The following is a 71655-nucleotide window of genomic DNA, read 5'->3' as shown; positions in this document are numbered from 1 at the left end:
GTTCTGAAACCGATTCAATCACGTGAAGTTCCTACTCACCCCGAATCTCACACAAGCGAATCCGGGGCTTGCACACCCGTTCCGTGATAATGGCCCCTAGCGCGGGTCTTTTGAAATCGGCACAAATACCGTTTCTTTTTAAAAACCCCGGGTCCTGGGAATGAGAACTTTGGCCTTGATCACGATCGAGGCAAATTGAGGGAGGGATTTAGGTCAGAGGGTGGGCAAAGGGCAAGGCATTTCCTCCCCTCATCGGAGGGGAGGGGGAGGAGGAAAGAGCCCTGGGCAGAAGGGAGCAAGGGAAGGCATTCTTTAGGAGCCTCTTTTCCCTGCATCCCCTGCCCAAAGTCCTCTGTCGCTGGGCATTCCTTCCCTTGCAGGAGGATGAACGGAGCTCATGTCAGGCAAACCCCCCCCCTTTTCAAATGCGAATGGTTTCTATTCCAGAATGTATGTTTCATTTTTAACCCTTTTTTTGAGCGCACATGCGCATGGTTTCTATTCCAGAGGCAGATGGAGCCAGGCTTGCACTTGCTTTCTGCAGAGAGAGAAGCTACAAATGTTGCAAACAATCAATGTTACATTTTTACCAATTTTTTTGAGCGAACATGCGAATGATTTGTCTTCTTGAGCAGATACAGCAAGGGAAGCAAAGGGAAAGCTAATGTTGCTTTTAAAAGCATTAAAAAAAAAAGCATGGCAATCCCATCCTTTGCCTGGAACAGGGGCAGATCTGACCCAAAAGCCCACAGGTTTATTAAAAAAGAGAGAGAGAGAGAGAGAGAGAGAGAGAGGCATCTCTCTCCCTGCTTCAGCCGCTGAAACCCCTGTGCCTGGCTCTTTAAAAAGGGAGGACACTTCCCCCGATGCCCTGCAAACGTCACCATGACGATAGCTTGATTGGCAGCGGCCAATCTACAGAATGCATTCGATTTCTGTCAAAATGCATTCAATTTCAATTTGTAGTGGGCACTTGCTAACGGAGCGATTCGGGGGAGGGGCATCCGGATCATCCCAGTTCCCTCCATGTCTTTTACCCCAGTATGAATGGGGCCTTAATTTCACACTTGCAGCCCCTTGCAATGTAGGCTTGCTCAAAAGTCCAGGACACTGGCTTCAGCTGACCTTTCCATATCTCTGTCTGATATGCAAACTGCCACTTCACTGCAAGCTCTCACTTTGCAATACTGTATTGTGATTTCTCCTCCTGGACTTTTAAAAATTTCACAACAGTTCCCCAAACCAAGCGACTGCTCCTTTAGGACAGGCGTGGGCAACCGTGGTGGACCTAGGGCCCAGTTTTCTGCCAGGAATGCATACCCTCCAAGATTTCACAAACCAAAACCAGGACAACATCAGAGTGTGCTCAAAATGGCAAAAATTAACAGACAAGCTATGAGAGTCTGCAGCAGTTTGCTTTGGCCTGAGTCTACTGGGAAGGGAAGGATTCTTCTACTTCCCAGCTGCTAAGTGAATTGAGTACAAACTACCTTTGCACTTTGGACTGAATTTGCAGCAACTGAAGAAAGCTGGGGGAAGGGGGGGAGAGGAGAGAAAAACTGGGACACCTTTAAAGCATTAAAATTTGCACTCAGTTACTTAACTCAGCAGGGGAGAAGAGAGGGCAAACTATTTCCCTTCCCTGTACACTCAGGCAAAAGCAAACTTCCACTGGAGTGTCTGTAGAAGCCCGATTCCCTGCAAAATATTGTGTCTCAGTGCATCGGCTTTTTCATCATCCTAACTCATCTGCAATTAATGAACGACGAGAGCTACCATCTTCTGGATGTTTTTCTCAGTAAGTTCCTTTGAAAATATTAAGCTGCCCACTGTCTCACTGGCACAGAGCTGTCTATTATGCTGACTGGCAGAGACTGCCCAAAATCTCTGGCTGTTTAAAGGGTGAAAAACTGGAAAATGCAACCAGTTGAGCTTTGATCCTTCTGTGGGCAAAGCAAGGCCTCTTGCAGTCAGTCCCATCGGGAGAGAAGGAATGTGTTTCTTGTGAAACTCCCAGTCACTTCAGTGGGACTTAGCACAGCAGAATTTATTGGTGGATCTGGTCCAATGGAAAGAGCGTGTTGCAGGCAAAAGTCCAGATCTGGGAAGGAAAAACATAGAACCAACGCTCCCTTGAGCCTTTTATCTTTTAACTTGAAATGTGAATTGATGAATCATCCCTTCATGGCCCTTAAAATAGATTGTCAGACTATTTTTTTAAGGGCACATTTTAAAATAATCTCTGCCCCCTCCCTCCCTCCTTCCCTGGGTTCTGTCTCCATTCAAAATTTTGATGGAGTCAGGAGAATACACAGGAGGCAAAACAGCTGAAGGCATCATGGAGAAGATGCTAAAAACATATGATGCATCCCCTTTGTTTTAGCAATGGGAAAACTTGCCCAGGATGTGGGGAAAGTTTGCCTCATGACAGTGTCCAATGCAGACATTTGACAATGTAGATTGCAAGTGGAGTCAAAGGATTCTGCCCTTAATTGAATCGAGAATAGAGGTGTCCAGAGCTTCCGTGGACTCAGTTGTACTGGATCATTTTGAGTCTGTAAGTACCGAGGATGTGGACAAGATCCTCAGTAGCGTTAGGAAGACGACATGCTCTCTCGATCCCTGTCCTTCATGGCTGGCAGTTCAAGGGGGAACAGCGATAACTGAGATGTTGCGCCGAATTGTCAATTCATCTCTCAGGGAGGGCCGATTGCCATCTAGTTTAAAAACGGCCATTGTGAAACCCTTATTAAAAAAGCCCTCCCTTGACCCCCTAATTCGAAATAATTATCGGCCTGTTTCACTGCTGCCATTTCTAGGGAAGGTGATCGAGAGAGCGGTTGCCTCCCAGCTACAGGGTTTTTTGAAGGATACGGATTATCTGGACCCATTTCAAACCGGCGTCCGGGCGGGCTATGGGGTTGAGACTGCCATGGTCGCCTTAGTTGATGATCTCCGTCTGGGCATGGACGGGGATAGCGTGTCCCTGTTAGTGCTCTTGGACATCTCTGTGGCCTTCAGTACCATCGACCATGGTATCCTTCTGGATCGCCTGGGGGAGTTGGGTATCGGGGGCACTGCTCTGCAGTGGTTCCGTTCCTACCTCTCAGGTAGATTCCAGATGGTGAAGCTGGGGGTCTGTCGCTCCGATAAGAGGGCCCTCACATCTGGGGTCCCTCAGGGAGCGATTTAGACCCCTATGCTATTCAACATTTACATGAAGCCGCTGGGAGAGATTATCCGGAGACACGGGGTGCGGTGTTATCAGTAAGCTGATGACACCCAAATAGTCTTCTCTGTGTCTCCGACTGATGCAGTGTCTAGGGATGGCATCTCTCCGCTCAATGCCTGTCTGGAGTTGGTAATGGGCTGGATGAGGGAAAATAGACTCAGCCTGAATCCAGAGAAAACGGAAGTACTTGTGATAGGCTCCCCCGGTCCCGGGAAGGAAATTTGTCCACCTGTCCTGAACGGGGTCACGCTCCCCGTGAAGGACACAGTTCGCAGTCTGGGGGTGCTTCTGGACTCGTCGCTTCACCTGACTCCTCAGGTGGATGCGACAGTTAGAAGTGCCTGTTATCAGCTTCGGCTGATACGCCAGCTGTGACCCTTCCTGGGTCGGGGGGACCTTGAAACAGTGGTACATGCACTGGTAATCTCTCGACTGGATTTCTGTAATGCGCTCTACATGGGGCAACCCTTGTACCAAACTCAGAAGCTACAGTTGGTTCAGAATATGGCAGCAAGGCTGGTCACTGGCAGCTCCAGGGCCAGCCACATAACACCTATATTGAAAGATCTGCATTGGCTGCCAATTTGCTTCCGGGCGCAATACAAGGTGTTGGTTGTTACCTATAAAGCCCTAAATGGCTTGGGCCCAGAGTACATGGAGGACCGCCTCTCCCCATATAATCCGCCCCGCACTCTCAGGTCAGGTGGGAGACAACTTTTGAGAGTTCCTAAGGTGAGATATACAGTGTCTGCGCATAGGGCTTTTTCTGCTTCGGCCCCACAGACTTGGAACTCTCTTCCTGACAAGCTCCGCTCGGCCCCCTCCCTCGAGTCTTTTAAGAAAAATCTCAAGACTTACCTCTTCCGCCAAGCTTTCCCCCACATGTCCTAATTGTTATTCTTCTCCTGTGTATTGTGTGCATTGTATTGATTGGAATTGTTTTATTGTTTTTTAACTTGTTTTAATTATTATGATTGAATGATGGATTTTATTGATGTATTGTACTGTTTTAATATGGGGGACTTTTGCTGATGTAACTTGTATTTTTATTATTCTGTAAACCGCCGTGATTGAAGGAAAGGCGGTATATAAATAAAGACTCATTCATTCATTCATTCATTCAAAGACAACTTTAAAAAATATGATGACGATGATTATCATCATCGTCATAATAGTTATTTATTTATTTATTTAACACTTTACATGTACATGGGACTTTACAACTGTTATTTTGACAGCTGTCTGCCCTCTTCCAATCTAAAAAGACAGAACGCACAAGAAAAAGGGGTTGGCAGTGAGGGAAGACATAGAAGTCCAGTTGATGCTGGTTGCTCTTTTCTCCCTTCAAGGCCAGGACAGTGGCATCAACATCTTTATCAACGACTTGGATGACAGAATACAGGACATGCTTTTGAAGTGTGCGGATTTGCATGTTGCGATGCATTGTCCTCCTTTGCAGTTATGGCATCTGACCACTCTGTTTCCACTGATAAAGTTCCCCATGAAACTTTTGCAAGCAAGCGAGTAAAATATGGGGTAGACCAGGGGTAGGCAACCTGCGGCCCGCAGGCCGGATGCGGCCCGGCGAGGCCTTGGGACCGGCCCCAGCCCGGTCCTGCCACCGATTGCCGCCGGGGCCTTTGGGGGGCAATTGTCTATAGAAGCCTCAGAAACACGCATTTATATTAACATTTTTTAAAAAATCAGCAAATTTTTTTGCATGTCCTCCATTTTTTTAAAAAAGTGTCTTCCATTTGAAAATTTTGTCCTACATTTGTCCAGGTTTATTTATATATTTAATTATAAAAAAAATTTTTTTAATTATTTATTTTTTGGCTTCGGCCCCCCCAGTTGTCTGAGGGACAGCAACCCGGCCCCCGGCTCAAAAAGATTGCCTACCCCTGGGGTAGACAATGCAACTGTCAGGTGGATTTGTAATTGGGTGACTGGCCGAACCCAAAGGGTGATCAGCAATGGCTCCTCTTCTTCATCCTGGAGAGAAGTGACCAGTGGGGTCCCACAAGGCTCTGTCCTGGGCCCAGTTTGCTATTCAACATCTTTATCAGTGACTTGGATGAAGGAATAGAGGGCATGCTTATCAAATTTGCAGATGACACTAAATTAGGAGGAGTAGCTAATACCCCAGCGAAGAGGATCAAAATTCAGAATGACTTTAATAGGTTAGAAAAGTGGGCCACAACTAACAAAATGAACTTCAACAGGGAGAAATGTAAGATACTGCACTTAGGGAGAAAAAATTGAATGCACAGATAAAGGATGGGGGACACCTGGTTTGACAACAGTACATGTGAAATGGATCCAAGAGTCCTAGTACAGCATAAACTGAACATGAGTCAATCTGTGATTGAGCAGCTAAAAAAGCCAATGTGATTCCATAGAAGTATAGTAACTCTAGTACAGTCATTTTCAGACTTAGCTATAAGCCTCCCTCCCATAGTAATGGCAGCCAAGGCAGCTTTCTAATGATACAACAAGGTTAGGATTTGGCCTACTCAGTTACACAGTCACCTAGCTCAGACATCACTCCCAAGTATATAAACATAATAAAACCTAAGTAAAGTGGGGAGGAACACCCTTCCATCCAGGAGCCAGAGAGATGCTGCTTTGGAAACAAGCCAGAAAAGGGAGGAGGTATTCCAAAGGGAAACAAACATTCCAGCCAGTTTTCCAGAGATCTTTGGCCTCTTTCCAACTACGTGGAACATCTGATTTCATTTACAAGGCAGTTTCACTGGGGGCACCCAGCTGGATTTGGAAAGAAGAAGAAGGTCCCAGAGAGAGAGGCAAACCACAGAGAAAGTCTGGGTTTGTGTATTCATCAGAAGCAACTGCTTGGAAACGGAAGGACGCAGGAGCATGGGATTTTGTGGGAATCTGGTAGCCTGAAGCGGCTTGGATCTGGCTGATGTCAGCCATACAGAGAAACGTTCAAAACAAGTTCACCTCTTTCACAAAACCTAAATAGCAAACAACAACAACCTTAAGGCATCACCCAAAACTAGGATTTGTTTATGGGTGGTACAAAAATATAACCCACCAAAACCATGCAATGTTGTGTTGAGAGAAGAGTGCACTTTAATTCATACTTTTAAAAGAAAATGGACCAGTGCATAGCATTAAAAACATGTAAAGTCTATAAAAATGTATAGTATGAAACTGAACTAGTGTGACGTAGTCATTGGACTGTGGCTCTGGATGCTAGGGTTTGATTCCCAGCTTGGCCATGAAACCCACTGAGTGACCTTCGGCAAGTCACACTCTCTCAGCCTCAAGGAAAGGCAATGGCAAACCTCCTCTGAACAAAACTTGCCAAGAAAATTCCTTTAGGGCCGGAAATGACTTGAAAGTAAACAACACATCACACACATGAAAGTGAACATTTTTATTGATGCTACACGTATTTCTACTTTATGCATGCCCTACAACTGTCCTGACTTGGCAGGGATGATCCCCATTAATCCCCTGTCATCCTGCTATTCAGCTATTTTTAAAATGTCCCAATTTCTTTCTTCTCCTCCCTTTGTCCTCAGCTTCCTTCCAGTTGCTGAAAACTGGGTTCAAAGTTTAAAAAGAGTTTGCAGTCAACTAACTCAGTAGGAGGGAAATGAGAGGCGAGGGAGGAATCTTGCTCTTCCCAGTAGACTCAGGCAAAAGCAAATTGCTGCACCCTCTCCTTGCTTGTGTGATCCTCTTTAATACCTTTTACTATAATGACCACAGAGTGATGTTGTTTAGTCCCATACGTCTCAGTTTTCACCTGTGAAATGTTGGCAGGCATGTTACATATTCCCAGCTTGTCCATGAAACCCACTGGGTCACCTTGGGCAAGTCACATACTCTCAGCCTCAGGGGAAGGCAATGGCAAAACTCCTTTGAGCAAAGCTTGCCAAGAACACGCTATGACTGGATTGCCAGAAGTCAGAAATGAAGGCACACAACAACAACAACAACAACAACAACAACAACTCCTATGTATTGGTAGCTGATATTTTTGCACCATCTTCAGAAAGTTCCTCCAGTCAAATGTTTGCATCTCCTTGATTTTGCCGTTTCCTCTTTGCCCTTTTAGCATTGCAGGGCAGGGAGAAGGTTTTGCAATGATATCTTTGAAACTGGTCAGACTATGGGAAGTTTCACATACGCTGCTTCCCATGAGGCACCGTACCCTATGGGTTTTCATTTTCCATCTGCAATAAGCCATTCCACTCATGCAGGAATCCAAACAAAGGAAGAACATGTCAGATGGACTAATGGCTGCCAGGATGGTTGTTCTTCAGTTCATTCCCTCCAGTGACCACAACAATAATGCTATCCTCACAGCTTGTTGCCAAACACACACACTCTTTCCTTCCTTCCATTTCTGCTGCTAAGTATCTTTCTGCCACACAGCTGTCAGACCTCTAGCAGGAAAATGTAAAACTCCAAGGGTGCGTATAGAGAAAGGAGTGATAGTTTTAGCCTCGATGAAGAAGGGAGTGGAAGTTGATATATTTGATAATGGTGTGGGCTTGCTCTTTAACTGCTTTCAGAAATACATATTGGCTGAGTTTCTGCATTGGGTTTGCATAGTTAATGGAATAGCAACACTGTGCAATTGAACCAAGATGCCAAATGTGCAAGTGAGCACACAGTCAAGGGCAGCCCATGCACCACATTACACACCCAGGCACAAATTTACACATCTGTGTGTAATGCCCCCCACATGGGCAACTCTACTTCCACAACATTGAACTGACGGCAGCTGTTCTGTAACAAGGCAAAAATATAAAATCACTTATGTAGCACTTATGCCTGCATTACACACCACTGGCCATTGTGTTGTTGTTGTTGTTGTTGTTGTTGTTGTTGTGATGAGCCTCTGACTTATGGGTAAATTCATCATAGAGTTTCAAGATCTCTTCAGAGGTTTGCTCATGCTTTTCTCTGAGGCTGAGAGAGTGCCACTTGTCCAAAGTCACCAGGTGGGTTTACGTGGTTCATCAAGGATCTGAATCGTTGTCTTCAAGAGTCCTAGTTCAGTGCTCAAACCACGATGCTGTTCTGGTTCTCTGTTTTAGGATTTTCTTGGCCCGACTGCTTCAGAGGAGGTTTGCCATTGACTTCCTCTGAGGCTGAGAGAGTGTGACCTGCCCAATGTCAACCAGTGGGGTTCCACGGCTGAGGTGCGTTGAGAACCCTGTTGTTGTTGTTGTGTGCCTTCAAGTTATTTCTGACTTATGGCAACCCTAAAGCGAGCCTATCACAGGGTTTTCTGGGGCTGAGAGAGTGGGATTTTAAAAAAAATTGGAAAGAAATAATTTCAAAATACAACAAAATTAAAATCAATGGAACAGCAGAGATTAAGAGCCTTTGCAGCCAGTTTCTAAAAGTGTATACAGTTGGCCCTCCACACCTGCGGCTTTGACTTCTATGGATTTTATGATTTATACTGAGGATGTGGACAAGCTTCTCTGTAGTTTGAAAACGACGACTTGCCCTCTCGACCCTTGCCCAACCTGGCTGGCTCTCCAGAGGGGAGAAAAAATCATGGAGATGCTGAAAAATATAATTAATGCATCCCTCAGGGAAGGCTCCCTGCCTCCCTGTCTCAAGGAGGCAGTAGTTAGACCACTCTTAAAAAAGCCCTCCCTGGACCCCCTGGATGGAAATAACTACAGACCAGTCTCATCACTACCATTTTTGAGCAAGGTGATCAAGAGAGTGGTCGCCAATCAACTACAAGCAGTCTTGGATGAAGTGGATTTTCTAGATCCATTTCAAACTGGATTCAGGGCGGGATACGGAGTTGAGACTGCCATGGTCGCCTTAGTCAATGAGCTCCGTCTGGGCATTGACAGGGGAAGTGTGACCCTGCTGGTGCTCTTGGACATCTCAGCGGCCTTCGATACCATTGACCACGGTATCCTTCTGGAACGCCTGAGAGAGTTGGGTATTGGAGGCACTGCATTGCAGTGGTTCCGATCCTACCTCTCAGGCAGGTTCCAGATGGTGTCGCTTGGGGACAGCTGTTCGGCCAAGAGGGAGCTCAAATCGGGGGTCCCTCAAGGTGCGATCCTGTCCCCAATGCTATTCAACATTTACATGAAGCCGCTGGGAGAGATCATCCAGAGACATGGGGCGGGGTGTTACGCTGAGACACCAATTACTCTCTATTTCTCAGACTGAAGCAGTGACTAAGGATGGCATCTCTCCTCTGAATTGCCTGTCTAGGGCAGTAATGGACTGGATAGGGGAAACCAACCAACTGAATCCAGGTAAGATGAAGTATTGCTATAGGAACCCGAATCCAGGAATGGAGTTGTGTCAGCCAGTTCTGGATGGGGTCACACTTCCCGTGAGGATTCTGTTCGCAGCTTGGGGTGCTTCTTGGACTCGTCGCTCCAACTGACAGCTCAGGTGGATGCGACAGTCAAGAGCGCCTGCTATCACCTTCGTCTGATCCGCCAACTGCGCCCCTTCCTGGGCCGAGGGACCTGGAAACAGTAGTACATGCCTGGTAACTCTCGATTGGACTTCGTTATGCGCTCTACTTGGGCTACCTTTGCAAGTTCGGAACTCAGCTGTACAAAATATGTAGCCAGATTGATCACGGGAACTTCTAGGAATGACCATAAACCGGTCTTGAAGTCCCTGCACTGGCTGCCTATTAGTTCCGGGCAAAGTACAAGGTGTTGTGATCACCTTTAAAGCCAACATGGCTTGGGCCCAGAGGTACTTGAGGGAACGCCTTCTTCCCTATTGTCCGTCCCGCACACAAGGTCCTCTGGAAGAAATCTATTACAGCCAAAAAAACCAGGCTAACATCAGTTTCCCAGAGGACCTTCTCTACTAGCGCTCCTAAACTATGGAAGGACCGCCGAGGAGAACCGTCACATTTCCACTCTGACAGCTTTTAAGAAAGCACTCAGGATGGATCTCTTCCGGCAGGCCTTTCCAACTTAGTTACCCTCCCCAGATATAGAGATATTTGTCCCCTCATCTGTCTATTTCCCCACGCAAATGTTCTGCCCTATTTTTTTTTTGTTCATGTTTTTAATGTTTTTAATGTTTTTAATATTATTACTGTTTAATTCGGTTTTAGTACTGGGAATGGGGGGTGTGGTAGGTCTAGGGTTGATTTTTTAACTCTGTTGTAATTTGTTGTATTTATTGTTGTAACCCACCCGGATTTCTTCGTGATTGGGCGGGCTAGAAATAATCTATTAATGATTATTATGATTATTATTTATTATTATTTTGATAGTTTGTTCTCTCTAGGAATCGCTAAGTGCTCCAGTGCAACTTTGCCAAGAAGTGTGACCATAGAGTTGCGCTGGAGAGCCTAGAGGTTCCTAGAGAAAATGCTTCTTTCGGCATTGGTAGATCCCCATCATGATTCATCACAGAGGACAAAATGGGGGCCAGCAACGGCGGAGCACACTGCCATTCAAGCCAATGGGGATGGAATATCAGGCGACTTTCCATTTTCGCAGGGATGGCGGTGTCCGGAAAGGATCCCCTGCGAAAACGGAGGGGCGACTGTATATAAAACGATGGGATGGTCTGGAAATATGGCGGGGACTGGTACTATCCCATTAAAATGTACATATGGTCAGCTTAAATGAACGTCCTAAAATTAAAATGCTACAGGAACCTTGTTTTTAGGGCTTAGAGAGCAATGGACTGGAGGCTGGTATTGGGACTGGCTTCCTGACATCCCTAGGGGCCAGTCCATGTCCAAGCCATGAGTTCGTGCTGCCCTCTAGTGGCCATGGTACACAACAGAAATGGTGCCCACCACACCTGCTTTGTTAATACAGTAGTGTTGTTTGTTGTTTGTGTGCCTTCATGTCGTTTCCGACTTATGGCAACGCTAAGGCAACCTAATATAGGGTTTTCTTGGCAAGATCTGTTCAGAGGAGGTTTGCCATGGCCTTCCTCTGAGGCGGAGGAGTGGGACTTGCCCAGTCTCCCAGTGGGTTTCCATGACCAAGCAGGGAATCGAACCTGGTCCCAGGTCACAGTCCAGCATTCAAACCACTATGGAGTTTATCACACAGAGGAGATCAGAGTTATCCTGTGAATACTGGAAAAATCACGTAATACACAAAACGATTTCACATGATGTCGCACAAAACAAGCCATTAAAATGGTCACAAAGAAGCATAACACACAATTTTACTTTTGGGATTCAGCGACAATGCAATTTCCGTATTTGCACAATTGCATGTGATAATTATTTGCTGATTACTCCCATTCTCACTTTATTTGTGGGATGCTTTAAATGTGCTTAATATCTCTTTAATGCCAAGATTAGCCCAATGTGATAAACTCGCCTCTCACATTTGTTTATTATGGCCAACAAGTTGGACTTCAACTTACGGCAGCCCTATGAACGAAAGACCCAAGAAGACCTCTATTCATCCACAATCCGGCTCAGGTTTGCAAACTTAGGGCGGCTGCAGTTCCTTGATTGAATCAGTCCATGCATAATATGGTCTTCCACTTTTCCTCTCTTCGGCATAGTTTGTAACACTTGCCTGATGAAGAAGCTGGTGGGGCTTGAAAAAGCTTGCAACATGTTATTGCGCTTTTTGGTGGAATTCAAAAATATTGCTATGTGTCGTTGTAGAAAGCATCGTTGGTAGGCAACTTTGAGACTCACGAAAGAAAGCAATTGGCAGCATGAGCTTTCTAGCTCCGTCTACTTCCTCAGGTGCATTTGGGGAGTGGAAGCCAAGCTGTGATGTCCTGCCAGGACTGATTGAATTTTCCCCCTGCATTTCTTTTGTGTTGGTTCAGGCCATAGATTAGTTAGTGTGAAAAAGTTCATTGTATAGTTTTTGGGAGGAGCTGTAGGATTCCCCTGCATTATTTCAGTTGGGTTTGCCCTTTCCCAGCATGCTCCAAGAGTAGCTAGAGGGGGGGTTTGGGGGGTTTGGTCCCCCCCCTTCAGGCTGGGGGACATTCAAGCTCCTTCCCCCCCCCCTCCTCCTCTCCATAAAACCACGAGAGCTCCGAGAGGGAAGGGGGAAAGACAAAGCAAGCTCTTCCTCTTCGTTTCCATAGGAGTCTGGCAACGTGCTGTGGGATTATGGTGTTTGTTAGTTCAGTGACCTCCCCCATCTCTCTATCTTCTGGCTGAGCTTCCCAAATGCCCCTCACCAAACGCAAAGCCCAGAATTCTATAGCAGGGGGAATCTACACGTTGATATAATACCCTTGACACCACTTAAGTGTTGTAGCTCATTCTGTGGAATCCTGGGATTTGTATTTTTACAAGCATTTTTTTCCTTTCTAAAAGAGTACTGGTGCCTCACAAACACAATCCCAGGGTTTTGGGTTTGTTTTTTTAGTAGCCCGGAAGTTAAAGTGGTGTCAAACTGCATTATTTCTACAGTGTAGTAGCTCACAGTGTTGCCACTGCTAAGTTAAAACAGATATAGTTCCATTACAGTGCATTGTGATCTGGGTGTTGTTGTTGTGTGTGCCTTCAAGCCTTCCCACGTTGGCAACCCTAAAATGAACCATTCCTGGGTTTTCTTCGGCAAGATTTTGCTCGAAGAGCTGTGCTGAGAGGCTGAGCTGAGAGAGTGTGACTTACTCCCCAAGGTCACACACTGGGTTTTTCATGGCTGAGCTGGAAATCAAACCCTGGCTCCAGACTTCAGAGTCATAGTCCCAACACTCAAACCACTACAACAAATTTTACCTTGTGGGTCTACATGACAAATTCCAAAACCCATACATTTGCAGAACTTTATTAAGCCAACCTGCAGCAATAATCTACAGTGGTACCCCGGATACAAATCACCGCCTTCGAATTTCCGGGTTACGAAAAAACCATTAGAAAAAACTGTTTCGGGTTACGGGTTTTTTTTCGGGTTACGAAAAAATGTTTTGGTGCTTTTCGCGCTTTTTCACACGGAATCCGGCTCCAGCGCTAGCGCCTATGGCAATTTGCTTGCGAAAGATTTCGGGTTACGAAGGGCTCCGCGGAACGGATTACTTTCGTAACCCGGGTACCACTGTAATTTGAGACTGCTTTGAGACTGCCCGGCTGGCTCATTGCTAGGGAATTCTGGGAACTGTATGGTACAAACACACACTGCAGGATCGGATACACATCTTTCCCCCTTCTTCTCCCTGGCCTGTTGGACTGTCTTGTTATGTTTTAATGATATCCAGTGCATTATTGCGACCTGCCATGTTTGTTGCATAACCACAATCGTATGTTTTTCTGAGGCGATGTGATATTAAAATAGTTTAACAGTTTTATATTGAGTGTTCAAGATGGATGTGGTTGTGATCAGAAAGAAAAAGTTCTGACAGCAAACTAAAAGAGGTAAGCACATTAATGTATCACAACTTCATATAGGAAAAGAAGTGAAATTTCAAATTGGCAAAAGAAAATAAATATTTGTAGTGGAAGAATTATATTTTAACTTTGAAGTCTTTTATTACTATTTCACAATTACAGAAATGTAAATCTAAGAGTGTAATAAAAATACTGGTTTGTAACGGGTCAATGAGAGGCAAGTTTAGTTTTAGTTTTATATATAGTCCGTCCTTGCCTTACGTGGGGGACCATTCCGGATCCGCCGCGTAAGGCGAATTCTGCCTATGCCTCGAGTCCCATGAAACAATGGGTCCTCATGACGGCGGCGCGGGAGCGCGCAGGGCGCAACAGGCATGCACACGCCCGTCAATTGAATGGGAACGCGCGCCCGCTCCGTCTCACCATGCCCCACGGCGTTTGAGCTCATATACTCCAAGGCGCGTATGGCACGCCCCCGCGTATGGCGCGGGCACGCTGTATAATATAACTTTACATAAGCATTACATTGTTCAGGGAACATAGCTGGACCCCCCCTTCCATTAGAAAATGAATGATGTGGGGCTGCTGTCCTGCCACAACCAAGCCCCATTATAATGGTGGCACTTAGTCTGGACCCCCCCTTCCTAAAATCCGGGCTACGTCCCTGCATGCTCTGCTGTAGCTAGAAAGTTTTTAGGTGGGGAGCAGTCTTTGTTTGAGAGCAAGCAGAGAGCTGTCTGTTGGTGGCAAGCAGGCCCAGACAGCCGAAAGGGCATTTCTTACAAATCAGCCCGATTAGTTTTGCCATCAGCAAGAAAAGAGGAATCCAGGAGCTGAGAACCCTGCACCAGCTGCCATTGAGTAAGAGAGCAAAACTACATCGGACTCAGAAAGATGTCGTCTGGAAGAAAGCTGAAACGTAAAAGTATCTTTTGTCTAGAGCTGGGGAAGGAGAAGACCTTTTATTTTTTGTCCTTTAATAATTTCACCCCTTTTTAAACTTTACATTCAGCTTCAATCCTTTTTTGGGTATCACAGTTTTGATCCACACCAGGGTAACCGGTTGCACACCCAACCTGCCACCACCTTTAGTTGGGTGTGGTCTTCATACAGGGCCCTACATATATTTGCCATTGGTACAAGTTATGTGAGGAGGTCAATAATTCCAATTCAAAATCCTTTGGGTAACAGAAATGAAGTAGCAACTTCCATACCCAAAGGATGTTTGAATTTGAATTGACCTCCTCACATACAATGGCATATCTATCTCAGGCCTGGCTTCCCACCCACCAAATGCACCTGAGGAGTTAGACTGAAGCTAGGAAACCTCCTGCTGGCAACTTCCTTTCTTTCAGTGAGTTTTCAAAGGTGCGACAAGTTCTCTCATTGTGCATTTCGGTTGGCCCAAGAAGGGATCACTGTGAAGTTTGAAGGCTGCATATTTTTTTGTGGGTTTGTCGAGCTATGTGGCCACGTTCCTATAAGTTTATTCCTGAACATTTTTCCCCAGCACCAGATGGAAGGGTGGTGGACTTGCCATTTAAGTCCACCAAGCAGAGGGTCCCTTTCATATGTGACTTAAGAGTTTGCCATCCCTGAGGACCTTCCAAACCAGGAAAAATGTAGGACAAGGGTTTTAAAAAATGTAGGACCCCTTTTCCCCCCTGGCAAAAAAAAAAGGTCCTACATTTTAAACGGTCCAAGGCCTCGCTGGGGCCTGGGAGACAGCGCTCCCAAGCCCCCAGCCAGGCCGCAGAGGACTCCGCGATCGTGGGAGCCGCATCCAGAGCCTCGCTGGGGGGGGGAATCCCAGGGGCGGGGCCAAACCAGGGCGGGACTTGTGCGGACCCGCCCCAAACTGGGAAAGTCCCCGCCCCAAACTGGGAAAGTCCCCCCCCAGGCGGGATATGGAATGCCTAGGGTGACTTCCAAGCCAGGAAAAAGAATCTAGAACCCCTCCAACCACCATCTTGAGGGGGAGAGAGGCCAGGCCGGAAGACAAAGACCCACCCCAACCCCACTGGGGGAAGGGCCAGGCTGGAAGAAACAGCCACCTCCAACCAACATCTTGAGGGGAAAGGCCTGGCCTGAAGACAAAAGCCTCCTCCAACCACCTCTTGGGGGAGAAGGCTGACCCTGGAAGACAAAGAGCCCTCCTCCAACCACCACTTGAGGGGGAGAGAGGCCTGCTGGAGACAGAGCCCCCCTCCAACACCATCTTAGGGGAGAGAGGCCTGGCCTGGAAGAAAGAGCCCTCCTCCAACCACCACTTGAGGGGAGAGGCCTGGCCTGAAGACAAAGACCCTCCTCCAACCACCATCTTTAGGGGAGAGAGGCCTGGCCGAAGAAAGAGCCCCCTCCAACCACATCGAGGGGGGAGAGCGGGCCTGAAGCAAAGAGCCCTCCTCCAACACCATCTTGAGGGGGAGAGAGCTGCCTGAAGACAAAGGCCCCCTCCCCACCACCATCTTGAGGGGAGAGAGCTGGCCTGAAGACAAAGAACCTCCTCCAACCACACTGAGGGAGAGAGGCCGACTGAAGACAAAGAGCCTCCTCCAACCACCTCTGAGGGGAGAGAGGCCGGCCTGAACAAAAGGCCCTCCAACCACCATCTTGAGGGGGAGAGAGGCCTGGCTGAAGACAAAGAGCCCCCTCCAACCCCCTTGAGGGGGAGAGGCCTGACCGGAACAAAGAGCCCCCCCAACCACCATTGAGGGGAGAGAGGCCTGCCTGAAGCAAGAGCTCCTCCACCACCATCTTGAGGGGAGAGGGCCTGGCCTGGAAGAAAAGAGCCCTCCTCCAACCCCATCTGAGGGGGAGAGAGGCCGGCCTGAGACAAAGCCCCCTCCAACACCATCTTGAGGGGAAGAAGCCTGAACCTGGAAACAAAGAGCCCTCCTCCAACCACCATCTTTGGGGAGAGAGGCCTGGCCTGAAGACAAGAGCCCTCCTCAACCACCATCGAGGGAGAGAGGCCTGACCTGGAAGCAAAGAGCCCTCCACACCATCTGAGGGGGAGAAGGCCGGCCTGAAGACAAAAAAGCCTCCCCACCCCATTTGAGGGGGAGGAGGCCTGGCTGAAAACAGAAGCCTCCCCACCATCTTGAGGGGGAGAGGCCGACCTGGAGACAAAGAGCCCTCCTCCAACCACCCTGAGGGGGAGAGAGGCCTGGCCGAAGACAAAAGAGCCCTCTCCAACAAATCTTGAGGGGGAAGGCCTGGCCGAAGACAAAGAGCCCTCCCCCCACATCTTGAGGGGAGAGAGGCCTGGCCTAAACAAAGAGCCCTCCTCCAACCACATCTTGAGGGGAGAGAGGCCTACCTGGAAGACAAAGAGCCCTCCCCAACAACCATCTGAGGGGGAGAGAGCCGGCCTGAAGACAAAGAGCCCTCCCCAACCACCCACTTTAGGGGGAGTGAGGCAGGCAGCAACAAAAGGGCCCTCGCCGGAGACACATTCTTTTTAAATTAATATCAATTTATTTCTTTTAAAATTTTGATGTACTTTGTATTTGTCATTTTTTTACTTGTACACCCATGATAAGTGGAATACGGCTATAAATAAAACTATTTTATTATTATTTTTAATCCTAGAGTTGAAGAGACCACAAGGCTCGAACCAATCCAACCTCTTCTCGCCTGCAGGAACTCCAATCTAAGCATCCTGACAGTGGCCCTCCAGCCTCTGTTAAAGACCTCCAGAGGAGACCCCACTACTTCTGACTCGAGAAGACCAAACCTCCCCTTTGTGTGATTCAGAGCTGGCATTTTGTGGGTTTTTGGGCAATGTGGCCATGTTCGAGAGTTCTTCCTGACGTTTCGCAGCAATCTGTGGCTGGCACCTTCAGAGAAATGCTAGAAGAGCATGGAATACGATGCAAGCATGATGAGAGAATGGATTTGTGAATCAAACATAAGATTTAATAAAAGAGTTTAGAAACACATGAATAAATAGAAATTGTGGTTAGACTATGAAAGTATGCTATAATTAAATTACATATAAAATATGGAAAACATATATATATATATATATGAGTATAAATTATTATAAGCATAATATCTATTCTAATAGGATTGAGTAAAGGCAGCGGAGGCCTTTATGAAAGGGAATTTTTAATCAAAATATATAGTTAGTAAAAAAAGAGTTTTTAGATAACTTTTTATAACACTGTTTATTTTTAAATATTTGTTTTACCAGATAAAGGGGGGTTATGGGGTTGATAATAAGGTAGGCTTATAAATATGCTGGACTTAGTTATTTTAATAGTATTTTTTTTGTCTCTATAGATTATCAAAATGGCTAAGTGTGTCTTGTATATATATATAGATATATATAATGAATAGACTTCATTGCAAATATAACAGTTAATTAGACAAAGAAGCTTCAAAGGAAAAACTTTTGTCTGCACCTGTAAATCTAGGACATGTGACAAGGGAGAATAATCAGAGAACGGAGTTTTATTCTCACAATTGACAAAGAAACTTTTTTATAAAGGGTGACTTAAAGTTCACAAACATTTCTAACTGACCATGCGTAATGGGGGGTGATGAAATATTAGAACACACCATGAATCTATAATGGCTAATTTAAATGGTCAATGAACGTAGATGAGATGTTAATGGGTGGAGTGTTTACATACTTGGAAAGGTGGTGGCTTAAAATGGATCACATGCCTAGATCTAGCCAAATAAAAAAATGAGATAGAAAAATTGTAAAAGAAAATGTCTTATAAATACTGTGTAAAACCTCAGACGGTGTTAAAGCCTACTTGCCTGAAGGACACCCCTCTTGCAAGGTTGTAATGAATAAATTGGAAATTGTGCTTCACTGTTCTGTCCTGTTCATTGATTTTGGTCTTTGGTACGTGGTGCCCGGATACGTGATGCGTACGAAATTTCCGGGATACGAAAAAGTCATTGGAAAAAACGGTCCGGGATACGATTTGTTTTTTTCGGGTTACGAATTTTTTTTCGGCGCGAAATTCAAACCGCAAAGCGCGGCTAGCGGCTTTCCAGCGCTAAAAAAAGCCTTTTCGGGTTGCGAAATTACTCGGGTTACAAACGGAGCGGCGGAACGAATTAATTTCGTAACCCGAGGGACTACTGTACTTAGAAAAATCTGTATCTCACACATTATAATCCTGCTTGTGTGAAAATGTAATAAATAATAATAAATAAATAAAACTTTTATTTATATCCCGCTTTTCTGTTACAAGATGATCAAAGTGGGTTACGGCACATTAAAGTCCACATTTACAAATTTATGTCCCAAATTCCCCCCCTTAAAACAGGATTAAACAAATTACAATTAAAATTTCTATTAAAAACACAATAAAATGCAGCGAGGGCAGAGCGGGGGCTGATCCATGATGATCCACTTTATTCAGAAAAGGCCTGCTGGAAGAGATCCATCTTGACAGCGTCTTTAAAGCTGTCTAAGCTGGCAATTTGATGGATCTCGTCTGGCAGACCGTTCCATAGTTTGGGAGCCATTGCAGAGAAGGCCCTCTGGGAGGGAGCAGTTAGTCTGGTCTTTAAAGGCTGCAATGGATCCCTCCCAAAGGACCTGAGTGTATGAGGCGGATTATATGGAAGCAGGTGATCCCTCAAATAGGTTGGACCCAAGCCATGTAGGGCTTTAAAGGTTATAACCAACACCTTGTTCTGTGCCCGGAAACTAATAGGCAGCCAGTGAAGAGATTTTAAGATGGGTGTTATTCGGTCACTCCTAGTTTTTCCAGCGACCAGCCTGGCTTCCATATTTTGCACTAGATGAAGTTTCCAGACTAGGCTCAAGGGTAGCCCCATGTAGAGCGCATTACAGAAATCAAGTCGTGAAGTTACCAGTGAATGTACAACAGTCTCTAGGTCCTTTGCTTCCAGGAAAGGGCACAGCTGGCGTATCAGCCGAAGCTGATAACAGGCGCTCCTGATGGTCGCAGTCACCTGATTTCTCATGTGAAGTGATGGATGTAGGAGCACCCCCAGACTGCGAACACAGTCCTTTGTGGAGAGCGTGGCCCCATCTAGGACTGGAGGTTGCAACCCTATACCTGGTTTGGGGGGCCCTACTTTAAGTACCTCCGTTTGGTCTGGATTCAGCCTGAGTCTGTTTTTCCTCATCCAGCCCATTACCGCTTCAAGACACTGATTGAGGGGAGAAATGCCATCTGTTGCCATAGCTGCTGATTGGGACATGGAGAAATATATTTGGATGTCATTAGCATACTGATAACACCTGCCCCATGTCTGCGAATGATTTCCCCCAGCGGCTTCATATAAATGTTGAATAGCATTGGGGACAGTATGGTGCCTTCTGGGACGCCACATTTAAGCTCCCTTTTCGAGGAGTGACTCTCCCTGAGCATCACCCTCCGGAATCTGCCCAAGAGGAAGGACCGGAAGCACTGGAGCGCAGTGCCACCGATTCCTTTAAACACTACTGTAATTAAAGAAGAAGACGAAGAAGCTCGTGACATGTATCTTGTGCATTTTTTGGTTGGCATGAACAAGGCGGAATAAATGGATATATAATAGTTATAACACAGTTGGATAACACAGGTCTTGAAGAGGAATGGTTGGCCCAACAAAGGGATCTCTCTGTTTGGTGGGTTTGGGAGTGTTATTGGACTTTGGGCTCCCCCTGAAAAGGAAGGCTACCAGCATCCACACTGGAGAATAACCCAGTTTGGTACAGCTCTAACTTGTTGTCTGGCCCAAAGGCTATGGAATTCTGGGAGTTGGAGTTTAAACTCCATCTCCCAGAATTCCATAGCCTTTGAGCCAGAGATAGTTAAAACGGTGCCAAACCGGGTAATTTCCCCAGTGTGGATATAACCAAACCTTCCTAAGGCTTCGCGCGGCCTACTAGGCCTTAAACTCCTTAGCAACGGAGCGTGCAGGGCGGTAACTAAGGGGCGTGGCCCCGGCTGTGTCCGGCGGCGCATGCGCAGTGCGGCACTTCCGGCTCGGAAGGGAACGTGTCCCTGAGCGCTGGCGGCGTCGGGGCCGGAAGTGCGGAGAGCGAGGCGGGGAGGCGATGGAGCAGCAGCAGCAGGCCGTCGAGGCGCACAACGTCAGCGGGCCTGTCTCCGCCGCCGCCGCGGATGGCTCTTCCTCGGCCGGGGCTCGGCCCCCTGCCACCGCGGAGGGCATGGCGCTGGCCTACGGGAGCCTGGTGGTGATGGCGCTGCTGCCCATCTTCTTCGGGGCGCTGCGCTCCGTCGCCTGCGCCAAAGGGAAGGTGGGTCTCGCACAGCTCCAGGTCCGGCCTCTTTGGGACAGGGAACTGGACTTGGCTTTCAGATAGGAGCCCAAGTGGAGCACAAACGGGACCCGAGTCAACAGTGCGATGCGGCAGCTAACAAGGCCAATGCGATTCTAGGCTGCAGCAATAGAAGACGTGTCTAGATCAAGGGAAGTCATAGTGCCACTCTATTCTGCTCTGGTCAGACTCCATCTGGAATCCTGTGTCCAGTTCTGGGCACCACAATTCAGAAAGAGAAACTGGAGCCCTGTGTCCAAAGGAGGGCGACTGAAATGGTGAAGGGTTGGAAACCATGAAGCCCTATGAGGAAGGACTCAGGGAGCTGGGGATGTTCAGCCTGGGGAAGAGAAGATTAAGAGGTGATATGATAGCCCTGTTTAAATATTTGAAGGGATGTCATATTGAGGAGGGAGGAAGCTTGCTTTCTGCTGCTCCAGAGACTAAGACCCAATGGAGCAATGGATGCAAGCTGCAGGTAAAGAGATTCAGCCTCAACTTTAGGAGGAACTTCCTGAGAGTAAGGGCTGTTCGACAGAGGAACACACTTCCTCAATGGAGAGCAATGGAGTCTCCTTCCTTAGAGGTTTTTAAAGAGAGGCTGGATGGCCATCTGTCAATGGCGATGCTTTGACGGAGAGTTCCTGCATGGCAGAATGGGGGTTTGGACTGGATGGCCCATCTTGGGGTCTCTTCCAACTCTGTGAAGGCTCACTGTCTCACAGAACTACTAATCAAACCTTTTGGGATTTGTAGTTTGCCATGGAGAGCCAAGGTTGACTGACTGAGAAGGCTTGGTGTCTCCAGGATCTCTCTCATGGTGGCAGGAATCACCAGTGGCAAGCAGAGGAGGATAGAAGGGAGGAAACCTGGAAGGTGGCTCTTAATAATAATAATAATATTTATTTGTATACCGCCCTCTGGCAAACCAATCCGGGCGGTTGACAACAGTAAAATATAAAATATAACAATTAAAAACACTTTATCCCCCCCCCTTAAGACAGTATTAAACAGTATAACATATTAAAACACAATATCAAAGCATAAAAACAACAATTAAAAACTAAAAACCCTGATGTCCACTCTCTGAGGCAGCATTTCCCACTGTTGAACAACTTACCATCAGGACATTTTTACCATCAGGATTTTTTCTTGGGGTTTGGGGACCTGTAGTTCTGCAAGACACTGATCCTGCTCTGTCAGAAAGCCCTTGTTCCCCACAGGATTTGGGATTTGTCGTTCGCTGGGCTTTGAAAGAGAAGGCTCAGTACCTCAGTGAACTACAGATCCCAGGATCCCTTCCAGGGTGACAGGACACACCTGACACAAACACATGACTATGAATGCTTTTAGCTTTTATGTGTTACAAGGTCGGACATTTTTCTTGAGTGTCCTACATTTTGTGGCACCTTGTCCTCTTTTGTGATTAGGACGTCTGGCCACTCTGATCCCATAGCACTGACCTATGTCAGTTAAAGCAGGGTCAGACTGGATTATTTAATGCTTTAACTCACTGGAATAGAATCCTGAGAATGTCGTTTGTTGTAGCACCAGATGGCATGACATTTTGAGAATTATAGTTCCTTGTGTCTCAGATAGAAGGTTCGTTATATCGCAGAACTACAAATCCCAGGATTCCACAGCATTGAGCCATGGCAGTTAAAGCAGTGTCAGACTGCATTATTTGTGAAGTGCGGGTGCAGTTTTAATTTGAATGGCGCACAACAGCATTGAGGGGAGAAGGCAGGAAAGGGGTCCCTTTCACAAAATCGTCTTAATTACCCCCCCCCCCTTCATATACGGAGCAATTATTAGGTTTCCTTCCCCGATTCCATCTGATGGTGTCTCTTTGTCCTGATAAGTGTGAGTCTCTCTGTTCTGCACATGGGGATGGCATATTCTCTGTGTGCACAGGACTTCACTGCCCCTTTCAAGTCTTCATTTTCATTCCTGGGCATCTCTGGCTGACTTTTGGATGGGCTCACACTTAGAATCACAGAATCCTAGAGTTGGAAGAGATGCTGAGGGCCACCTGGTCCAACCCCATTCTGCCATGCAGGAACTCACAATCAAACCACCCCAATGAATGGCCATCCAGCCTCTGCTTAAAGACCTCCAAAGAAGGAGACTCCATCACTCTCTGAGGGAGTGGGTCCCACAGCCGAATAGCCCTTACTGTCATGAAGTTTTTTCTCATGTTGAAGTGGAATCTCTTCTCACGGAATCATAGAATCCTAGAGTTGGAAGAGACCCGAAGGGCCAGCAGGTCCAACCCCATTCTGCCATGCAGGAACTCTCAATCAAAGCACTCCTGACAAATGGCCATCCAGCCTCTGTTTAAAGACCTCCAAAGAAAGGAACTCCATCACCCTCTGAAGCAGCATAGAATAAATAGAATAGAACCATAATGTTGGAAAAGACCACAAAGGCCAACCAGTCCAACCTCCCCTGCCATGCAGGAACTCCCTATGACAGATGTCCATCCAGCCTCTGTTTAAAAGCCTCCACCGCTCTCTGAGGCAGCATTTCCCACTGTTGAATAACTTACCATCAGGACATTTTTACCATCAGGATTTTTTTCCTTACCTATTATGAATAGTTACCAAGAGCATTATTACAATTTAATTAAACTAAACGTTAAGTAGAAATGAGCAATTGATAGACGCACAGAGCTGGAAGAAACCCCAAGGGCCATCCAACCCAGCCCCAGTTTGCCCTGGAGGAGAAAAACACAATCGAAGCCCTCCCTGCGACAGATGGCTGCCCAGCCTCTGCTTAAAAACCTCCAAAGAAAGAGACTCCTTCACTTTCTGAGGCAGCAGACAACTGCTTTGCCCTCCACTGCTGCATGCAGAAATGCAGTCATCTGCCTCCTTGATTGTCTTGGCTTTTTAGTTGTGTATTTATTTATTAATTCAAAATATTGTCTGCTTCTCTGCCACCCAGCTTCCCAAAGTGATGGCTTACAAATAGCCTTAAAACATATATAATATATTGTGGCTGAAAATTACATGTGCACACATACAAATATCCAGCCCCTGTTCAGTATGGCATACAGTTTTACAAAGCCTTCTTTCTTTCTTCTTCTGTACCATTTGAAGGAACAGGCACTCTCATCGTAGTGCGACTTCAGCCTATTTTTTGCACAGGCCTTCCCCTCCCTTCCCATTTCTTGAGCATGCCCTTTGAGGAAGGTTTGCAAGGCATGAGCTGGAAGAGAAGGAGGATGCCTGACGTGTTCACAGGCAAGTGGGCCAGATTGGGAAACAAGCCCCTCCTCTACACACTTGAATGCTGTCTTGTGCTGAGGCAGGTGCCTTGCTGCTTTCATATCAGTCATATTTTGCATAGGCTATGCCTTTCTGGACTCTCTTACTTTATGAAACAGCATTTACTTCAAAGACTGAGAAGGAGGAAATGCTCTTCTCCTCTCATAGTGGATGAATGTGGATTTGTTCACTAATGTCAGCAGGAGTCAGTTTTGAGGCTAAAATGTGACTTCGCTGGTTCATAACTAACCTGCAGTGTACAATAATAACCCAAATCCACAAAACAAGTGCATTTATTAGGCCAGCCAAATGCACAAAATACATGTTGCAAGCTTTCGAAGCTCCACTGGCTTCTTCATCAGTGTGTTAGTGCACCAACCAAGCTGTTCTGTGTTGACCACTGACTTAAAAGACTACATGGGCCTATTTCTTGCAAGGTCAGAAATATAGTGGTTTCAGAGGTGCTGGTGTGATGTGACACCTTTACAAATAAATCTGTACAAGTCTCTAGCCTGCCTGGAACTCTGTTCTTTTTTGCACATGCATAGAAGAAAAGTAAGACCAATTTTTCTTCTAAAGTTCTCCTGTTTTAACTGCCTGAAGGCAGTTCTAGATATCTACTGGCCAGTTTTAAGCCTAGTGTAAGCAAGGTGCTGAGTTAAAATGAGGAATGGATTTTGCCATTGTGTCCTACAAAGAATCATAGAGGTGGAAGGGAAACCCAAGACCTGCTAGTCCAACCCCTTGTCATGCAGGAATACTCAGGTATAGCAATCCTGAAAGACCCATGTCCAACCTCTTTTTAAAGAACTCCAAAGAAGGAGAGTCCAGCCCCCTCCAAGGCAGTTGATTCTACTGTTGAACAATTCTTACAGTCAAGAAGTTGGAGCAACTGGGGGGGGGGGGCTGGCTCCATCTTCTAAACAGCATCCTTTCAGATATTCAAAGATGGCTCTCATATCACTTCCCAGTCTTCTCCAAGCTACACATACCCAACTCCACAAGCCATTCCTCAGAGGGCTTGATTTCCAGATTTAAAAAATGATGAAATGTAAGCTATGACAATAGTGTGTGTGTAACAGGGCAAACCTCTCTGTGGTCTGTTCTAGTAGGAAACCTCTTTTGCCTTTGGTGACTTGAACCTGGGCAAATACCAAAGTAGACAGCATTCTGGAGACCTATAAAAGTCAACATGGGTGAGTGGGTGAAATACCTCCCCTTCGTCATAATCATTTTGCTTCCAGTAGGAATCGAGAGGAGGACTTCTCTTCAACTTGCAATCTTCCTAAGGCTCATGGACTAAAATGTGGCCTCTTTATTCTCTAGAATGCTTCGGACATGCCAGAGACGATTACTAGCCGAGATGCTGCTCGCTTTCCTATTGTTGCTAGCTGCACCCTCCTAGGACTTTACCTCTTCTTCAAAGTAAGTAAATACATCTGGGTTCTTTCTTTACCTTCCTGCAGGCTCTGAACCAATCCACTTGTGTTATTTTGGCATGCAGAGAAGTGCTGTCATTCTTCGAGAGGAGACATGGCAGGCAGAACCTTTGCTAACAGTAGTTGACCAGTTTGTTCCTGTCAGAAGTGACTATGGTTGTGAGCTATTTTCTAAGTACTGAAACCATTGGGTTCATGGCATAAAGACGTTTGCTGGCTTTAGTTTAATGCTGGTGGTAGCTCTTTTGTTTCTTGGTGTTCAGACAAGTTCTTCAGCTTCCAGAAAGGATTTGCAGTGTTTTTAAATACTGAATTCTCCTTATACAAGAAGACTGCTTCTTTGGAGATTATTTCCATTTGTTTGGAAACATTAAGAGCAGTGTGCATGATAATGGAAAGTGCAGAGTTAGGAAAATATGATCATGAACCACAAAGCAGCAGCTCTAAAATATGGAATAAAGCAGCAATAGCAAGCTAGACAACTAGACAAAACTCATCAAAACACAAGAAGAAACATTAATAGTTATATAAAATGAAAATGTTTTTACTAGTCTAAAAATAAAGATGGAGCTTGGTGACAACCCAGTGAGGTAGGATTCTAGGGGCCACTGTAAAGTAGTCCCTGTTTCTTGCACCTACTGACTTAACCACACCCAAGGGTGGGACAGAGCCAGGTGAATGTTTGTTTTGTTTTAAAGACTTGGGAGTTGTGCAGTGCAGCAGGATGGCTTCTCTGAAGAGAATGTCTCTTTCTTTCTTGGTGCACCTGCTTGCCCAAGTTGATCAGGTGCATTGCACGGTGACCTCCTTCCCTGCTGTGCCACACAAGTGGGAAGATGAATCAATAGTTTGTTTTTTTAAAAAAATCTGAACTACAGGGTTTTTTTTAAAGTAAAAGGTTCACTTTAGAAAGGTTTGTCAGCATGGGAAACAAATTCAGCTCTGGTAAAATATCAGAGTAGATCAGAGCAAGTAGAATGAATTTTGCCATCTGCTCCAGCCATATGCAGACATGTCCATTCTCCAGGGATGATGGGTCGTACCAGGCCTTGTCTTCCTGGCCAGTTCAGGTCTGGCCTTGTCTTCACTGACTGCATGCTGAACAGGTGATGTTATGGTTACCTCCAGGTACAGGAGCAGATCCTGGTACTTCTCCAGAAACTCGGTTCCAGCAATCGCTATGGTTCTGGTCCTCATTGGCGTAGAAAGTCTCCTACTCATAATCACAAGTAGCACTACTACTAGGAACCTCTGCTTCTGAATCTGAAGGTACCAGCTGTGATCTGGATAAAGTTGGAAGTTCTAGTTTTGGACTTCAGTTCCTCAGATCCTCTAGGCTGTTCATCTAGTGTTGAGAGCGCTCTGGCTGGGGGACTTGGAGAGCTGCAGTCCCCCAAAAATACAGTAGTTTTTTCAGGCTCTGAATCTGGAGCTGTCTATGGCAGTGCATGCAATCATTTATCAATTTATGAACACTTATCAATTTATGAAGGCGGGGTGCAGACCGCCAAAAAGAGGCGCCTCCTCGGCGCCTCTCTTTGCTGCACAGGACCGCTGCCGCCTACAAATGGCACTGTGCAACTGCACAGCAAAGAAGGAACTGCAAAAAGCGGCTCCTTTTTGTGGCACCGCAAAGTGCCAGAGACAGCTCCATTATGTCACAGCTGCGCGGCGCCGTTTGTAGGTGGCGCAGCTGTGACGTAATCATTGCACACGCCATTTGTATGGCGCTGCGCAACTGCAGCATGCTGACGACGTGCTAGGGTTGTGGGGCATGTGCACGCGCCACCCCAAGGCAATCCTAGCACGTCATGGATGTGCTGCAAAGGGCCCATCTATACAGGGCCAATCTTAACATTTCATGCTGCTTAGTTGCCGGTTAATGCTAGCCTGGGGCAGCTGGCAGTTACAGTTTGTACTGGCAAGCCTGGCAAGGAAATGTAATGGTTCTACCTGGCAAGTGGTGCTATTTCCTGGGTGATGTTTTTGTCACATGTTTTGATACGTTGTACCTGAGGTTAAGATAGTTGAGGCCTCTGCATTAGGAAGGATCGACTGCTGAAGTTATTAAAGACAAATATTAAAGCAACTGGCTTACCTTCAAATATAGTGAGTTATTCTTTTGTAAATACCACAGTCAACTAATCCCTCCAATACTAAGCTTTTAGAATTGCCCTCTAGTTTTTGGACTGTGTGTCCCACCTGCTCTGGCCAACATAACCAATGATAAGGAATGCTGGGAGTTGCAGTTTTAACATCTGGAGGACCACATGATTCTCACTCCTGGCTCTGCCATTAGAATGTTCAATAGAAGATACTATTACAAAATTCTGGGCAAGAAGACTACACAAAAGGATGCACAACAGAAGAGCATCAGTTAGCTGGAATGCTGCATACATGGATATTGTGTCCCAATGTCTGTGAAACAACTGAAGAACTAATTGTTGTCCAGGAACTGAGCTGCTTTTTGCCCAAGTAAATTGTTTTTGTGACCTCAAATTAACAGATCTGTAGGTGTTTTGAAACTGCATTACATACAGCCCCTGGGTTGGAAGCAGGGGAGCAGATTTCCTAAACGCCCTGTTGTATGTTTGCAGTTTCTAGTGCATCCAGACAAAAGTTCCAAGAATAACTGGAGCTTGGAAACTTGATGGGCATCTTAGTACGCATAGGAAGGATGTGAAGTCTGCCTGGAATGAATCCACCCCTTGCCATGTTTGGTCTACACACATTTGGCATAAGGGGGAAAGCTACTTCTTGCTAAGATGCTATTTCCAGCAAAGACCTTGTTTTCATTCAGAAAACCTAGAAGGCAGGCCAACTGAACTTGGCAGAATTTTTATACAGTGGTCTCTCCACATTGGCTGGGGTTAGGGGCCCAGGATCCCATGAATGTGCAAAACCACAAATAAAAAGAACACTGTTCCTTTTACCTAAGAGAACACTTCTCTAGGAATCTCCAGATCCTGTAGTGCAACTCTGTGGTCAACATCCTTTGGCACCTGCTGAGGCCCATATGCAAGCAAGGCTGGGAAGTGAAAAGCTCCAGCTTAGCCCTCTTATGAATGTCTTTCATCAGTTAGAAGCTTCGATGTTCCTTTATTCTTCTAATTAGTCTCTTGGAATCAGAAAAAACTTTTCAAAATGGGTGAGCTCGCAGATAAGCCTTACAGTCAGAAGTGTATGATTCTCTTGATTAGGAAGCAGGATGTTTAACCAAACTGGTTTCTTTTCTCTTCTAGATTTTCTCTCAAGAATATATCAACCTGCTTCTCTCCATGTATTTCTTTGTCCTTGGGATCCTTGCCCTCTCCCACACCATAAGGTAAAAACAAAAACAAAAAATGAGAAAAGCAGATGGCCTGGCTGCAATGTGCTATCTGTCTGCCCATCTGTCTGTCTTTCTGTCTCTCGCTCTCTTTAAAGAAAGTCCTTAAGTCTTGGGGTTGCAGCAAAAACAACCCAAATTTTTCAGCATTTTTGCTGAAAAGTTTATAAAGTCAGAGAGGATCAGGGTTTGCTGGTAGTTCTCAGGTGACATGGCTCCATCCAGTACAGTTCTGTGTTCTTTCTTTTAGCTTTTTTTCTCTTCTTAGAGATATTCCCTCTCTTTCCCCTATACTGGTGGATTCCACTTTGTCAGCATCCCAGTATGGAAAACCAGCTCTTGGTGGCAATTAAAAAAAGCAACCCACCCCCTGCCGCCCTGAAAACACTGATAAGGATCATGTCAACCCATTTCTGCTCAGTTTAGGTGTCAGCATTTCTAGATACAAGTTCATCTTACATATCAGATTCAAGATGAGCCCTCAGAAATTATATGCTTCATCTTAAACTTGGCTTGATCTGATTCCTGAGAATGAAGGGGACCATGCAGGGAACTTCACATATGGGAAGCAGCTCTAAATGTGTATTTATCTTATATTCCAGTGGGAGATGACACTTCTGTGGGCTGAATATTGTTTAAATTTGCCCTAAGGCCCCTTAGTTCAGTCCTTCCTCTGAAAATTAAACAAAGAGGGAAAGGACTTGGACTGGTGCAGATGAATACATCCACATATGTTCCCAGCTGTTTTTGGTCCACCCTTGATTTTCATTAAGCCATTTTGTGCCCCAAAGGGGAGGAAAAAAGCCAACATCTGGATCCCCACATTCTTACATGTCTATGCCAAGCAGCTGTTCACCAAGCTGGCTTAGCCCATCATACACTTCCTACTAGATATGTGTTCGTTAGTCACATGCCTCTTACACGTATGCATTGGCATTTCTTCAGCTGAACCCCAAGCAAGTACCAGAGCTCGCTGGGTACTCTTTTACCTCCCCTTCCCCACGTGCACAGTGGTCCTTTTCAGGTCTGCTTTTGTTGTTACTTACACTTCCTAAAGAATGAGTATATTCCCTTCTCTCTCCTGTTCCCCTTCCTACACTCTGATTTCAGCCCCATGATGAACCAGTTCTTCCCAGCCAATTTCCCCAACAAACAGTACCAGCTCCTCTTCACTCAGGGCTCGGGGGAAACAAAGGAAGGTAAGTTTATCTACCTGCCTAGTCTTATGCATGCAGTGCTTTTTTGTACTTGCACTCACCCAGCATGCATCCTTCTTCCCCAATACTAAACTTAAATTCCTTACTTAAGTTTGGCCTGCTGTTCCCTGCTTGGGCATGTGGGATCTGCTCAGAGTTTGCCACTTATTTCACTGAGGTCAAGGTACTGGAATGCTGGCAGGGGCCATAGAGTCTGTGGCTCTTCCCAGTTTCCAACTCCTCCAGCTGCTGTTTTCTTCTATGTCAGTGCCAACAGCGTGTGGGTACAAAACTGTACCGAATGCAGGAATTATGTGGGCATTCTCAAACAGTGTACAGAATGTCTGCACAAACAGTGAGCCCCCAAATGTATGCTGAGAAGCCTCTGGCAGGCTGTAGCACCTGTCTGTTTGAGGGCGAGGTGTTACATTTGGCCTGGTAGCTCATAGGATGTTCTGGTGGGCTGCAGTATATAGAATGGACATGAGAAGGCTCATAAAGTCCAGAGAGAAAGAGTGAGCAATTAATTGACTGAAGGAAGTAAGAGATCCAAAACAGAGGAGAGAACATATGTTTTTACCCCATGTGATAGCACGACTGCGAAATTTGGCTTCTACATGATGTAGCAAAGGCAGCCGATGTGGGTGCTTTTAAAAGGCAATTGGACAGTTTCATGGAGGTTAAGGTTGTCACTGGCTACTAGTCATGATGGCTTTATATTTCCTCAGATGTAGCATGCCTCTGACAGCCAATGATACATGCGTAAAAACAGTTTTAACAGTTTAAAACAATTGCAAGTTTTAAAAGAGTAAAATTAATTTACTCTTTTAAAATTGGTAAATAATTTGCTCTTTTAAAATTCTAAGTTGTTTTAAACCATTTCAGTTGTTTTTACTCATACCCTTGCCCTAAGATCTCACAATATGCAGGGAGGGTAGAAATATTTGACATAAAAATGGGGAGAGCAGGATTTTCGATGCCATCCTTCTCCAATCAACTTGTTAGTTCTTTTGCTTTTTTGGCAAAACTGCCAGGCTGACTGTGCTTTTGCCTATCCTAATTCTTGCTTTGTGTTAAAGAAGCTGTTAACGATGACAACGGCGTGGTGGCTTTTGTTGCAGAGATTGTGAACTATGAATTTGACACCAAGGACCTGGTGTGCCTGGCCATGAGCAGCGTGGTTGGAGTCTGGTACTTGCTGAGGAAGGTATGCAGGGGTGCTGCTGGTAATGCAACCTGCCCAGGTGGTGGATGTAGGGAAGAGCAGTGGCTCAACCTGGGCAGCTTTTCTCACTGTTTGCCTGTGGTGCTTGGGACGGTTGTGGGGGCAGGGCTGTTGTGGATGCTGAGCTGTCCTGTCCTTCTCCCCTGCATCAGCATTGGATTGCCAACAACCTCTTTGGATTGGCCTTCTCTCTCAATGGTGTGGAGCTGCTCCACTTGAACAACGTCAGCACTGGCTGTATCCTCCTTGGTGGCCTCTTCATCTATGACATCTTTTGGGTAAGATCACACTGACTGGGTGATACTTGAGGGCGTTAATGTGGATACAGTGGGTTCACAGAACCAAAAGAGTAAAAAGTGAGGTTCAAAGGACCTTCCTTGCCTAAGACAACTGCTGTCAAGTTGACTTCAACTTATGATGGCCCCATGAATGAGAGACCTCCAAGGCATCCTGTTATTAACCACCCTACTCAGGTCTTGCAGACACAGAGCAAGTCTGGCTTCCTTGACTGTGTCTATCCACCTGGAATTCAGTCTTCTTCTTTTCCTACTGCCTTCTACTTTGCAAAGCATTATTGTCTTTTCTAGTGAATCATCCCTTCTCATTATATGCGCAAATTAATACATTCTATCTTAGTCATCTTGGTTTCTAGGGAGAGTTTCAGTGTTGCTTGATCTAGGACCCCTTTATTTCTCTTTTTGCAGTCAATGGTATTTGCAGAACTCTCTTCCAGCACCACACTTTTCAGATTCAGTATTGGAGGCAAGAGAGAGAGGAGGGAGGGAGGGGTATTTCAGTTACACATACTTAGGCAGAATTAACAACTTTCTCTAGTTAAATTCTGAGTCCTAGTCTGGAAAAAAAGAGAAGCAAATTAATGTAATAACAATAATATCATAATTAGACTTGTTATTTTTAAATGTTTGTATCCTCCCTTTCTTTGTGAGTTCAAGGTGGTGGGCATGGCTCTTCTCGTTGCCACTTTACCCTTACAACTAATCTGTAGGATAGGTCAGGTAGAAAGTGACTAGTCCAAAGTCATCTGATGAGTCTCATGGCTCACTGGGGACTGGAATCTTGTTATCTCAAGTCACAGTCTAACCCCTAACCATGGTATCACGCTTGCTTTTAGATACAGCCTTAGGGACAATGACTAAGCCGGTTTGGTATTCTCCAAATGCTTTGGACTTAACTTGTGCTAACAGTCAAGACTTTTGGGAGTTGTATTCCAAAATATTTGAAGAGCTTTACATTAGGGAAGGCTGGACTAATACGTGGTTGTCGTTATTATACTTTTCACCTTTTCCTCAGATATGGTGATTGTCTATTCGTTTCTTTTTAATGATATAATTTTTAATGTTATTGATAGGTTAATTACATTTTAAACTTTTGCATGAGGTGAATTCTTTAGCTATTGGTCCACTGTCTGAATAAATCTTGCCAGGAAAGCTCTGGGTGTCATAAGTCAGAGTTGATTTGAAGGCACATAACAACAACAAAGGAGGAACCTACAGGATTATAGCCTGTTTGCCATGGGTTGGCAATAGTGATGTTTTGTTTTGTTTTTATTAATCAGCCTTGCTTCCTCCTTCATGCTGCTCTCCTTTTCCCTAGGTCTTTGGTACCAATGTGATGGTGACGGTTGCGAAATCATTTGAAGCCCCCATCAAATGTGAGTAGCTGGCTTAGACCTCCAACAACATTCTGGTGGACATGAGCAACACTGTAAGCAAATGGCTTATGCTTTGAGCAACTGAGAATTTTTCCCATAGGGCATCATTAACAGAGCTGTGAAATACAAGTTCCTTTCACTGAACTGCTGCTCTAGGACCCAGTTCTTATTGCAGAAATTGAGGGCTTGTGGTTCAGCCACAGAAAGTCTTTTCCCTTACAGAACTGTACAATGATGACAGAGGGTGGGAGGTTCTGTTGGACGTGGCCCATGACAGCTCTTAAATTTGAAGAACAGGCTCCCCAAGGAATGGAGCTTTGTACCACTACATCTGTAGCAGAAGGAGGTGCTTTCTGAGACCAGCTGCTGCAGTGGTCTTTACAAGATGTGGCTGTAAATGTGGTCTGGTAACTTTAGTTTAATGTTGGGAGGCATATGATCCTCCAGATGTTGTTGAACTGCAACTTCCATCTGTCCTTGCTGGTAGTGAGGGATGATGGGCATTGCAGCCCAACGGTATCTGGAAGGCCACCAGGGATGTTGCTTTCCTAGAAAAGGTAGAATGGGGGGAAGGAATCCAGTGCTTTCAATCTTATCTAATTTAGAATGTTTGGCTTTAACATTATATTCAAAAGCATTCAAAGTTTTATCTGGAAATTATTTTATTGGAATTATTTTAATAGCACAAGGAGAATATAATACACAGGTTTGTTTATTTATTTATTTATCCCGCTCTTTTCCCAGGACTGGGACTCAGAGCGGCTTCACAGCAATTAAAAAACAAACAAACAAACAAAAAGTACAATTAAAACATTTTAAAAATAAAACATGCATTAAACAGAATGATTAAACTAGTCCAATATTCCTGCCCGTTCTTATAGTGATTCCTTAAATTCCTGTTTGAACAGGTAGGTCTTCACCTGACATTGGAAAGCCATCAAGGAGGGAGCCATTCTTCTCTCCCTGGGCAGGGAGTTCCAGAGTCTAGGGGCAGCCGCTGAGAAGGCCCTCTCTCGTGTCCCCACCAAACGTGATTGTGAAGGTGTTGGGATGGAGAGAAGGGCTTCTTCAGAGGATCTCAGAGTCCGGGCAGGTTCATACCAGGAGAAACGGTCTGCCAAATAATGTGGACCTGAGCCATGTAGGGCTTTGTAGGATATAACCAGTACCTTGAATTGTGCCCTGGAACGAACTGGCAGCCAATGAAGCTGTTTCAACAGGGGAGTTGTATGGTCTGTGTAATCTGCCCCTGTTAACAGCCTGGCAGCAGCTCTTTGAACCAGTTGAATTTTCCGAACACTTTTCAAAGGCAGTCCTATGTAGAGCCCATTACAGTAGTCCAAACGGGATGTAACCAAGGCATGTACCACCGTGGCCAGATCTGGCTTCTCGAGGAACGGGTGCAGTTGGCGCACAAGTCTTAAATGTGCGAAAGCACTCCTGGTCACAGCAGAGACCTGGGCCTCCAAGTTTAAAGTTGAGTCCAAGATTACCCCCAAACTGCGAACCTGTGTCTTATTTGAAATGCTTGGAGTCGGAACTGTCTTGGATTTTTCTGGATTTTGAAATATTTGCATATATATGAGTGATCCTAAAGATGAGACTCAAATCTTAAAATGAAATTCATTTGTTTCATATACAGCTTATAAGCATAACCAGAAAGCAATTTTATACATATTTTTTAAATAATTTTATGCATGAAACAAAGCATGACCCATCAGAAAGCAAAGGTGTCACTGTCTCATCCACCTATTGGGACAATTTTGGATTTTGGAATATTTCAATTTTTGGAATTTCAGATAAGGGATACTCAACCTCTACTTCCTTCTTATTTAACAAAAAATGGCTGTAATGAACTAACGTTATTTTTTTAGGACTCGTGCTTAAAGCAAGCTGTGCCTGATATAATTCATATGAGCAGTGTCCCTTTCTTTGGCTGAAGTATAACTGTAGTAGTACCTTCAACTTCTCTATAGCTTTCTGGGCTACTTACCAGTACCATTCAACATGAGGAAAATCTGATTGAGTACAACTGGTTAAACATTCTGTTTCACTAAAGGGTCAGTGTGAGACTGTGAGCGTAGGCAACTTAACTACATACTTGTCTTGACTACTTGTACTTCTGATTGACTGAGAGCAAGAGATTGTGCAAACCAGAAACAAGCTTAGCAGTATGTTAATTGATTAGTCTATTCCTCTGAGCCGTAGGGTTTATCAGTGCTTGTCTCCTTAGAAGACTGTCTAGAACAGTGATGGCAAGCCTTTTGAGGTCGCCGTGCCAAGGGTGGAGCTTCCGCCCTCCGGGGGCGGGGGCCTGTGCCAGAGGCGGGGCTTCCACCCTCCAGGGGTGGGGATTTACCTCGCGCCCTTTCCCAGCCTCCAGCTGTCTCTGAGAGACAGCTGGAAGTTGGGGGAAGTTGGGGGAGGGGTGAAAGGCACGCGCCTGCTCCTCTTGCCCTTCCCTTGGCCTCCAGCTGTCTCTCAGAGACAGCTGGGGACCAGTAAGGGCCCATGGGGGGCAGGAGCAAAGGGTCCGCAGGCCCTGCTCCTGTCCTCGGGGCTTCGCCAGGCCGGAGGTGTCCTCCGGAGGACACCTCCGGCCTGGCGAAGCCCCGCGGGGAGGAGGAGGAGGCCGCCCACCCTTTCTTCCTCGGCCCTTTGCTCTGCGCCAAAGGGCTTCACGGAGCCCTCAGAGAGACAGCGGGAGGCCCAAAAATGGCAGGGGGGAGGTGGAATGGGCACGCACGTGCCAATTCTGCCTTCTTCCTCGCCCCGTGCCTGGCAAAATGGCGACGCATGGCACGCGTGCCATAGGTTTGCCATCACAGGTCTAGAAGTTCCTGCAATCATGAACATGATTGATTGCAGAACAAGAGTTTAGACAACTGGATAAACAAATGTAGACAAATGTATGGAGTGGAAAATTTTCCGTTGAAAAATTAAGCATTGAGAAATTTTCCACCCTACATTTTTGAAGGTCACTTATTCCGTTTCTCAGCATTACCTGGGACAGAATACTTATTCATGGTCTCCTGGTGAAGACATAACAAAAAACACAGAAGATCCTGCTTGGCCAGTTCTGTAGCAAATTCTGTTCCAATTGCACTGAGTTTCTAGTATGTTTTCAGGCCTGTTTCACGGTGTTAATTTTAACTTTCATACTTTGAGAATTTTATGCTGCGTGTATCAGCCAGGGACTTGTCTAGATGGGTGATTTACCCTGATTCCCTCCAGGCTTTCTACATCCTGCTTACACAAATCAGAACCAAAACTTGAATTGGGTCCAGACTGTTCATGAAGCTCACGCCTGATTCAGGGCTTCTTTCCCCATCCCATGTTTAAAGAGTTCACCATATATTGTGGGCTTTCAGCAGCAACTGTGGCTGCCTTTTCAGTAATGGTCCCTGTGAATTGCCCAGTGCCACCACTTTGGAGACAAATCGCTCTGAAGTCAGAACAAGCCTAGCGATGATAGCATAGCTGGGTGCCTCATTCTGACCTCAGCAGTAGTGCTGGCTGATGAATGGGGACTTTGTGCAAAAGTAGCCACCCATCATCACTGGGAAAGAGAGTCAAAAACCCACAACATAAGGGCCGCATTTGGGGGGAATTCATGGCCAGACTACCATGGGGGCAGTCTGGAATATTCTAGCAATTGTAGATGTGCCCAAAGACACTTTGTGTCTTTATTATGGGAGGCTAGAAAAATGCCTTGATAGTGGTAGCATTTGGGATCTTGGGCCCATGTGACTTGAGAGCAGGGATATTATATACATTTTGCTCTTCTCACATTTAGGATAACTGTTTCATTCATTTCTGCTTTTGTGTTAACTGGTTTTGGTTGGAAAGGTGGCCATTTGATCTCCTGGCAATGTTCTTAGTTGTTGCTGCTTCCTTTTGTCTCAATGTGAAATGCGACAGCAGGGCAGGATTAGAGTGTGTGTGAAAACTTTATTGACATTTGAAGACAGCACTCTGTTTCTACTCATGGTTCCAAAACTACCTATCCTTTTTGCTTTCTTTTTTCAGTGGTTTTCCCTCAAGATTTGCTAGAGAAAGGTTTGGAGGCTGACAACTTTGCCATGCTGGGTCTGGGGGACATTGTTATCCCAGGTAAGAGGAAGAAAGCGGGGGCATTCTCCTTCTTCAGGGTTTGTGTGCCTCAGGCCAATGGGAGGGTTGCCAGATTGAAATCAGGAGAGGGCTCCTGGTCGTTCATCATCATCATCATCATTATATTTATTTCTGTAATGGTTTTTTCACAGATTAGGACTAAAAGTGGCTTAGAATGATTAAAAAATATTGTTAAAAATCCACAAAATATAAAAGTTGAAACACAAACAATTAAAAAAACAACGAAGTTAAAACATATATTAAAACACACACATACACCCCCGCACAGCAGTTAGTAATACCCAGCTCATTGTGTAGGTGGGTCTTATATCATAATTCTTTGAATAGCTGTTGGAATAGAAATGTCTTTGCTTGTCTATAAATAGAAAATCAGGAGGGTGCCTGTTCAACTTCTCTGGGAAGGGAGTTCCAGAGCCTCTGAGCAGCCATTGAAGAGGCTCTGTCTCCCATGTTCTCTCCAGATGTACCTATGAAGGAGGTGAGACAGACAGAAATGCCTCCCCAGCTGATCTCAGAGCACAGGCTGGTTTGTAAGGGAGATAACCTGGACAAGTGCTGTGTTTGAATTGTGCCCTGAAACAGATCAGCAGCCAATGGAGCTTTTGCAACAGGAAAGTTTTGTGCTTCATGTGGCCAGCACCCATTAGTAATCTGGCTGCAACTTTCTGGACCAGATGAAGTTTCCGAACACTCTTCAAAAGCAGCCCCACTTAGAGTGCATTGCATTAGTCCAGCCAAGATGTAATTAAGGCATACAGTATGTCACCATGGCCAGCTCTGACATCTCAAGGAATGGGCACAACTAGCATAAGAACTCTAGCCTTGCAAATGCACCCCTAGCCACTGCTGAAATCTTAGCTTCTAGGCTCAGAACTGAATCCAGGAGCACACCCAAGCTATGAACCTGTGTCTTCAGGAGGAAAGTAAAGCCATCCAGCACAGGCTGAACCCCTGTTCCCTAATCTACTGTGAAGTCCACTAGGTGACAGGGGGCAAATCACACTCTCTCAACCTCAGAGGATGGCAATGGCAAACCTCCTCTGAACAAATCTTGCCAAGAAAATCCTGTGATAGGTTCACCTTGGGGTTGCCATAAGTCAAAAATGACTTGGAGGCGTGCAACAACAGTTCCTTCCTCTCCCTTGCAAACATTTCCATTGCACAGCCACCAGGGGGTGTTGTGGCCTTGAGAGTGGCTTGAAGCAGTGCAGCCCAGCAGCTCTGTAGAAAGCCTGTAGGTGCGCTGTTGATCCTGTTGTCCTGACACAGTATTTCTTCTTCCTTCCTTTTGCAGGAATCTTCATTGCTTTGCTGCTGCGCTTTGATATCAGGTGTGTTTTTCATTGGATTGCAGTCACATATTCACCAAGTGACTCTGTGTAAATCCTGCAAAGGATCAGTTGGTCATGGACCCAGCATGAGCAGGGTGGGAAACAGAAATGCCCTGGGTATTTTTTCTGCCTTTGAGGACCTAGTGGCACCTCTGGATCTCTGTCCATGCGTTGAATGGACGGATGTGCTGCTGTAGGCCTCTAGAGTTCCATAACAACCCCCTCTTCTGTTTTATCCCTTGCACAGCCTCAAGAAGAACACGCACACGTACTTCTACACCAGCTTTGTGGCTTATATTTTTGGTCTCGGCCTCACTATCTTCATCATGCATGTCTTCAAACATGCCCAGGTGAGCTGCCTTTATCTGTGGTAAAAGGAATTGAACTGTGGTTTGTAGTTTTGCCTAGGAGCTGGAAGGTTCTTGGCACTGGAGATAGAAGTTTCCAGGTCTCCTCATGCGAACACAAGGCATGACGCATGACCCCAAGGATTTAACATCCCTCAACTGAGCCACTCCATGGGAAGTCCATAGGAGGGTGACCAGGATGCTCAGAGGTCTGAAAACCAAACACTGTGAGAAACAGCTTAGAGAGCTGGATAGGTTGAGTTTTTAGAAGCTTTTTGTCTTAATATCAGGAAGTTTTTTTGGTTTAGCCAGATTCTCTTCCCTTGGGGTTTGAATCCATTGGTTTGTTTCTTGGCCTCTTGCCTTTTCTAATGAGTCATGCTTTCTCATGAGAAGACACAGTCAAAACACTCCCATTGAGAGATGGTCATCCAGCCTCTGTTTAAAAACTTCCAAAGGAGGAGACTCCACCACACTCTGGGGCAGCGTATTCCACTATTGAACAGCTCTTACTGTCAGGAAGGTCTTCCTAATGAGTATTAAGAAGTTCAGCCATGCATGTGGATAATTTTGGGTTTTGGAATATCTGATTTCAGAATTCCGGATAAGAAAGACTCATCCTGTATCCCAAAAACATTTCCAGTCTAGGTACTTCTTTTTTATAGGCATTACATATTCTAGGTATACATCTTATAAGGACTGTCTTCCATACTAATAAGGCACAATTTACTGTTGTTCAGACTTTTGAATCAGGGCCACCAAAGCAACAAGTTATATTATTACTAGTACTGCTGGCAGATCATAACAGATTTCCCAAGACAATCTGCCTCTGAGCTCTCCTTGCAGTCTACCTTTTCCATAATGCTACTTCTTGATTTTCCCTCCCATCACAGCCAGCTCTGCTGTACCTAGTCCCAGCTTGCATCGGCTTCCCTCTCCTTGTGGCTCTGGTGAAGGGAGAAGTGGCAGAAATGTTCAGGTGAGTGCTTTTAGCCTGCTGAACTGCACACAGATATTTGATAGACTACACAGTTGGCAAAATGGGCTGCAATGTTGATCATACTTGGGTGGATCAGGGTGGGTGGGAAACATTAATTTTGCTTTCACTATTTTACCTCAATGAAGTAAGGCCTGTTGCTGGGGCTGGAGAAGGGATGATCGGCCAAGCATCTTCCCAAGCAAGTGTGTCTCTGGGCCAGGAAACCAAATGTCACCTTTGCACTACTGGAAACTGATACTTTCTCTCGAGTCCTGGAAATGGGTTATCAGTGCTGGGCTGTCATGAGCCAGTCATGTATTAAAGCTAGTCTCTTTTTTGCTTCTTGCATAACCTAGTTCAGAACATGCTGTGTTACCCTGCAGATGTGGGCAACCAAGGTTGTTCATATGTTGCTGGACCACAGCTCTCACAATCCCTCTCTATTGACTGTGCCTGCTAGAGCTGGTGAGAGTTATAGGCCAACAATATCTAGAGAGTGACAAAAACATCTGGAGAGCTACAGTAGTCATTTCCTTTTCATCTGAGTGGGCACCCCCACGTGAACTGTATCCTAGTTTTACCTTGTGGCATGCTGGAATGGATTGTGTTTGCTCAGCGTTACGCCATCCCTGTAACTTAGATACTGCCCTTCACCTGGGAGAGATTTACCACAGCCACTTCTTGTGGTCCAAGGCCTTCCCAACAAGATGCCTGTCTTCTGTCTTGTAAGGTGATAAGTTTAAAAAAAATCAGCCTAGCCTCTGAGATGGGTTTAGGGTGGTTCTGGACAGGAGTGCAGAGACCTGGCTGTGGGATGAGATTTGTGTTGTGGTCTGCCCTGTTTATGGGCATTTCCACTTCTGTCCTAGATCAGTTGGCTGAAATCTGGGGAGGGTGAGAGGGGAAGAAAAGGAACGGGCAGCTGGAGGCTGAGGAGGATTGGAAGGAACAGACACACACCTCTTCCTCCTCCTCCTCCCGCCGCGTGCTGGGAGGAAATGGCGTTGTGTGCCACCTCTGGCAGCGTGCCATAGGTTCACTTTTCTGAATATGGAGACGTGTGGTGTGTGCCTCCACCCTGTGGGACCACATATCTCTGGGCATGAAAGCCACTGTATGACTTTGGGTTCTTGAGAGGAGTATTTCTTTCTCAAGTATAGATGTTTTAAAAGCTGCCTAAATCCATATGTTTATCTGTGGGGAATTGTGCTTTATCCTGCTGGCCATTAGCTGACACCATGATGTAGCCCAGCTTTTTCTACCTGCGATCCTCCCAGTGGGTTGGATGGCAGCTGCTGCCTGGGGGATTCTGGGAGTTGCCTTCTAACCCCATCAAGAAGGTTGGAAGATCCCTGTATTCCAGATCTGAGGATGTTTCCATGGCCAACGCCAAAGGGCCAGTGTTTAGTGCATAAGTGTCTGCTAAGTGCATGAGCCAAGGCATCTTCATAGTCTTTGCCAGTGGCAAAATGGGCCTGGTTCTCTCTCAGATGTAGGAATGACAGCAGTAGCAGCTTTGTCCCTCCTCATATAGGGCAGAAGTGCTCCACGGAGAGGTGTACTGCAGTGTCTTTCTCCATTCCATAGGCACCTTGAAAGTGCTGTGGTAGTTAGAAAGGGAGAGAGGCAGGAAGTGTGGAGGGGGGGGACCCACACAGATAAAAGCGGCTCACCCAGACCAAGCGGAAGGCTCCCCACCCCAGGAATCCCGGCAGGTGTTGCTCAGCGTCCCTCAGTTCCCATCCAGGTTGCTTTGATGTGCAGCCGGTTCCTGGGAGCGCTGACAGGAGATGACAAGAGGCCTCACACACCTCTCGGCTGCCCTGACCTTCACCCAGGCAAGTGCCTCCAGAAGAGGGAGGGATGGAGGTGCCCTTCTTTTGGTCTCACATGCGGGCATTTCTGGCCCTTTTATCTTCATGGCACAGGCTGCAAACTGTTTGGCAAGGCTTTCTTCTTTCCAGCCACATGGAAGCAAGAGTTGGAATTGTCCAGGGGAGTCCTCCGCAACAAGAATTGGAGGGACACAGTAGGGTCCTAAATGGCAGAATTTGGGGGCCTGGACACTGTGTTGTTGCACAGTAGCAGAGGAATGGCAGTTTGAATGTTGCTGTCCCAGTGTTCCTCACCCTTGGCTGTGCTGACTGGCGCCAAGGATGGTGAATTTTATTTATTTAGAGCCTTCCTTTTTCTCAGCTCTGGGTCTCAAGGTGGCTTACTAAAGTTAAAACAGATGCAGATAAAAGTGCATATCATGTTCATATTAAAATGCAGTTAACAGTAAATTGTCAATGGAATCACAGAATCATAGACGAGACCTCAAGGGCCCCCTGCCATACAGGAATACATAATCAAAGTGCCCCTGTTAGATGGGCATCTAGCCTCTGTTTTAAAACCTCCAAAGAAGGAGAGTCTACCACACTCTGAGGCAGCATCTTTCACGGTCAAGTAGCTCTTACTCTCAGGAAGTTCTTCCTAATGTTGCGGTGGACTCTCTTTTCATGTAGTTTGCATCCATTGCCCCAAGTGATATTCTCTGGAGCTACAAATAATCTTGACTAACAGTCAAATACACATAGCTTCAGTAGGATTGGTTAGAATAAAATCCTATTCTTTCCCACATTCAGCTTTATTTCATTGTTTACTCTAGACATACTGCTGCAACTCAACATTGAAAGTCTGTGTTTGCACAACCCTCTTCCACCATTCTCATAATGCTGATGCTGGTAAAAAAAAAATCCTTCCAGTTAGACAGAGGACAAGAAGAAAACAGGAACCTGGGTAGTTACAAAAAGCAGCTCATTTGTCAAAGGCTTTGTTAACTAGAAGAAGCATAATCGGTGGCCTGGGTGTAGCAGTTAGAAATGTGTCTCCAGATTTGCAACCTCTGCATTATATCCTCAAATTCTCCTGCAGAAGAGGAGACGAGGAGAGTTTGGGAAGCATCTAACTCCCTTTGGAGAGACAGGAATGCTCTGGGGAGAGATATACTGGAAGAATTAGATTCCCTACTGGGAATGGAGACTGAGGCGGCAAATAGGCAGAAAAACCCTTCCAATTAAAGATATTTTTAAAAACGCACACCTCTTTCAAAAGGTACTTTTCTCCCAACTCAGTTTGTTACAAGAATCTCATTTGCCCTTTAGCCTCACTCTCTGACGCTTGTTCCAGAGGAATTGCTGTGTGGATTTTCAAGTCTCCATTTTATACAGCTCCAAGAATTGGGACAGGTTGAGCCAGGAAGGAATAGGACAGTGTGTCTTGCGTGTTAGTGAAGAGTTGGTCAGCATCTGGTTTCAGTGAGAGCTTGAAACAGCAGGTGAGCTTTCTGTTGCTCGCTCAACTTGGGGCTAAAATTGTCCATATTCAAAGCCTTGCAGGGATGCCAAGTGTGGCAATATCTAAAGTCCTTGGGCTTCTTTTTCCAGGATTTTCAGTCCTGGGATGCTTGTGTGGAGTGGAACAGGTAAACAACAAGGGCAAATAATTCCTGTAGTTTCCTCTCTGCTGCAGGACAAAGCAGGTATCTCCGTATAGTAGTCGCACACCCTGAAGTGTTTTGGGATGTCACTGCACACAAATGCACATGGGGATGTCATGCTTTTCCCAGTGAAAACTTTGTTTCCAGGAACATATGTGGGCAAAATTGGTGCTTTTGAGCAAAAAGATGTGATTTTTGTGCAGAAAACCTCAAGCGAAACCCACAATTCTTGCACAAAGAACACTTTCCAGAAAAACGTATCTTTCTGTGTGGGGAAAACATGTCTTTTTGCATGAAAACCATATGTGATTCCCCCCCCCCCCCAAAAAAAGTCTATAACTTTCACATGAAACCACCCACACATATTTATGCAGTGAATAATTTCCTGAAACATTTCAGGACGTGCAAATGCTAGGTGAGAACTGCACAAAATTCTCACTTATTGAGAGTTTGGAAACACATTTTTTGTCCAACAAAGGAATAACAGCAAATATCCTATCCATCCCTAGTAAGTGCTCTGCCACTGGATGCCACCACTCCTAAGCCTTTCTCTTTCTCTTCTGCCCTCCCCCTTTCCTCTCTGCCCTGTCTGTGTCTCTCTCTCCTGCAGCTATGAATCTTCTACCGAAATCTTGCCCCATACCCCTCGGCTCACCCATTTCCCTAGCGTCTCCGGGTCTCCGTCCAGCCTCGCTGATTCCATGCAGCAGACATTCTCCTGTTCCCACAGACGCCGGCAGCAAAATCCCAGCACCATGTAGCCCTCTTGGGCAAGGCCCTGCCTGCCTTGCTGGCCCATCCGCCTGTATGTCTCTGGCCAGGTAGGGGGAGAGCCAAGCTTTAGACCACAGGACCCCTGGGGGAGGAGGAGAAGAGGCCTTGCCTGTCCAGCTGACATAAGCAATGATTTGGAAAGGGTCTCCAAGACCTTCATTTTGAAAAATGAGCAGAATGCATGCAAGCTGCTGCTCTATGTCCAGAGGTATTTTTTGGGCTGCAGAACCCAGAATCCCCAGGGAGCTCAGCTGTGTTCCCTGGCAGATTCATGGAACTATGGTCCTAAAAAGTAACTTTTCTGAGTTCTCTTAGTGTCCTGGAAAACAGTCCTAATGTAGTCAAGCACACACTTTGCAAGTTACTGTATCCCAGGTTCGGTTATCTGATAACATAGATCACTCTGAGAGCTGGGAAACCCTTGGATAGAGCTACTACCAGTCAAGAAATATCATTGAAAAAAAAGGCAAACCATCTTCTTCTTGCATTTGCCCCAAACCAGATCTGCAGAGCAGCTTGTGAATGGAAGGTAATGCATTATAAATAAAACAGCTCAAGAGAGGAACACGAAAAGCCAAACCCATAATTCACAGAGACCACCCTCTGAAATAGAACTCTTTTTCAACAACTGGGGAAACCCGTCAAGTGCAGAGCAACCTGGTCCGTGAGGTTGGCTCAGCTGCAGGGAGGAGCAAGGTGGCTTTGGACAGGCAAACTTCCCTAGTTGTGTTGTTATGTGCTGTCAAGACCATTTTGGCTTAGGCTGACCCTGTGAATGAGAGACCCTGGTTGTAACAGCCATACTCAATTCTTGGAGATTCTGAGCAGGCATGGAATCAGTCCACCTGCAATGTGGCCTTCCACTTTTCCTACTACTTTCCATTTTCCCCAGCATTATCATCTTATCCAGTTTCCTTTCTCATCACAATATGTCCAAAATACAGTAACCTCAGTTTAATCATTTGGGCTTCCAGTGTTTTCTCAGGCTTGATTTCATAGAATCATAGAAGTGGAAGAGACCCCAAAGGCCATCCAATCCTCTTCTGCTATGCAGGAAACCACAACCAAAGCACCCTTTGACAGATGGCCATCCAGCCTCTGTTTAAAAACCTCCAAAGAAAGAGAGTCCACCACTCTCCAAGGCAAGTTAACTTCTCCAAAGCAACCTGAGAAGGAAGGCACAACTCCTCTCCTTCATTCAGAGGTTCAGGTGTATATTGGGACATTAAGGCATGAAATGATACACAATAATCATCCAGTTAACTTCTGTATACTCTGTTCTGCCATGGGTTATCTATCTACTGCCTAGATTTGCTGCCACTTCATTTCCGGAAGCTGTTACAGTGGACCCTTGTTATACGCTGGGGTTTGATTCCAAGATCCCCCCGTGTATAGCAAAATCTGTGTATGCTCAAGTCCCATTAAATATAATGACATAGCAAAATGGTGTCCCTTATAAAAATGGAAAATCAAGTTTTGATATTTGAAATTTATACTTTTTTTGGAACATTTTAAAACCGTGTATGCTTGAATCCGTGTATAAAAAATCCATGTAGACTGCACAAGGAGCACAGAAGAAACATAAATGTTGGAAGGGACCCCAATGGCCATCTAGCAAAAGCAGTAGCGTTTACATTTCTCTCCCACTTCATAGTGAATTCAGCACTCTAGGTGGTTAGCCCCATTGCCCCCAACAAGTTGGGTACTCATTTTACCAACCTGGGAAAGGATGGAAAGCTGAGTCACCTTTGGAGCCCTGGGATCAAACTCACAACCTTGCGGCTGCCAAGTCCAGCTCCTTGCCAGTGCAGGGATCCACTGCTAGGTAGGCACCCAACTTTTTAAAAAAAATAACTCCAGTGAAAGAAAATCCATCACCTGCCAAGGCAGGCTATTCCATTCTCAAACAGCTCTTACCCATGGGCAGTTCTTTCCTAAAGTTCAGTCAGAATCTCCTTTCTTGTAATTTGAGTCTGTCACTTCAGGTCTTCTGAAGCTTATATATATAGTGTGTGTGTGTGTGTGTGTGGTGTGTGTAGGTGATGGTGATGGAGATAGACCAACTGAGTACTAAAGATTGACACTTTAGTATCTGTTTCATGGGAAGTCCTAGAGGAGAGGTGTGTATTTAGTACAGTAGCTGGCAGACTACCTCCTGCCTAGCCCTGCCAGATGCAAGCAAATGCTCATCCTGTCCAACATCAGTGGCCCAGTAATGGCTATTGGTATGAACACAGTAAAGTGGAATCATAGTGTTCTAAATGTGTAGTGTGGAAGGATGTAGTGTTATGCTAAAGGATTCAAAAACATATGCATCACTTCCTCTGTAGTGGATTTATTTATCTGCTTGGTTAAAGAGACAAGCAGAAAGTAGATTGTGGTGGGATTCATGTGGCCATGTTGTTGGATTGTAACTCCCAGCATTCCTTAAAAGTAAAGGTAAAGATTAAGGTAGTCCCCTTGAGATGAATGTCTAGTTGTACTTGTCTGTAAGGGGTGGTGCTCATATCCATTTCTAAGCCAAAGAGCCAGCGTTGTCCAAAGATGAATCCAGTGATCATGTGGCCAGCATGACTGCAATAAACGCTGTTACCTTCCCACTGAGAAGTGGTACCTACTTATCTATTTGGATTTGCATGCTTTCAAACTGCTAGGTTGGCAGAAGCTGGGACTAGTGATAGGCACTCACCCCATCATGCAGCACTTGGGCCTTGAACTGCCAACCTGCCGATCTTCTGATTGTCAGAAATGGTGTCTTAACCACTAAGCCATCACATCCTTATACAACATTCTTTACCATTGACTTTATACTGGCTAGAGCTCTGCATGTTGCAGTTCAGTAACATCTGAAATACTGCACAGATCCTACCCTTAAATTAAATTATCCTTTTTCTCTGGAAGCCTTCTGAAAACCCTCCTAACTGCTGACATGCCTGTCTTTCTATACTGAAGATATAGAAATGTACACATTATTTTTATTCAAAGGAGGGGAGGCGGTGGACACTTTCAAAGTGTCAGGATGCTGAATCCTGGACACAAGACCAATATTCCTCCTTGTAAGGCATGACTAGATTGCCTGCTGCAGTGCCACCATATGTGGAGGGCTTTTGTAACAAACCTCCTGCCTCTTCTGCTGGCAAGGCAAATGTTGAATTGTCATAATCTTTTATCTTTATATTCTTTCCCCTGGAATCCAGACTCAAAGAGGCTTATTAAAACAAATCCAGTACAGTTAACATACAACAGAAGATCAGCGTTGAAATGGACTTAAACTGTGTATTAAATTAGTTTTATTATCATTACCATTACCATTATTATTATTATTATTATTATTATTATTACTACCAGTGTGGCAAACAGCGCCGCATGAACGTCATCATGGTGCGTGAGTGTGCCAATGGCGCCCTGTGCACGGTCTAAACAACCCACCGGAGCGGGTTCTTTTTAGGCCTCTTAGAGGCTGCAGCATTTGGTTGCCGCAATCTCCATCTGGGGCAGAAAGGGGTGGCAAGATGCCCACCTATCCAGCCCCTCAGCCTGTAAAAAACAATTTTCTCTAGGCATTTGTAGGTCATCCAGTAATCTCTGGCAGGTGTTCACCATAGAGTTGCACTGGAGGACCTGGAGATTCCTAGAAAGGTATTCTCTTAGGTAAAAAAGAATAGTGTGCCTGGCAAGATTTGTTCAGAGGAGGGTTGCCATTGCCTTTCCCCGAAGCTGAGAGCATGTGACAAAGGTCACCCAGTGTGTTTCATGGCCGAGCTGGAAATTGAACCCTGGTCTCCAGAGTGGTAGTCCAGCAAGTGCTTGCAGGGAGCCTTGGCATTGGAGTGTTATATTTTTAACTTTTTGTATGCTTTTTGATGAATTTATACCCTTTATGACAGTGGTTCCCAACCTTCCTAATGCCGCGACCCTTTAATACAGTTCCTCATATTGTGGTGCCCCCCAACCATACAATCATATTTCATCGCTACATGCAAATATGTGTTTTCCAGTGGTCTTAGGCGACCCCTGTGACCCCCAAAGGGGTCCCGACCCACAGGTTGGGAACCACTGTTTTATGTGCTGTGGTTTTAATGTGACATTTTAAAAATTGTGTTTAAATTTGATTATCAGCTTTTTCCTCAGATTCTGTTCTGTTTGTGAACCCCCTTGAGCCCAACACCAGAAAGTGTTGGTTATTAGCTTTAAAGTTCTATGTGGTTTGGGTCCAGGTTACCTATAGGATCACCTCCTCCCATATAATCTGTCCCATGTGCTCAGGTCTTCTGATGGACATTTACTCTGGTCAGCCAGGACTATATTGGCAACTGTCAGCCAGAGGACCTTTTCCTTCAGCTGCCCCTAGATTGTGGAATGGCCTGCTGAAAGGGATTCAACAGCTGAATACGCTGTCTGCATTTAAAAGAGAATCGAAGACTAGTCTCTTCCAACAGGCTTACCCAGATGGTTTTTAAATTAAATTTTCAATGATGAATTTTAGATTTTAATATGAGCACATCTTATTTGTCCTTTTAAACTGATGTGTGTTTTAACTGATGTTGTTGTTTGTTAATTGTTGTTGTCCCTTGCCTCAATCCATGAGGAGAGGTGGGAAATAAATAAATAAATAAATATTTTAGAAACATAGAGTTCTTACAAGCCCATTGGAATTAAGAAACAACAGAACCTGCCACCAGAAGAAGAGTAAGGAAAAGGACCATTCACATACCCCTAGAAAGATAGTAGCCATTCTGAGGCAGTCACCCAGGAAAAAGATGGCATATAAATAGAATACAAAGAGGTCTCTAATATCAAGCCACCAAGAGATCTCTATCTCACATCCCCACAAGTTATGTCTGCAGAGATGCTTGGACTGCAGGAAGGGCCTAGGCTCACATGGGGAGATCACAGCCGCTCAAATAGCTGGGTGCTAAGCAATTTTGGGCTTTCCAGGTGAAAAGCAGCACAATTAAGAATTCACCTGCCACCCTTTTGTTCTGTCGCCCCCCAGCTACGAGGAGAACACCACTCCCAAGGAGGTGCCGGCGGAGGCCAAAGAAGGGAAGACGGAGCTGGACAAGAAGGAGAAGTGATGTTGGAGTGCTCAGCCGGGCTGGGCATCGTCTGCTTCACCCCCTTCCCCATTGCAAGTGTTTTTCGTTTTTCAAGAGGCAACTGGATCATGTAACGGCCATGTGTGTTTGTTCGTGTACGCGTCTGTCCGAACTGTGGTTGAGGGGGAGGGAGAGGAGGCAGCAATGGCAGCAGCGGGGGTCCTTTTTGACCCTCTCAGCCTGTATGAGCAAGTCCTCTTCCTCCTCCTCTTTTGGGGGGGGCACAGTGGCAAAGTGGTTCCACCCCCTCTTTCCCCCAAAATGCCTTTGTGAGCCCCTTCCCCAGTTTTTATTCATTGTCTTGGTGGGATGAAGGAAATGCAGAGGGTGGAACAGGGAGGGTTGCTGGGGGCTGATTTTTAAATTTTGTATCGTGGATTTGCTTCTTCTCATATTAAATAAAAACAGATTATTGAAGGACCAGCGTGACTGACTGTCTCCTTCATTTATGCTATCACCAGGTTTTTACATTGGCAGGAGTCTGTGCCCCAGATCCTGCATCAGGAGGGCAGAGCATAATGCTTTACCTGCAAAGCTCTGTATCCTCCCCATGCCTTGGCAGCTCTCAAGACCTGGGAGATGCCACTGCTGCTTACTGGTGTAGCAGGGAGGCATATTTTGATGAAGAAGTGTCTGGTCTTGGCTCAGAGGGGGAGAGAAACAAGGACAAACTCCCAGAGGGAGTGCATCCTCCTTTTCTTTCCTCTCAGAGCCCAGGCTGGACACTTCATTGATGCAATTCTAGGCTGCATCAATAGAAGTATAGTGCCTAGAGCAAGGTAAATAATAGTACTACTGTACTCCGTTATGCTTTGTTCAGAGCTCACCTGTGTCCAGTTCTGGGCACCACAATTCAAAAAGGAGGTTGAGAAGCTGGAACATGTCCAGAGGAGGGTGACCAAAATGGTGAATGGTCTAGAAATCATGTCCTATGAGGAACAACTTAGGGAGCTGGGGATGTTTAGCCTGGAGAAGAGAAGGTTAAGAGGTGATATGATAGCCCTCTTTAAGTATTTGAAGGGATATCATATTGAGAGTATATGGAACTTGTTTTCTGCTGCTGCTCCAGAGACTAGGACATGGAGCAGTGGATGCAAGCTACAGAAAAGAGATTCTACCTCAGCATTTGGAAGAAGGTCCTAACAGTAAGAGCTGTTTGACAGTGGAGTCTGCGCTCTTGGAGAGTAGTGGAGTCTTCTATGGAGGTTTTTAAGCAGAGGCTAGATGGACCATATGTCAGGATTTGATTTAGTTGGGGATGCTTTGCTTGAGAGTTCCTGCATGGCAGAATGGGGTTGGACTGGATGGCCCTTGTGGTCTCTTCCAACTCTATGATTCTATGATTCTAGTCTTTTTGCATGGCAGAATGTGGTTGAACTGGTTGGCCTTTGGGACTCTCTTCCAACTCTACAATTCTATGATCATTATTTTTATTTTTGTAAGGTCAGGATGAGTTACAAGAGAGGTCTATCAAATCTAGGCAAACATTGCACATTGTATAAATAAGTTCCTGATGTTGTAACAGAACTGTTCTTTTGCCTTCCTTCCAGCCAATGTTTTTATATACCATCCTGAATGTGAGATCTTAGCTTTGAGGCATCCCTGGAGTTTGTGCTCTGAGCAAATGCAGATTGCTTTGCCTTGCTATCTGCATAAACACAGCATCAACTACCAGTGATTTTGGACATGGAAACCAGCTTTTAGATCCATTTGGTTGAGAGTCTACTCAGGATTGGAACCTGAAAGTGGCTGTTCATAGCACAGGGGTCCAAGAAGAAAAGGAATTTCCCTGCCTGTAAAGATGCGGATCTCACATCTTATGTCTTCTGGAGTGAGGTTCACTTCCTATAAATAGCATTGAGCTAATTGTAGATAGCAATTACCTTTGAGAGATTCAGGCTCCCTTTGTTAAACACATTGATCCTTTTTCATGGGTGCTTTAGCATGGGGCCATCTGTCTGCACCAAAGAGCTAGTGTAGTGTAGTGGTTTGGTCTAGGACTCTGTGTGACCAAGGTTCAAATCCCTGCCCAGCCATGGAAACCCACTGGATGATATTGGGCAAGTCACACATTCTCAGCCTCAGAGTATCATGATGAACCATGTTTTATTTGCACAGCCTTTACTACTATCATGTAGGAAATGTCCACAGACTACAGTCCATTTTACCATATGCAAAAGGGCTGCAAACCCTGATTGCATGGACTGTTGGGTAGGGAGAGGCCAGAGAGCCTGGGTCCAAAAAGAGAAAGAGCAATTGAGAAAGCCACTGCCCTGAGTCTGCAGGACCTGTTGACTTGGAGGCCTCTTACTCATGAGTCACCAGAAGTCAAAAAGGCATATAAAACTACACCGTTACCATGCTATTATTCCATTTTAACTGCTATGGTTGTCTCCTGTGGCATTCTGGGGTTTGTAGTTTAGTGACGCCTAAGAGCATTCTGGCTGAGAATTAAGTTAAGTTGGAATAATAGCACTATAACAGCATAGCGTGATAATGTCTAAAGTCGACTTGATGGCAAATAGCAGCAACAACCTTTCATATCCAGGGCTAGCCATGTTGGCCATGTAGCAATGTATAATAACATCCCAAATCCAGAAAACATTACGTAGAGATCTTGTAGCACCTTTCAGACTAACTGAAAGAAAGAAATTGGCAGCATGAGCTTTTGTCGACTTCAGTCTACTTCCTCAGATACAAAACAGTGATATCTTTATTGGCCAACCAAAATGCACAAATTACATGTTCAAGCTTTCATAGCTCCACTGGCTTCTTCATCAGGCAAAGATGTTAAAAATCACATAGGAGATGATGTTAAAATCATTATCTTTTCTCATTCACTTTTTGGCACATGGTTGCTATTCCAAGGATTACCAGCAGGGGGAGCCCCGTAACCTCCTGGCCCTAAAAATGCAGCCATGGCTGTGTTCAGTGTGAAGGAATTTGGCTGCAATTTTGAAAAACAAATTATCAGGACAGCCCCGAAGCAGGCCTGCTTAGCTTCCCATTCTCCTTTTGTATCGACCAGAGAAAGATGGTTAGGTGGTATTTCCCATTGTTATGGCTTTGATTTATGGCAGCCTTATGGATGAGTGTCCCTAGTCATCCATCGCCCTGCTCAGGTCTTGCAAACTCAGGACAGTGGCTTGTTTGGCTGAACCAATTCACTGTTATTGAAGCCCTCCATTTTTCCTACTGCCTGACTTTAGGAAGCATTACCATCTTGTCCACTGAGGCATGTTATCTGATATATCCAAAATAAGACAGCCTCAATTTACATATCCAAGGGTAACCTGGATACATGATGCAAGCTTTCGAAGCTTCACCGACTTCTTCATCAGGCAAAGGGGTTAAAAGTCATTAAGGAGAAAGAAAAAGGTGAAGATGTTAGAGTCACAGGCCTACCTACTCTCAGGATACTGTTCTCAAAGTACAATCGCATCCAAAATCCACAAAACAGTGATACCTTTAATCAGCAAATCAAAATGCACAAAGATACATGATGCATGCTTTCGAAGCTCCACTGGCTTCTTCATCCGGCAATGGTGTTAAAAATCATACTGAGAAAGAAAAATACGACAGTGTTAAAATCGGCCCTCTATGCTATTTTAACTGAGACCAGGAATGTCTTGACAAAATGTAGGCCTGACACTAACATCTTCATATTTTTCTTTATGATTTTTAACACCTTTGCCTGATGAAGAACCCAGGACTCTGGAGACCAGGGTTCGAATCTCAGTTCGGCCAGGAAACCCACTGAGTGACCTTGGGCAAGTCACACTCTCTCAGCCCCAGAAGATGGCAATGGCAAACCTCCTCTGAAGAAACCTGCCAAGAAAACCTCATTATAGGTTTGCCTTAGAGTCACCATCAGTAAGAAACGACTTGAAGGCACACAACAACATCCATAAATATGGGCCTGATCTTCAAGATAACTCATTATGCTTGTGTATACAAATAAAGGTATTGTGAAATCCAAAGCAATCCAAAAAAACACCTGGTTGCAAACATTTCGGATAAGGGGGACCCCGTCTTATCTCCCAGGTTCTTAAAAAGTGGTTCGCTGTGTGCTTTCCGCCCTGAATGTTGACAAAAAGAGGAGAATGCTGCCAGCAATTTCCAGAGCAAACAGCGACAAACGGCAAAGCAAAACAGAGCAAATGGCTTCCTTCAGTTTGCAAGAACAGGGTTGCCTTGGATGGAGTACAGGAGGTTGGTGCTAAAGTCGCCTTTTCAAACTCCTCTCTCAACACCAGCCTTCAGCCAGGAGCAGTGCTTAACAGTTTGGACCAAGAAAGCAGAAAACCCACTTCTTCAGCTCCGCTCCAGGCCCACAACAAACTCCAACTCCCAGAATTCCGTAGCCTTGAGCCAGGGCAGTTAAAGCGGTGCCAAACCAGGTTATTTCTCCAATGTGGAATTGAAGAAAGCGCTTGGAAAATATCTTTTTTGGGGGACTCCAACTCCCAACATCCTGCTTCTTGGACTAAAAAAGGGGACTGCAACCTTTTTTTTTTTTGACTATGTGCTGCCTGGGGGATTCTGGGAGTTGTAGTCCACAAAGCCCCCATCCAACTTGTTCCTTCATTTGATATAATCTCCTTTTCGGGACGGGGCTAGAAAGGGGACTGTACTCCTCTTTGTGGACTACAACTCCCACTGACCATGCCGACTTGGGGATTCTGGTAATTATAGTAATCCACAAAAGGACCTTTTTGACCTATTCTTTCAAAGGTACCCATCTGACATATTTTTCTCTGGGCAAGAAAGAGGGACTAGGATGCTGTTTGTGGACTACAACTCCCAGTGACCATGCCAACTAGAGGATTCTAGGAGTTGTAGTAGTCCAAGAAAGGGTCTTGTCTGACCTGTTCCTTCAAAGGTACCAATTTGATACATTATTTTCTGGACTAGATAGGAGACTAGGCTGCTATTTGGAGACTACAACTACCAGTGACCACGCCAACTGGAGGACTGTAGTTGCAGTTGTAGTCCAATCCAATCCAAAACTAGTAATCCAATAAAGGACCTTTTCTGAGCTGTTTCTTCAAAGGTACTCATGTGTATTTCCATCCCAGTTTCCATTTGATATGTTCTCCTTTTCTGTACTAGAAAGCGGGGCTAGGATGCTGTTTGCGGACTACAACTCCCAGTGACTGGAGGATTATTGGAGTTGTGCTAGTAGTCCAAGAAAGGCCCTTTTCTGAACTATTCCTTCAAAGGAACCAGTTTGCTACAGTCTTTTTTAATATACTACAAAAGGAAATACAAATGCTCTTTTCCCGCTAGACTGGAATGCCTGGTGGCAATGGGGGATAGGGGATACTGAGAACTGTCATCCTTTAAAAATGGCCCTCCTCTGCAAACAAACAAACAAACAAACATCTGAGTGGAAGGCTGCTTTTTGGAAAGAGGAGGAAGAGGACAAGGAGGGGAGAAAAGCATCTCCCATCAAGTCAAGCTGGATGCAAGACAATGTTAAGATCTGCAGCTGGCGAGAGGAGGGCCCCAGCTCTCCAAAGCCAAAACATCTGCAGCTGGGGCCCCCTTTGCTCCCCACATTGTGACCCAGCAGGATTTCGGTGTCTCTCCCCCCTCCAAAATCCTTCCCTTCGTCCTTTTCACACTGCCCCTTCTGTTTCTTCCCATGCAGGTGGATGGCTTGCTTCTGGCCTTCTATTGAAGTCCTTTGCCCTCCGGACAAGTGTTCCTGCACGGCTTGTGTCGGATCAATGCGGCCTCCTGTTGTTGGGCTGTTTCCAAGTGACCGTCACTTGCTGATGTTGGAACTGGTGTGGAGCAGGACGGGGGGGGGCACAAAAGGAGATGTCCTTTGAGCCTAGGGGTCTCTGGCAGCCTCAGCTGTGCAACAGGCCTGGGACTGAAGGGGTCATCTTCCTGACCCCGGCGATGCCCCATGGCCAAGAAGGGCTGCATCCCAGCCCACTGAACCAGTCACCAACAGACCTGCCTAAACAGTTTTGCATGCTAAAATATGGAAGCTGGTCCGCAGCCTTGCCTCTCCTTGGAATGGTCCCCCATGAACAGAGCTCGAAAATCATCCCTTGAAAAAGCATGCCTAGCATCCCCAAGTGAGCATAGCCAGGGGACATACAGTGGGTCCTTGGTATCCTCTGAGTTTTGGGTCCAGGACCCCTCATGGATATCAAAATCCATGGATATTGGAAGGCCCAAACAGACAGGCCAAAATAAAGCTGCTTCGGGTCACTTTGGAGGTATGCTGTTTAAATGATGCATGTGTCCTAAAAGGCCGGAAGCTGCGCCAAAACCATGCTCCAGTCCTAAGGACTGTAGTGCAGCTTTGGCACAGTTTCTGGCCTCTTAAGTTGTGTGTGTCATTTAAACAGCATACCTCCAAAGTGACCTGAAGCAGCTTTATTTTGGCCTGTCCGTTTGGGCCCATTGACTATAGAATTGTGCTGGAGGAGCTACAAAGGCCTAGTGGAGTATTCTCTCTAGGAATCTCTAGGTCATTCAGTGTGACTTTTCCTTAAAGTTGACCATAGAGTTGCACTGGAGGACTTAGGTATTCCTAGAGAGAAAATATTAATAAAATCCGCAAAAGTCAAAACTGCAAATATGGAGGGGTGAGTGTATCTTTGCCCTTTAGGATTCTGTCTAGTCCTTTAATAAGCTGCCCTTTCCAGTCTGAATCTTTGTCTGATTTCTTGACTGTAGTCTCTGTTCTGGTCAGTTAGGGACCCAAAATATGAGAAATCTGGGATTCCTCAGACAAAACCTGAGACCACCCCACAAGGAGCATGCCCCAGTGATGCCACAAGGGTGATGCTTCAAGAAGCGGTCTCTTGATTTCTTGGATTTCCAAGTAATCCAAGAGCTGGTCTCTGGTCAATGATGGATCCAAGGTATGAGAAATGTGGATTTCTCATATAAGTAAATTAAAAAACATCAAGTCTAATCAGATGAGGAAAATGCATACAGTATATACACACTTTTCAAGGTAGTAGCCTCACTCTTGCTATGAGGATGGGAGGGCAGGGGCCAGGTCCTGAGTTCTGGGAACCCTTGTTGTTGTTGCTCCATGCCATTACATTGTTTCTGACTTTCAGCAACTTTGGGCAAGGAAATCTTGCTGAACCCCCTCTGAAGAAATTTGCCAAGGAAACCCCATGATGGCATCCTACATTGAGGGTTGCCATGAGTTGGAAACGACTTGAAGGCACACAACAACAACAACAACAACAACAAGCAGGTTTCCACATACAGTGGTCCTGAAAGCAGTGGAGCTCCATCTTTTGGTGGTGGGTATGTGTGTAGTTAGAGTGGCAGTGACAACCCACTGGCTGTGGCTTTCCACGGGTCTGCCAGCAGTGCCCCCTCTCGCACTGGCAGGGTGGCACTGGGTGCTCACCATCATCCCAGCCATGGTGCCCGATGCCAGAATCAACAGGCCGTCTTTGCTGGCTTGGCTGCCCATCCACAAAAGCCTTATTGAGGCCTTCTGCCCCACGTCGGCATGGAGCACTAAAACTGGCGCCGCGCGCCCTGCCATCTAATGACCCCTTCGCCTGTCTCTTGCAAATGGTTTTGATGACTTGTAGCAATTTTTGCTTTCTTTCTTGATTTTTTTTTCCAAGCAGGCCTCCTCGCCCGTCCGCACGAAAAACAAGAGAGGCCACTTTAATTCCAATTAAATACCTCCAGCTATGCAAACAGAGTGCAGCAGGGGAATGGGCACCACCGAGCCGGCAAGCCCGGCCCACCGAGCCACCGAGTCTAGACTCCAGATGTGCAAAAATGACACTCGGTTTTCGAAAGGGTCGGAGGAGAAGACGGGAGGAGCAAGAGGAAAGGAAGGGAAAGGCCACACGGTCTGTAGAGCTTGGTGGCTGCTGGCTTGACACAGCCCCCCTTGGTGTAGGGTGCCCATTTACTTCTCCTCGCCTCTCTTTTCTTTACTTAATGATTGTTCCTCATAGGCTGTGTCACTGAAGAAAAAAAATCTGGGACAAGATTGCATAGTGTTTTGAGCGCTGGACAATGACTCTGGAGACCAGGATTCAAATCCTTGGTCAGGGATGGAAACCCACCGGGTGACTTTGGGCAAGTCACACTCTCTCAGCCTCAGGGGAAGGCAAAGGTCACCCAGTGGGTTTCCATGCCCAAGATAGGTATTGACCCTTGTCTCCAGAGTTGTAGTCCACTCAAGCCACTATGCCACCCTGACTCTCTTCGTTATGTTGGTACACCTGGTTGGGGTATCCTGGCCCTGGGTTGCCTTGACCTCCCACATTACAAAAGGGTACTCCATTCCAGTGCCATGCAGCTGTTTGCACTCAGGTCCCACTGTGTCGCCTGGTGGTGGCATGACACTTGGTTGTGAGGTCAGAAGGAGGTGCCCAGCATTATTCACATGGCTAGACACTTCACTCTGACCTCAGGGTGAGTGATACCCGGCTGCATTGGGTGGCACAGTGGGATGTTTTAAACAGCTATCCAGTGTTGGATGATCCTGGAGAGAAGTGACCGGTGGGTTGCCACAAGGCCCTAAGGCCCAGTACTATTCCACATCTTTATCAGCAACTTGGACGAAATAATAGAGGGCATGCCTATAAAATTTGCAAATGGCACCAAATTAGGAGGAGTAGGTAATACTCCAGAAGAGAGGGTCCAAATTAAAAATGACTTAAATAGATAAGAAAGCTGGGCCAAAACTAACAAAATTAACAGGGAGAAATGTAAAATACTGCACTTAGGTAGGAAAAACAAAATGCATAGAAATAGGATAGGGGACACCTGACTTAACAAGACTACATGTGAAAGGGATCTAGGAGTCTTAATTGACCACAAGTTGAACGTGAGTCAACAGTGTGATGCGGCAGTTAAAAAGGTCAATGTGATTCTAGGCTGCATCAATAGAAGTATATTATCTAGATCAAGGGAAATAATAGTGTCATTCTATTCTGCTTTTGGTCAGGCCTCATCTGGATTACTGTGTCCAGTTCTGAGCACCACAATTAAAAAATTATGTTGACAAGCTGGAGCATGTCCAAAGGAGGAAACCAAAATGGTGGAGGGTCTGGAAAATGGTGAGGGGGTCTATGAGGAGATGCTTAGAGAGCTGGGTATCTTTAGCCTGGAGAAGAGATGGTTAAGGGGTGATATGATAGCGCTGTTTAAATATTTTAAGAGGTGTCATATTAAGGATTGAGCAAGCTTGTTTTCTGCTGCTCCAGAGACTAAGACACAGAGCAATGGATGCAAACTAGAGAAAATGAGATTCCACTTAAGCATTAGGAAGAACTTCCTGACAGGAAGAGCTGTTTGACAATGAAAGACCTTGCCTTAGATTAGAAAGTGGTGGAGACTCCTTCTTTGGGGGGTCTTTGAACAGAGGCTGGATGGCCATCTGCCAGGAGTGCTTTAACAGTGCCTTCCTGCATGGCAGAATGGGGTTGGACTGGATAGCCCTTTAGGCCATAGATTCTACGATCCAGGGCAACTAGTTAATGTTTAACATTTTAAAGGGGTTGGTGCTGAACAGGATGGATGTTGTCCAGACTGTTTGCATCAGACTCAGGGATAGGGTCCTGTTTTGTCTGGCAGGACTGGGTCTCTGCCATGGAAAATATGGCATTTTGCAGACAATGGCATGGTGGACATCCATGACGTGTTGCCCCATCCTGTGAGCATCCATCCCATGGCCCTTCAGGCACCCATGAGGCACAGCCCCATCTTGTAGAGTCCTGGGTTTGGTCTGTGCCAGGGGTGGGTAAAGTGTGACTCTCCAAATGTGGTGGGATTGCAGTTCCCAGCAGACTTAGTCAGCACAGTGGTGATGGAGGATGAAAGGAGTTCTGCTGTGTGCTTGGTCAACTTCTACCAACTGTGCATCCTCCATATATCTCCGTCTCCAACTCCTATAAGCTACACTTAGACTGGCTAGGGATGATGGGAGATGGAGATAAATTTGCAGGGTGCATGGAGTGGCTGTGTCTGGCTGTGCAACCAGTGTGCATGCTTTAAAAAAAGCAACCTGCCTTCTCCTAGTTGGGGAATAGTGAAGCACCCTGTCAGCATAGGGGATTCTGGGATTGGTAGCCCAAAAGGTCAGTTCCCTGCCCTGGCTTTGGAAAGTGAAGTTGCATTGCAGCTGGGGATGATGGGGTTTGTGGTCCACAAATTTTGTGGTCCACAAACCTTCCTTCCCCACTCTGGTTGGGGGACAGTGAAGTGGCCCCATCAACATGAGATTGGTAGTTCAAAATGTCAGTTGTCCATCCTGGCTGGAGGAAAGCCAAGCGAACATGGCAGCTGGGGGATTCTGGAAGCTGAAGTCCACCTCCCCACTCTGGCTGGGGGAAAGTGAAGTGAAAACATTATCAGCGCGAACATTGCTTTGGAAGGACTGCTGTTGACCAGTGAGCATCTTCTGTGGGCATCCTCCAGGATGCAAAATAAAACACCATTTTAAGGGGGTGCAGGGAGATTAAGGGAGCTTGAGCTCCCCAAGGAAAGGGGTCTGGGGCCTTGTTCTGAATGGCCATTCGCAAGGCTAGTGTGGGCGTCCTGGGTGCACCGGAGAGAGAGGCCCTGGGCAGTCCTCTTCCCTTCCTCCCTTTCTTCTTTTCTTTCTTCTGTCCCAGTGCCAAGGCAGGCCTGCACCTGGACTGCTCCAATAACAACCCTTCCCAGGCTGGGTCGCCTGCAATCTCCCCCTGCTCACCCCCTCTTGCAACTCCCCCGCAAGGCTGGCTCCAGCCTGTCTGGCCAGCTGTTCGGACCACCTTCCTGCTCCCGGTGGGGTCCCTCCAGATGGGGAAGAAGAAGAAAGGGGGGGCCTTCGCAGAGGAAACCCAATGCCTCTTTGGCCAAGAAAGGTTCATTTTGTGTGCCTTCTGTGCAAAAGAAGCCCAACGCTGATGGACCGAGAGAAAGAAATGCTCTGCCCTGGGCCAGAGTGGGGCCCTTTCTCCGAAATCTCATAAAACCCTGCAAAACCTTGGACGCGACCCCGGCTTTGCAAGAGCCACCCTTGCTCAATGGGGTTTTGGGCTGCAGAGAGATGAGCTTTCCTCTTGTGTTTTGTCATCTGATGATGATGATGATGATGATGATGATGTCTGCCTTCAAGTCTTTTCCTTGAATCCCTATATTGGCAGAATCACAGACTCATAGGAGCTTATTGCATGAACTTCAAAGGCAGGATATTAATAAAATAAACATTAAAATGGATTTGATCTCCAGTATCTCTTTTCTAAGGACACATTGGTACTGCTTAGGTATCTTGTGTGTTGTGCACCTTCAAGTCAATTCCTTCAGTCCCTAGATTGGTAGAAAGGCAGGCTATGAATAAAATAAAACAAAACAAAAGTTATTTAATCTTCTGCATCTCTTTTCTGAGGACACTTTGTTACCATCTAAGTACCTTGTGCGTATGTGTGTGTTGTGTACCTTCAAGTTGTTTCCGACTTATGGCAACCCTAAGGCGACCATATCACTGGGTTTTCTTGGCAAGACTGATCCAGAGGATGCTTGCCATTGCCTTCCTTTGAGGCTGAAAGAGTATGACTTGCCCAAGATCACCCTGCGGCGGGCTTAATGGCTGAAGAGGGAATTGAACTCCGGACTCGTAGTCCAAGACTCAAACCACTGCACCATGATGGCTCTTATGATAATAAATTTTATTTCTTGCCCTCTCTCCCCAAGGCACGAAGTGGGGTACAATCTAGGTTAATTTAACACATAAAACCATTTAAACAGATTAAGTGAAAGCACATAAATATCATCTTCATTTCACTTCATTACCATGGCTTCATCCTAAGGAATCCTGTGATTTGTAGTTTGGTGATGTACTTAGGGGAGCCGGCATAGCATAGTGGTTTGAATGTTGGACTACAGTTCTGGAGACCAAGATTCAAATTTCTGCTTTACCACGAAACTCACTATGGGACCTTGGGAAAGTCATACTCTCTCAGCCTCAGGGAAAGGCAATGACAAACCTCCTCTGAAGACGCTTGCCAAGAAAACCCTATGATGAGTTTGGTTTAGGGTTGCCAAGTCAAAACGACTTGAGGTCACACAACAGCAACACCAATGCTCTGGAATCCCACCTGTTTGATTGTGAATTGGAACTGTACTATAGAGATAATGCAGTTTGACATTGCTTTAAGTGATGCAGGTCCAGGCTATGGAATCCTGGGATTTGTAATTTTACAAGGCCTTGAGCCTTCTCTCCCAAGAACTCCTCTTGTCTGCCTTTGAGTCCCTATACTGGGAGACAGGCAGGATATAAGAAAATAATAATAATAATAATAATAATAATAATAATAATAATAATAATAATAATAATAATAATAATACATATTGTCTCGACCCTGTTTCCAATGGAGCTGCTTTGCCCTTTGGTGGTGGGGGTTTGGTCGGATGGATTCGGTGTAGGAATCAGGTCTTGGTGCAGAAGTAGGAAACAGGCATGAAGTCTGCAGCTTGTGCAAAGGAAGGGCAGGAAACTGGAACAAATCCCAGGAAAGGATGCTTGGCTCCAGCTGGTCTGGGCCCAGGCGGATGTTGGGGTCGTGGAAAGAAATAAAATGGGGAGCGGGGTGGATGGGGCTTGTGTGTGATGGATACTACTCTAGGTTTGGTTTTGGGTTGGGACAGACTCTAGGTCGTCATCATCGTCATCGTCATTGTCATCATCGTCATCATTTTATCTCACTGGTCAGGATCACAGTGTGGGAAATTGTTCTTTTGGACTACAACTCCCAGAATTCCTCCAGCCCCTATGGCCAGTGCCCATAGTGCCTGGATTAGCATTCCCAAACTCTTTCAAAGAAAGTTCTGGGGGTCGTCATCTATTATTATTATTGTTATTGTTATTGTTATTAATAATAATTATATTATATTATTTTTATATACACTATATATATTACACCTACACACACACTATATTTATTATATTAGTATTTGTTATATACTAATATAATAACTTGATCCAACCAGAAAGGTGGGATATAAATAAATTATTATTATTATTATTATTATTATTATTATTATTATATTTATTTGTATCCCACTTTTCTCCCAAGATTGGGACCCAAAGCAGCTTACAGTCCTAAAAGCACAGTGCAATCAAAAACATACAGAAATGGCCATTAACATGGTGTTAAACATTACAATATTAAAACAGATCATTCATTTAAAAACAGAATATAGTTTAAAAAAATGAAAGCACTTAAACAAAACATATACTTTACACCAGTCTAAATCTTTCTAAACTCTAGATTATTCCCTGGATGGTATTGCTTGAGTCTGTGCCACCAAATCCTCTTGGCTAGGGGATTCTGGGAGGTGCAGTTGCATTTTTCTGAGCTTTCCTATTATACTCTTAGGGGCAAAAGGTACAGATGTGAGAGAAGCTGGTGGATGTTTCAGTGGAACATCAGAATGTTTGTTCTATGAAATCAAATGCATGATGTTCATGAATCTTCTGACTGACTGGATTCTATACCTGTGAGAAGGTGAACCCACTTCAGATTTTAAAGGTGCTGCCCCAGGTGCTGCGGCCCCCAATCCCCCCCAAATAGTTTCAGCATCTTTGACAGATCCTTACATTTTAAGACTAAAACCCAGAGCAGACACCTAGTCTCATTGACACGGATGCTAAGAGCTGCCATAGGACTCAGGTAAGCAAGCCAAGCCACACATCAGCTTCAGTCATGCTCAAATGCTTCTGTGGTTGAGGAATTGTGAGAGTACTAGGGTCTGTACAACAGGCAAGTCAGTATGACATAGTGGTTTGAGTAATGGACTACAACTCTGGAGACCAGGGTTCGATTCCCAGCTGGGCCATGAAACCCACTGGGTGACCTTGTGCAAGTCATGCTGTCTCAGCCTCAGGGGAAGGCAATGGCAAGCCTCCTCTGAACAAATCCTGCCAAGAAAACCCAGGATAGAGTCACCTTAGGGTTTCCATAAGCTGGAAACCGCTTGAAGGCAGACAACAACAGCAAAGACCCTTTTGTAGTGACTCCATCCACTAAATTGTGGTGCTGTTTTTGCAAATGGAGTTTAAAGTGCAAAAGTACTTTGCACTCCATTAAGCCAGCAACTGGGAGAAGAAAGATGGAAGAAGCTGGATCTTGTTTCCTCCATTTGCAAAAGCAAACCTCCACACCCTCTCCAAGGCTGCATACGCACTATAGAAATAATCCAGTTTGGCATGGCGCCATGCTGTGAAATTATATTGTAGTTTGTTTCCACAACAAACTACAGTTTCTAGAATTCCATAGCATGGTGCTGTGGCAGTCAAAATAATGCCAAACCAGATTATTTCTGCAGTGTGGATTTCTGTGGCGCTTTGCTCTGGTGCCACAACTAACTACAATTCCCAGGATTCCATAGCATGGCACCATGGCAGTGAAAATAATGCCAAACTGGATTATTTCTGCAGTGTGGATTTCTACCGTGCTTTGCTCTGGTGCCACAACAAATTACATTTCCCAGGATTCCATAGCATGCTTAGCCACACATTTCCCACTTTTCTTCTGCAAAACATTGCATGCTGTGAGGAAAGGTTATTACACATGAGTGTGCAAGGGTCATCGGAGTTAGTTCTGCTGAGTTTTAAGTCATTTTAGGGATCACTGGTGGTTTTAATTATGTGGGCATATTACATGTGCAAGATTCCAGCTTCTGTGCGAGACAGTCTTTGGGGAATATTGGAGACACTCTTTCCAAAGTTATATTTGTGCTCCTTGGATTACTGGAAACTCTGTCTAGTGTGATACATGGTGCAAGAAACATTTTTAAAGGATTACTTTCAAAACCAGAGGGAAGGCCATTGACCTGCTTTGGGCAAGGGCCAGTAATCCACTCGCTTGTGACTGTGTAGTGAAACCCTCATCCATGCTGGATAAATCACATTTATCTGGTTTTTCCCTTCCTCTCAACTCCACAGACATGAAAAGATGTATGTTTTTCCTAGGTAAGCTATACGGTGCAATCCTACATAAGTCTGCTCAGCAGTGGCATCATTAAGGGGACCGTCACACTTACATTTTTCTGGATCTCTTCACTGATGCAATACAGGATCAATGTTCCCACTAGATTTAACGCAACTGAATATCTCCCACGCATTTAAATCCTCTCCAGCATTCACACATGCACTGCTTTGCTTCAACATGGAGGTGCCTCCATGTCCAGGAACGATTGCTATGATCCAGATCAATTCAATAGTGTACTCACACTACCGAAGATCCAGATCGTTCCGGACCTTTAAAAAATATCCACTTAAGGACCCAGAGTCGAATACATTGGGTTAAGTGGGTTTTTCCGTGGCCTTCCCGCAAACAGTGCCAGGTGCATTTGGGGCCAGTGGGAGCATTGGGGAAATAATCTGGTTTCACACTGGGCTATTTCTGTAGTATGACTGGGACCCGAGTGCGGGTGCCTGGAGTGGGTTTGCACCTGCCTTCCTCTGAGGCTGAGATTTGAACTGTAGTTTCCAGTCACAGTCCAATGCTCAAATCACTATGATGCGCTGCTTTATGTCAACAATCCAAACATCCCAAGCTCTGCTCTCCTCTTTGGGTGGCTCATTCATGCTGCCAAATTCAAAGGGGCATAGGGCCTTGATTCCTTGTGAGGACTGCAGTCCCCAGAACCCTGGCCCAACCTGGCTGGGGATTCTGGGAATGGTAACTTGAAAAAGATCCACTTTCCCAAGCTCTGTTCTTTCATCTTCAGGTAGCTGGGTCATGCTACCAAAATGCGTCTGGGGATTTGAATGCCCCCATCACTATTGCCCACCTAATCTCCTCCATAGAAGAGCTCAGCCCCCTTTATGGTCCCACAAGGCTGGGCCTTTGTCATGCTAAGAGGGGCACTAACTCCGCCATCTGCATCTGAAGGACCTGCAATAGCTGAGCAGAATGGAGCACCATCTGGAGCCAAGCTGGCCAACAAGACTTCCTTCTCCCCCTCCTTTGCAAAGGACCCCCTCCCCAGGAGGACTTTTCAGAGGGTCCCCTGAAAAGAACAAGAGGGAGGACAAGGAAAAGGAGAGGGAGATAATGGGAACAGGAAAGAAGAGGGAAAACCCTGCCCAGGCCATTCAGCCTTTGGGTTGCAGCAGCTGTGTCCCCCCTTGGAGGCAGACAATGACAGATGCAAAACAGACCAAGAGCCCATTGCTTCTTCACACACACAGCTGGCCTCTTTTATCAGTCTAGCAGGGTGCCTGGATGCATGCAAGCTTCGGAATGACACAGGATGCTTCTGCACACATGATGGAACCATAGAATCAGAGTGGGAAGAGACCACAAGGGCCCTGCAGTCCAACCCACTTCTGTCATGCTGGAGTGACAGCTCTCAATCAAAGTGTCCCCAAGAGCTGGCCATCCAGCCTCTGTTTAGAGACTTCCAAAGAAGGAGACTCCACCAATCTCTCAGGGAGTGTGTTCCACTCTTGAACAGATTTTACCATCAGGAGGTTCCTCCTAATGCTAAGGTAAAATCTCTGTTCCTGTAGCTTGCATCCATTGTTCCAGGTTCTAGTCTCCTGAGCAGCAGAAAATAAGCTTGCTCCCTCCTCAATATGGCTTCTCTTCTGGGCTATCATCTTACTCCTTAACCTTTTCTCCAGGCTAAACATCCACAGGTCCCTAAGTCTCTCCGCATAAGGCATGGTTTCCAGACCCTTCACCATTTTAGTCGCCCTCCTTTGGACACGCTCCAGTTTCTCAACATCCTTTTTAAATTGTGGTGTGTCTAGGTCAAGGGAAGTAATAGTGCCACCTGCTTTGGTCAGGCCCCACCTGGAATACTGTGTCCAATTCCTGGTGTCCACAATGGAAGACGCTGCCTTGGAGTACTGTGGGGTCTCCTTCTGTGGAGGTTTTGAAACAGAGTCTGGGTGTTGTTTTTTTCCAAGGGGGGGGGTTTCGGGCAATGGGGCCGTGTTCTAGAAGAGTTTGTTCCTGACTTTTTGCCAGCATCTGTCAACTCTACCACCATCTCTACTCTCTCTGCTGTTGAGTGTATTGCAAACTGTCTGGTTCATTTTATTGTATAATAAGGAAATGCCATTACCTTTGCCCCAGCTCCCCAAGTGACAACTGTTCTAAAGGCACAGCACAGAATACTACAAAGCTCTGGTGCCACAACGAACTACCATTCCCAGAATGCCCTAGCATTGAGATGTGGCAGTTAAAGTGGCCTCAAAACCGGATTATTTGCACAATGCGGATGCAGCCCTTGATTTGCTTACACAGGACTTTTTGTTCATGTTTGGCCCAACTTTGGAAATGTTTCTTTTTGGAACATTCCCAGGCTGAGGACTTGGGGGTCTGGACTTCAAAAAAAGCTGTATTTCCAAACTCTTCTTGTTAGCTCTCTTGGGAGATTCTCTGCACTGTTTAGAATTCATTCAGAGATCTTTCTTACCTACTCAGGTAGCCTTGGTAACAAATAGATGGCCATTTACACATCTGTTTTGGGGAAAACCAACAGGACTTTCTGATACCTTAAAGATTAACACATTTTATTTCTTATACACTTCACCAAACTTTTTGCCTAATAAAACCTGTTAGTCTTTAAGATGCCATTAAATTATTTGTTTTGCTTTTTCAAGGTAAAGATAGCTATCTGTGAATGGATTTGTTTCCTGTTGCAAAGAAACCTACAGTTTTGCATGCACCCCTTCTGCTCTGATTTCATGGATGCTCTTCATTGTGTGCTTTCAAGTCCTTCTTAAGGGGACTCTATCACAGGTCTTCTTAGCAAGATTTGTTCAGATGGAGTTTGCCTTTGCCTTCCTCTGAGGCTGAGAGAGTGTGACTTGCCCAAGGACACCCAATGAGTCCCCATGGCTGAGCCAGGATTCGAATCCTGGTCTCCCAGTGTCCAACACATTCAAACCACTACATCACATTGGCTCTCCAAATCTCTTCCGCCAGTAATCTAGACCTAAACTCAACTGTTTCTTCCAACTAGAGCAGTTAGTTTTACTCTAGTTTTAACTCGAGTAGTAACTAGAGTAGTGGTTTGAGTGTTGGACTACAGCTCTTGAGACCAGGGTTCGATTTCCAGCTCATAGAGCCAACATGGACAAAAAGGAGGAATGGTGTCTGCCTACATGTATATCCTTTAGTATCATTTTAACAGAGAATAACTATAACAACACCTTGATAAAACGCAGGCCTGTGACTCCAACATCATCCTTTTTTCTTTCTCCTGTTTGATTTTTAACACCTTTGCTTGATGAAGAAGCCACTGGATCTTAAAAAGCTTGCATCATGAATTTTGTGCATTTTATTTGGCCCAACCCTGTTTTGTGGATTTTGGATTTTCTTGTGCAACTGTGTGAGTGTATAGTTTTGCTACATGAATGCTGAACTGGACCTCAGCAATAGCCAGTGGAGGGTTAACCAGTGTTAAAATAGACATTGCAGAGGGTACTGGGAATCGGAAGGAGGTTTCTTCTGTCCTTGTTAAGTCTCTATTCCTACTGTATGGGGACAACCATCCATTTCCAGCATGAAATGCAGGAAATGAGGCAACATGTCAATGGATAGTAATTTACTACAAGGGTAATTACAGTGAGCGGAAGAAATAGCAGCAAAGTATCTCTCATGGAATTATGGCTGGATCAGATCAGATGCAATTTCTCAGGGGAGGAGAGGGAGAAATGGACGGGTGCTCATCCTAGGACAGCTGTTATTCTACCAATGAGGGAGATGTCACTGTAATGGTTCTTGATTTAGAGACACTGGTCTGAAACTCTTCCTTCCCCTACACCAAGGATTTGCTACATAAAATCCTAGAGCTGGAAGGGATCCCAAGGGTCATCCCGTCCAACCCCCTTCTGCCATGCAGGAATACACAATCAAAGCACTCCTGAACAATGGCCATCCAGCCTCTGTTTAAAAGCCTCCAAAGAAGGAGACTCCACCACATGCCAAGAAAGCTTCTTCCATTGTCCAACAGCTGTAACCATCAGGAAGTTGTTTCTAATGTTTTGGTGGAATCTCTTTTCCTGGAGTTTACATCCATTACTCTGGGTCCTAGGGCCTGTGCAGACCGGCCATTAAGGCTGCCTGGGAGCAGAGTCGCGGAATGACAACCACACGACGCATACCCTGACTCCGCCCCCGTGGTGGGATTACGCTGCAGACCGCACCAAGTGGCATGTTGCGTCACAGCACTCCTCTGGCGCTGCATTTAGATGACGCAGCACCAAAGGAGCCCTGTAAAGCTGTGGCGCGGTGCCTACGGTGTCCATTCCAGGGTGCAAAAAAGAGCCGGGTTTTGTGGCTCCTTTTTGCACTGTGGGAAGGCCAGATCGGGGCCACTGTGTGTGGTTGCTGCAGGCTTGGCCTGGCTCTAAAAGCTCCTTAGTTTCTGGAGCAGCAGAAAATATATTGTGAAGCTGAAGGCTTTCATGGCTGACACCCATAGATTTTTGTGGGGTTTTTGGGCTATGTGGCTGTGTTCTAGAATAATTGATTCCTGACGTTTCACTTGCACCTGTGGCTGGCATCTTCAGAGAATGATGGCATGGAGGTGTGTGGGGTGTACATACTGTGTGACCCTTGGTTGAGAGGAAGTGATTTACATGTTAATCTGTGTGTTGCGAGGAGGATTGGATCCGTTGTCTGCTGGGAAACCCCCCTGACCCTGGTGTTTTGGTTGCTTTTCAGGACTGGTATCCAAACGTTGTTTACTTTCAGGGTTTCTTCTTTCCTGTTGAAGTTGCATTTGTGGATTTCAATGGCTTCCCTGTGCAGCCAGAAAAATCGGCAGTAGCAAAACACGTTATAAACCACCCTGGGCATAAAATGCTATTTGAAAACACTTAAATTTTGGACTGTGCCAACAACTATCAATGCACAGGGAAGCCACTGAAATCCACAAACACCAGGACAGCTTCAACAGGAAAGAAGTAACCCTGAAAGTAAACAAAGCTTGGGTACCAGTCTGAAAAACACCAAAATCAAGACCCAGCACAAGAAAATGAGAAGCACCCAGGGTCAGGGGCTTTCCCAGCAGACAGTGGATCCTGAATTAAATAGATACCCCGGAGCCTTGGCATTCAACACAGACCAACATGGATTAACATGTAAATCACTTCCTCTCAACCTAGGGTCATACAGTGTGTGTGTGTGTGTGTGTGTGTGTGTGTGTGTGTGTGTGTGTATACACATACCCCACTCATTCCCATGCCAGCATTCTCTGAAGATGCCAGCCACAGATGCTGGTGAAACGTCAGGAATAAATTCTTCCAGAACACAGCCTCCTAGCCCCCAAAAAACCACAAAAAGCTATAGAAAATATATTGCTCCATTCTCAATATAACATCCCTTAAAATATGTAAGCATGGCCATCCTGTTGCATAGCATTACCGTCTATCTTGCCAAGATTTGTTCAGAGAGGGCTTGCCATTGCCTTCTTTTTAGGATGAGAGAGTGGGATTTGGCCAAGTCACCCAGTGGGTTTCCATGGCTGAGCAGCTATTGAGTCCAACACTCAAACAGTCTATACCACACTGGAGATTAGTTCAGAGGAGGTTTGCCATTGCTTTTCTCTGAGGCTGAGAGATTGAGACTTGCTCAGGATTACTCAGTGGATTTCCAGTAGGGATTCGAACCATTGTTTCTAGGCATCCTAGCCCAACATTTGAACCACTGTGCCATGGCAGGTCACCACATGTTTAAATACTAGCACATAGAATCATGGAATCATGGAGTTGGAAGAGACCACAAGGGCCATCCTGTCCAACCTTCTGCCATGCAGGAACTCTCAATCAAAGCATCCCTGACAGATGGCCATCCAGCCTCTGTGGTGACCCTAAGGTTCTTGGCAAGGTTTGTTTAGAGGGAATTTGGCATTTCCTTCCCTTGAGGCTGAGAGAGTGTGACTTGTCCAAGGTCACCCAGTGGGTTTCATGGCTGAGCTAGGAATCGAACCCTGGTCTCCAGAGCCATAGTCCAACACTCAAACCGCTATGCCACACTGGCTCTACTACCACATAAAACCAGTGATATATATTTAAGAAACTTGGTTAATACTTTCCGAATAAAGGCTCGGCCTGGTTTTCTGCTATTAAAAACTAAGTGGGAGTGATAAAGTTTAAAATACTTCCAGAAACAGTAGTACAGATTGAGTCTTCCAAAATCTGGACCACTCCCGAAATCCAAAATTGTCCACATGGGTGTCTGAGATAGTGACAAGTTTGCCTTCTGTACACAAATTTGTTTCATGCAGAAAACTCTTAACACTACTGTGTGCAGACAATTGCCTTCAGGCTATGTGTATAAGTATATAAATAAATTTCATGTTTAGACTTGGGTGCAATTTCCAAGATATCTCCTCATGTATATGTAAATATTCCAAAATGTGAAAAGCTCTGAAACCAAAATGCTTCTGGTCACAAGCATTTTGGAGAAGAGAGACTCAACCTGTTTGTTGCTGTTGTTGTGTGTCTTCAAATCATTTCTGACTTATGGCAACCTCAAGGCAAAGCTATCAGGGGCTTTTCTTGTCTAGATTTGTTCAGAGGAGGTTTGCCATTGCCTTTCCCTGAGGCTGAGAGAGTGTGAGTTGCCCAAGATCAGGGATGTAGCCAAGGGGGGGGTTCTTGGGGTCCGGACCCCCCTTCCGTTCGAAAAATGAATGGTGTGTGCTGCTGCGCCACCGCGACCAAGCCCCATTATAATGGTGGCACTTAGTCTGGACCCCCCCCCTTCCTAAAATTCTGGCTACGTCCCTGCCAAGATCATCCAATGGGTTTAATGGTTGAGCTAGGAATCGAACCCTGGACTCCAGAGTCGTAGTCTAACACTCAAATCTCACACTGGCTCTTTCAACCTGTAATGTAGTATTAATTCAATTGTATGTCAGATATTGGTAATTTTTTAAACTTTTATAATCAATGTTTTAGCTCTGTCTTTTTAAATTATTGCAGTCTGCCATGAATCCCATTGTGGAAGAAAGGCGGGATACAAATCCTAACAACAACAACAACAACAACAACAACAACGTCTTTCTCCAAAGACTCAAGACATTATGATAGAATACACAAAAAAGCAGACCTTGGAAGTGGTGGGTGTGATATTATTATAACTACTAGTATTATTATTATTTGAACAAAAATCCACCAAACAGTGATACCTTTATTAGCCAACTGAAATGCACAATATACTTGTTGCAAGCTTTAGAAGCTCATGGCTAGCAACAAATATATTGTGCATTTTGGTTGGCTAATAAAGGTATCACTTGTTTTTTGTGGGTTTTTCGGGCTATGTGACCATGTTCTAGAAAATGTTATTCCTGACTTTTTGCCAGGAATAAACTCTTCTAGAACATGGCCCCATAGCCCCCACCCCCCCCCCCCCAAAAAAAAATAAAACCATTGGATACCGGCCATGAAAGCCTTTGACTTCACAAAGGTATCCCTGTTTGGTGCATTTTAATTTTAATTTACTAAATGGCCAACACAGATACACCTGCCTGTTGCTGTTGTTGTTGGATTACAACTCCCTGATTCTCCCAGCCCAACCAGGAGATTCTGGGAGTTGTGGTC

At 45.6% G+C, this 71655-nt stretch overlaps 1 protein-coding gene across 2 annotated transcripts; it reads left to right on the top strand.

The window, feature by feature from the left end:
* The first annotated feature begins 20523 nt into the window (after window positions 1-20523).
* HM13 (histocompatibility minor 13) lies at window positions 20524-49511 on the top strand. 2 transcript variants are annotated; one of them, XR_006103588.1, is made up of 13 exons: window positions 20524-20793; window positions 25410-25508; window positions 28765-28847; window positions 29961-30049; window positions 31168-31253; window positions 31424-31549; window positions 32886-32943; window positions 36973-37056; window positions 38372-38408; window positions 38656-38758; window positions 39649-39734; window positions 43826-44036; window positions 48986-49511. XR_006103588.1 is itself a non-coding variant. In XM_042464179.1 (12 exons), the coding sequence occupies exons 1-12, from the start codon at window positions 20590-20592 to the stop codon at window positions 49065-49067; spliced, it is 1137 nt and encodes a 378-aa protein (XP_042320113.1). In that variant the 5' UTR covers window positions 20529-20589; the 3' UTR covers window positions 49068-49511. The 2 variants fall into 2 exon arrangements, 1 of the variants encoding a protein (XP_042320113.1); XM_042464179.1 differs by lacking the exon at window positions 43826-44036 and having other exon boundaries at window positions 20529-20793.
* Window positions 49512-71655: the final 22144 nt, after the last annotated feature.

Source organism: Sceloporus undulatus, chromosome 4 (assembly GCF_019175285.1).
Source record: "Sceloporus undulatus isolate JIND9_A2432 ecotype Alabama chromosome 4, SceUnd_v1.1, whole genome shotgun sequence".
In the NCBI taxonomy this organism is placed as follows: Eukaryota; Metazoa; Chordata; class Lepidosauria; order Squamata; family Phrynosomatidae; genus Sceloporus; species Sceloporus undulatus.
This window is presented reverse-complemented; position numbering and strand designations above follow the sequence as displayed.

Excerpts from the sequence above, each read along its gene's own strand:
- HM13 (XM_042464179.1), top strand. The coding sequence starts at position 20,590 with ATGGAGCAGCAGCAGCAGGCCGTCGAGGCGCACAACGTCAGCGGGCCT. Across the intron at positions 28,848-29,960 it reads GCCCTCTCCCACACCATAAG|CCCCATGATGAACCAGTTCT; the intron begins GTAAAAACAAAA and ends CTCTGATTTCAG. Across the intron at positions 37,057-38,371 it reads GGGGGACATTGTTATCCCAG|GAATCTTCATTGCTTTGCTG; the intron begins GTAAGAGGAAGA and ends TTCCTTTTGCAG.